The sequence below is a fragment of the Caretta caretta genome, chromosome 19, assembly GCF_965140235.1.
Source record: "Caretta caretta isolate rCarCar2 chromosome 19, rCarCar1.hap1, whole genome shotgun sequence".
In the NCBI taxonomy this organism is placed as follows: Eukaryota; Metazoa; Chordata; order Testudines; family Cheloniidae; genus Caretta; species Caretta caretta.
This window is the reverse complement of record NC_134224.1, coordinates 10,894,450-10,964,893: the sequence shown is the minus strand read 5'-3', so window position 1 is coordinate 10,964,893 and position 70,444 is coordinate 10,894,450. Positions and strand designations below refer to the sequence as shown.

General features: G+C 47.9%; 2 protein-coding genes across 4 annotated transcripts in view; both read left to right on the top strand.

The window, feature by feature from the left end:
* LOC125624844 (putative methyltransferase-like protein 24) overlaps positions 1–11,850 on the top strand; it is a 16,583-nt gene extending 4,733 nt beyond the window's left edge. The window contains exons 2-5 of the mRNA XM_048826118.2: positions 4,775–4,873; positions 5,659–5,801; positions 7,737–7,968; positions 9,054–11,850. Coding sequence (XP_048682075.2) covers positions 4,775–4,873; positions 5,659–5,801; positions 7,737–7,968; positions 9,054–9,371 — 792 coding nt within the window. The 3' untranslated portion in view covers positions 9,372–11,850. The remainder of the gene's footprint in view (positions 1–4,774; positions 4,874–5,658; positions 5,802–7,736; positions 7,969–9,053) is intronic.
* Positions 11,851–21,657: 9,807 nt separating this feature from the next.
* Positions 21,658–62,196, top strand: WASF2 (WASP family member 2). Of its 3 annotated transcripts, XM_048825676.2 has the most exons (10): positions 21,658–21,773; positions 22,370–22,416; positions 42,772–42,925; positions 46,956–47,090; positions 47,641–47,794; positions 49,837–49,954; positions 51,612–51,742; positions 53,806–53,961; positions 56,401–56,915; positions 57,463–62,196. In XM_048825676.2, the coding sequence occupies exons 3-10, from the start codon at positions 42,796–42,798 to the stop codon at positions 57,615–57,617; spliced, it is 1,494 nt and encodes a 497-aa protein (XP_048681633.1). In that variant the 5' UTR covers positions 21,658–21,773; positions 22,370–22,416; positions 42,772–42,795; the 3' UTR covers positions 57,618–62,196. The 3 variants fall into 3 exon arrangements, with proteins under 3 accessions (XP_048681633.1, XP_048681632.1, XP_074977467.1); XM_048825675.2 differs by lacking the exon at positions 22,370–22,416; XM_075121366.1 differs by lacking the exons at positions 21,658–21,773; positions 22,370–22,416; positions 42,772–42,925 and adding an exon at positions 42,317–42,722.
* Positions 62,197–70,444: the final 8,248 nt, after the last annotated feature.

The window sequence follows — 70,444 nt, the reverse complement described above, 5'->3', positions numbered from 1 at the left end:
CTGGGCATCTGGTTTGCAAGAGCAAGTGAGCGTGTGCGCTAAGGTGGTGGTGGAGGGAAGGGCGGGTTGTCTTTGGCACACTACTCATCCTTTGTGTGGGGCTTCAGAAACGTGGCCCTCGCTGTCGTGTTTTGAGCCTGCGGGGGAGGGAAACCAAAAGCCGACACAGCTGGGGGCAGCTTTCAAAGGTCTCCACTCTCCAGTAATTTTGAAAGCTGTTTTGGAGGCCGGAGGAGCTGAGATCAGCAAAGCACGGGGAAAGGAGAGCTAGAGAATAAAAGCGAAGGTTGATTTATGTAGGGGGTAGGGGTGGTATTTACTTGCTGTGTGTGTGCTCATGTATGTACGTACACAACAACTGTCTAAAACAAAATCCAGGCACCAGAACGGATAAGGAGGGAGGGATGGAAGAAGTCAGGACACCTGGGTTCTATTCCTGGCTTTAGGCGGGAGTGTGATTTAGAGATTCAAGTAGGGGGACTGGTGGGAGTCAGGGTTCCTGAGCTTTGGTCCTGGCTCTGGGAGGGAGTATGATCGAGTGAGGAAAGCAGGGACTGGGTATCCGGTTCTTCTTGGTTCTGGGGTGGACGGGACCCAAAGGGGGCTTTGAATCAGGGCTTGTGGCTTCTTTTCCCAGCTCGGCAGCTGGTTGTGTGTAGTAGGGGGGCCTTGGCCACTGCAGTGGAGGTTCTGCTTGTGTTGCTGAGAGGTGGCTGCCGCCCTGCCAGGCTCTCGGCTGTCACTCCCGCTGAACGCTTTGCTGCCCGAATGCCACGCAGCCTGCCTCGCTGGCAGAAGCCGGTGACATCTGGGAGCGGGTAGGCGAAAGAGACATGTCAATGGGCAGTCAGGGCCCAGTCCCAGAGCTGGTAAATATCACCCCCGGCTCTGATTCCAGGCAGCCTGGGCAGGGCCTAGCCCGAGGTAGAAGGGGGCCCCGAACAACCGGAAGAATGCGGGGGTGACGGAGGGGCTGCGGGGTGAGTGGGGAGAGGTTGGCCGCGGTGAATCCTCCGAGAGGGGAGGGCAAAGCTCTTCAGCTGGGGGGCACAATGTAACCCAAGGCATTCGTTCATTTTCCAGGGGCCCGGATTGTCTGAGTTATCAGAGGTGGGAGAAGCTCTGCTCTTCCTGCCTCTGTGCGGAATGCAGGCTCCGAGGGGAAGGGATTAAGGGGATTATATTATTATTTGTTATCGCGGAGGGGGGAGAAAAAAGAAGAAACCTCCATCACTGGGAATTCAGCCGAATCAGCGTGGAGATTAGCCTCGCGCCCCTCCTGCCCCCCCCCAGTTCATTTGGCAGCCTGGGCCGGCTCCAGCAGGCAGCGGGGGCTGTCCAGCCTCCAGCGCCCTCCTTCTGGCTGGGAGGGAGAGGTTCCAGCGGCGTGCTGGGTCCCCACTCGCCCTCGCATCTCCTGCTCTTCCATCCCCCACGCGGCTGATCTTGGCTGGGCCCAGCCCCTTTGTGTCTAGGATAATTAAGAGGAGATATTAGCACCCACGGCCCCCTCCCCTGTCCCATCCTGCCCCTCATGCCTGCGAACCGCATGGGACGCAGGGAGCTCGCCCACTTCAGCTGAGTCCTGAAGGAGCTGCAGTTCCAGGCCAGATCGCTGCTGCTGCTCCCCCCCACATCAGCCCCCAGCAGTGTCCCCCCCACCTCTCCTTGCTCCCCCCCATCAGCCCCCAGCAGTGCCCCCACCCCCCACCTCTCCTCTGCTCCCCCCCATCAGCCCCCAGCAGTGCCCCCACCCCCCACCTCTCCTCTGCTCCTGCCCCGATCAGCCCCCAGCAGTGTCCCCACCCCCCACCTCTCCTCTGCTCCCCCCCATCAGCCCCCAGCAGTGCCCCCACCCCCCACCTCTCCTCTGCTCCCCCCCTTCAACCCCCAGCAGTGCCCCCACCTCTCCTCTGCTCCTGCCCCGATCAGCCCCCAGCAGTGCCCCCACCCCCCACCTCTCCTCTGCTCCCCCCCATCAGCCCCCAGCAATGCCCCCACCCCGCACCTCTTCTCTGCTCCCCCCCATCAGCCCCCAGCAGTGCCCCCACCCCCCACCTCTCCTCTGCTCCTGCCCCTGATCAGCCCCCAGCAGTGCCCCCACCCCACCTCCGCTACCTCCCCCATCAGCCCCACCAGTGCCCCTCACCTCTCCACTCTCTTACCCCTGAGCATTCCACCTCTCCTCCACCACCCCCACCAATACCCACGTCTCTCTTCCAGCCCCTTCCCACCAGTACCCCACCCGCTGCCCCCCACACCTTGCCACTCCCACCTCACACCTCCTTACCATCACCAGCCCCTCACCACCACTCCCCCATGCCTCTCCATTCATTCCACACCTCCCCAGTTCCCACCTCCCTCGCCATGCCCCCAAGACGGATGCGGGTAGGGTCTGCAGATTGGTACCACCCCTGAACATTGGGGAACATGTGGGTGATGAAGCCAAGAACTTGGCAGCTCCGGGAGGGAGGACCATGGGCTAGGCTGGGGGAAAGGTTTAGCTAGGACACATATGTGCTGGTCCAGTGTCCCCTGTGCCTCATGACAGTGGGCCGCAGTGCAGGAGGGGTTTGGCTCGCCCTGGATTTCAAGGTACCTGTTCAAGCCCTGGGAGGCCTGGCTGTCCAGCTCTGGTGTTGTGTAGCTGCATAGGGAGCAGGCAATGAAAACCCAGCGGTGGGCTCTGAGTGTGGGGAGGACGCCGGCCCCCGTGGGAGGCGGGACAGGGAGGCGGTTGGCATGAAGACCAGCTTTTCGTTTTATAAAGCCCTGACCTGCCGAGGTTCCGCCACTTCCCCCCTCCCCCCCATCCCGTGCTCTGATCCTGCTGCCGGAACGGGGGCCGGCAGGGAGCTGGCTCTGCTGACCCTACCTGTGCAGAGGGAGGCTGAGCCAACCTGTGAGCTGGATGGAGCTTGCCTGGGATGTGGGGCCCCAGGTGGTCATTAGTTTGCTTATGCTTCAGGCTGGCTCTGGCCATAATTAACGACCTGCCAGTCCAGGAGCAGCAGCAGGAGGCTCTGGGCTGTTTGCAGGCCTATTGCTGATCTCACTGATAAGGCAGAGCAGATACAGAGCCCTTCTCCTGCAGTAGCTGACTTTCCCTTTGTACTCAAAGCCTCCTGCCTGTGCAAAGGGGCCTTTGTCTCCCACGTTGCCCCTTCTCCACCCATGCTGGAAGGGAGAGAGCTTCTGTTTCCTTCTCCTGGAGCACAGTACTGGGAACTGTCCGTGGAGTGTCTCGTGCAGGAGACAGCATTCCCTAGGAGTCAGAACACAGGGTTATGAGCTGGGACTACTGGGGTCTATGCTGGGATCTGCCACCGACTTGCAACATAGCCTTGGGCAAGTTACTCACCCTCTCTGTGCCTCAGTTTCTCCACTTGGAAAATGGGGGTAATGCTGCTGGGGTGGGGGTGGGGGCGGGGGCGTGATGGGGGAGCGGGTTGTGAGACATGGTTAAGCAGTATTTGTAAAAAACGTGGCACCCCTCAGGTGAGAGGCACTAGAAATGCAAAGTCTCCTGCGTTAGCTGGTCAGCCCTACAGCCCCATCATTTTGCCACAGCAGCTCTGGGGAGGCAAATCCGACAGGAGCTCACCCACACAGTGGGGGACCCTGGTCAGCTGCAGCAATGCTTCATGACACTCCTCTTCTCTAGTGTGGGTCGGCTAGTGATGGTGGTGGTGTGTGTGTTAACCCCACAGCTGAAACTGCAGGGAGAATTGTAGGCAGGCAGAGCACAATTACCTGAGTTGGAATATGGCCAGGACACTGGGCTTAGCGCCCCTGCTTTGTGAAATGTGTCGGAAGAGCTTATAGTGGCTATGAACGATCGATCAGGGCCTCAGCTTCACACCTCAGTCAAAAGAAATTTCCATTCCAGCAGCACAGCGCTGGGCCATTGGGTTCAGGCCTGACTCAGAGGAGAGAGCGCCCCCTAATGGCTTACCTACCCATTGCTCCCTGCCCCCTAGCACTGCGCTGGGTCACTGGAGCCAGTCTGACTCAAAGGGGAGAGCGCCCCCTAATGGCTTACCTACCCATTGTTCCCTGCCCCTTAGCATTGTGCTGGGCCACTGGGGCCAGTCTGACGCAAAGGGGAGAGCGCCCCCTAATGGCTTACCTTCCCATTGCTCCCTGCAGCACGGCGCCCCCTAGCATTGTGCTGGGCCACTGGGGCCAGTCTGACGCAAAGGGGAGAGCGCCCCCTAATGGCTTACCTACCCATTGCTCCCTGCAGCACGGCGCCCCCTAGCATTGTGCTGGGCCACTGGGGCCAGTCTGACGCAAAGGGGAGAGCGCCCCCTAATGGCTTACCTACCCATTGCTCCCTGCAGCACGGCGCCCCCTAGCATTGTGCTGGGCCACTGGGGCCAGTCTGACGCAAAGGGGAGAGCGCCCCCTAATGGCTTTACCTACCCATTGCTCCCTGCCCCTTAGGACTGCGCTGCGCAGTGGGGTCAGCAGAGACTCAGAGGAGAGGAGCACTGCGTCACTTACAAGTCTCCCTGCAGCACCCTGGCTGTCCTTAGAAGTTTCCCATCCAAATGCTGCCCAGCCCCGCGTAGCCGATAAAAGCCCAGTCCCCTGGGGTGCTGCCGTGCGGAGCCAGCGTTTCTGGGTTATTAAACCCTTCAGTGCCTTGGCCGGTTCCTCCGCCAGGTCAGAATCCTTTTAGACACTCAGGAGCCGAGGCTGGTTCGTTTCCCAGCATGCCCCAGCGCTCCCAGCCCTTGACTCACTGTGCGTTTTATTTCCGTGACCTTAGAAAACCCATCAGGAGGTGGCCCTGCAGCCCTGGGCTGGGAGTAGCCAGTCCCTCCGAAGCGAAGCCGAGCGGTTCCTTACGTACATCAGCACCCCCCAGGTAGGTCACTCACCACGCCAGCCCCTGGTTACACAACATGGCCCAGAGGCGGGAATAAAAGCTCCGGCAGGCACTCCACCTGGGAAAGAGCCTGGATTCCAGCTGGATAAGACTCTAGCCTGGAGAAGCAGTGACCTGCATTTGGGGTTCTGCCTCTCCCCCGATTACTCCCCCTCCCCCCCACCCTCCGGTGACTGCTCCGCTCTCTCCTCTTCTGCCCTCATTTCTGGCACCCGCCTCTCACATATCAGAGAGGAGTGGCCCGGTGGCTTGCAGACGGGCAGCATCTGTGGGGTGGGGGAGATAAAATCCCAATCCCCGACCAGTGCTGTAGAAAGCTCCCTGGGGCCTATGGGGGAGACGAGGCAGCCCTGCAGAGTCCCATCCCTTGAGGGCCATGATGGCATGGGGAGGTCTCTAGATAGTACAGAGGTAGGCTAGGAAGGAGGCCCAGGGCAGGGGGAAAGGGGTCATTCCTATGGGGCCATTAGGGTTCGGGGCATTGGTGCACCTGGGCTGGAGGATCCTGAGCTGAAGTGAGCTCTCCTGGAGAGGGATGGTGCTGGCTTGTTGGCATAGACACGAAGAGCAGGTATGGTGGGGGAGGAGAACTGCCTCTGTGTACGGCTGATGAGAACTGGCCGCCACTGGGCTCAGGCAGGGGATGGCTGCTGAAGCGTGATGAAAACAGAGCTTCCAAGGGCCAAGCACCTCGCAAGCCCCTGGTTATGAACCCAATCCACAGCCCAGCTAAAGGGCCGGTTTTGTTCTCCCTTCTCCTTCAGCTGCCCTGCTCCCGAGCTCTGAGCCAGGCTGGTCTCCAGGCTTTCACAGCCAGCACTGCCGGGGCGTGGCGAGTGTGCCTAGATCACATGCCCACTGGGTCGCTGAAGCTGCAGCAGGAGAGGTGCCTGGTTTATACCTTCAGGTGAGCACGGGGCTCCCGTGGGCGGGCACCCCAACTGCGGAGGGACCGAGGCAGGGAGGGCGGCTGAGGAAGGATGGATTTGGGTGGTCGGGACAGATACTTACTTGACAGGAGGGCTGGTCACTGTTTTTTGGATTTTGACTTTTTCAGTAACATTTTTCGTGGAAAATTCAAATTGCATCCAAACAAAACTCTCCGGTTTTTCCAACCGACACTTTTCAGTGTTTGAAAAATCTCATCCAAGTTCTGAAAAAAACAGTAAGAAATGTTCAGAATGGGGGTTCTCGGGTTTTGGGGGCTCCTTTTTCCAACCAGTTCTGCTCTGTGACCCCATGGCCTTCCATCAGGTATAAATCCTGGGCCCCTCGGGACAGAGGCCTCCTGAGCAAACCGTCCGTCTTCGGGTCTATTTTCTAGACTGAAGTGCTGGTTAAAAGCAATAGTTTTATGAGCCCCTGCCAGCACAGGTCCCTGGCGTCACAGAACAGGGGCAGCAGAGCTGGCAGCTGGGCCAGCTCCCGCTCTACATGCTACCCACCAATGTGTGCACCCCAGCTCTGGATGGACTCTTCTCTAGGGGTGGGAGAGTCATTTGGTCTCATTGGCCGGCTCAGCCCCAGCCTGGTTCAGACAGCCAACAGAAGGGCTGATCGTGGTGGGGATTTTCTGTGTGCTGGAAATTTGCCCATTAGAATTTGCCAGGCCAGATCAGACCGATGGTCACCTAATCCAGCCTCCCATCTCCAGTAGTGGCCAGAACCAGAGACATCAGAGGAATGTGCAACTCCCACAATACACACCAAGAAGGATCAGCATCCCATTTCACACAGGCCATCACCCGGCCTGCAGACAGTGACTTTTCAGTTGCTAGTGACATGAGACTGGCCACCAAGAGGTTAATATCACCACGTTCCCTCACCAGTCCTGGGAGCCGTCTACTTCCCTGTCTGCGAGTCTGTTACACGCCCATGAGTCAGCTGCTGTGGTGAACACCATCCCCTCTTGGGTACATTCTGGCTGCCTGAGTCATGACTAGCCACAGTGACTGAAGCCAACACCGAGCCCCGAAGGCCTGTGTGAAACTCCTGGCCTCTAACAAGGCTTCATTCTTGTGCTTGTTCAGCTTGGACTGGTTGCAGGTGCAGATGGGGAAGAAGCTGCTCTTGATCCATGTGCACCCGGGCAGCTCTGACCAGTGACTGCTGCTGGCTCGGAGATTCCAGGCCTGCTGGGATCCCTTTTGAGCAGGTCGCTGAGCCTGCGGGCTCTAGAGCAGAGGTTCGGCACCAGCAGCACCCAGAACAGTGCCAGGGTGCCCACCTGTCATGAGAGTCGGTGCTCTGGGCTGCCCTTCCCTCCCTTAACTGGGCCCAGGTGCTCTGATATAACCTTCTTTTTCCTTTCTCTTGCTCTCCAGTCTGCCCCAATGCTTGGGGCTCAGAGCAGCCAAAACTCCAAGGCAGGTTAAAGGTGCAACACTGGACAGAGGCCGGGGGGTGGTATGTGCAGTGGGCACTGACTGGTGCAGCTAAGAACTTAAGTTTGCTAAACTGGTACTGTTGCTGGGAACCGGTTCTGGAAAAGGGTTCACACCGATACGTGCAGACCAGGGCTGAAGCTGCAGAATGTCCATAAGATCTGATGTCTCCAGCGAATCCCTTTGCTTCTTCAGCTATGTCCCCCTTGCAGTCCCTTTAGCTGCCCTATTGGCAGTGGTGGGGGCAGTGACAGGTTGCATCTGAAAAGCAATACGAAGGGTAAAGAAAACATGCCTGCTTTGAACCTCAGCTGAAGGCTGAACCAAGTCAGCCAGGGTGCCTTTGCCTCAGTTTGCATAACATTACCCATCCTGCTTTGCCTTGCACCTGCATATTCTGCAGGTCAGCCTAACTTTGCAGAGCCTGAAAGTGCCTCTCTCCCTTTCTTCGTTTGTAGCATGGTCAAAAGGGGCTTTGAGTTCAGCCAGCGAATGAGTGAAATGCAGTGCCAGGTGCACAGTTTTGGCCTGACCCCCTACAAGCAGACCGACCTCTGGCAGAAAGGACAGGTGCAGCACCATGCACTGTGGCTGGACTGGCACGAGCGACGCCCAGTCACCTCCTCACAGAGACGGAGGAGCCGTGCCAAGAGGCTAAATCAGATCATGGAGGACTTCGGCCACAAGAAGGTAATGGCATTTGATAGCATCATCCCCCACATCACCATCCATCCGTTAGATATCAAAGACAGAGAAGCCTTATTGGATTGTCTAATCCAGTGAGTCTCAAAGAGTGCTCCATGGCTAAAATCCAGTTCCCTCTTTGCATCTCAGGCCGCTAGTTCACGTCTTCCTTGGTGTAAATTCAACCTCAAACCAAGCTGAGGAAGACACCAAAACTGGAAGGGCAGTGAATATGCGAGAGTACAGAACTGATGTGCAAGGTGACCTGAAGAAGTTAGAGCTAGAATTTTCAAAGGTGCCTAAGAATCAGGCGCCCAACTCCCACTGGATTTTAATGGGGTTTGGGAACCCAGCTCCTTTGAAAATTCCATCCTAGAGCAATAGGGCTGCTTCTGTGGATTTCAGTGGAAGTTAGGAGCCTAAATATCTTTGTGGATCTGGGCCTTTGTTCCCAATAAATGCCCCAGCCTGATCCCAGAGAGCAGAAATCCACAGCATAGAGATGAAATAGGGGGATGTAACCAAAAAGCCCACCCCTGCCACATTTAGCTGATTTTACTTCCATCTCATCCTCTTGCTACCCCTGGGCGTTCCTGGGCTTTCTGGCTGCCATCGGGAAAGCGAAGGGTCCAGTTGGGAGGCTGTGATGGGAGGTGCCCACGAGTAGAACTTGCTTTTAAGGGCCATGTAAAGCAGGCTGAGTCCCTCTGGTGTAATCCATCCCTCGGCCAGTCCCCAGCTGGAGGGCATCTCCGCTCTTGCTAACAGAATAACTGCACACTGGCGCTGACCAAAGCTTTTCCATTGACTTCAATAGACTTTGGATCAGGCTGCAAACGTCAATGGACACCTCCCTTTTTTCGGGCCTGCTGACTCCTCGGCTCTCAGAAACAGCCTTAAACAAGGATGTTGGCAGGGCTTGGCTCAGAGCAGTAGGGCTTATTTCTTCACCACTTCCAGGCGTGTCCAGATGTCTCATTTTCAGACGTCTCTTGGCCAGCCCCGGCCTAGTCCCCTCCCGTGACGGCACCGGTCCCTGGGCAGTGCTGACTAGAGGAGCTGAGTTTGCCTGTTCTTTCTCTCCGGGGTAGATCGACGTGTTGGAGGCAGACTTGGCCAGTGCCGAGTGGAAGATTTTGGAGAGTATCCTCGTGGATGGCACCGTGGCCGTAGTGCACCAGCTGATCCTCACCATCCACCTCCATTGGCCCGGCTTTGAGGTCAGTGGGAGCGAGGCAGCCGTGGTGCGATACTGGTACAGCCTGCTGAAGGCGCTAGAGGCCAGAGGCTTTCGGCTCTTCCATAGCTTCAAGGACCTGCAGAAGCCGCAGCTCTTCCTGCACAAAGAACTCTTCAATGCCAGCAGCTCCTACACCCTGAGCTGGGTCAACACGTCCTGGATGTACTGAAAGGGGGCACAACAGTTTGTGAGGATGGGGCTGGGTATTTTCAAACCTGGCTCCTGGCCGAGCTCGGAATGGGTGTGCTTGTTAGGTCCCAGCTGGCCACAACACACCCCGGGTGGAATCTGTATTTCTGCTGCATCCCAGGGATGGATGATGCAGCCAAAGGGGTTCTGAAGATGAACCCAGGATGCGCTAACTGAGGTCCAAGGCCTGTGACTCTGGCGGCAAAGGCTACTCAGATGGATGCTTCAACGGGGCCTAAAAACCAGTTTGAGACTCAAAGGTGCCGAGCTTCCAAATACCTTGTCCCACAAGACCATCTAACCACTGCTCTGGCCTTGAGCACACGCAAGAGCCTGAGTGTCCAGCTCTCGTCCTTCCTGATGAAGCAAGGAGCGTGCCGGGCACCCAGACCTGGCAGTGCAGGCAATAAGAAGCTGAGCTGATGCCTCATGGGAGAAGGTACAGCAGTGCTTCTGGCTGCTGTTTGTGTTGACCCCCCGCTTCCAAAAGCCACTGAAATGGCCACAGCAGACCTGGGAAGGAAGGGAGATGAATTGCCAGTGCTCTGTTATTGGGGGAGCCATTCTAGCCTGGATGCATCAACAAGTGCGTTTGCCAAATGGAAGCGAGAGGCACGGAATCTGCAACTGTTGCAGGGACCGGCAACCTCTCGGCCTGGTGCTGTTAAGATCATCTGGGATTTTCAGAGTAAAGGAGGTCGGTGCCCAGTTCACACTCGGATTCAGTTAGACCTGGGCACCTAACTCCTGTTGGCGCCTTTCAGACTTCCAGCCAACATCTATATTTAATGATGCAGAAACGTTCCACAAAGACTCATCTGGCCCTGTGAGCACTGCTGCACCCACATGCCGTCTACAAAGTGGGCTGGAGATCCCATGAGAGCTGGCTCTCTCTTGAGACAGCAACTCCTACAACTTGGGTTAGGCTGTCCTGACGACATGCCCGTCTCATTTTATTTCAGTTCATCTGTTTCTGTCCAGAACCAGGGAGTGCAAATTTGTAAATGATTTTTAAAAACAAGGGGGGTGGGGGAGGAAGGCTATTCACATTTTTGGAATTGCCAAAGTAAAGTTCAGCTTCGAATTTTGGGCGAAGGTTTGGGTCTGTTTGCATCCAGTTATTTTGCTTCATCCCTCCCAAGGCTCTGACCGCTAGCACCGAATGGTGCTATAAAATGTCATTAGAGCTGGTTCTGCTCGCATTCTTTCGTGGTGGACAACACTATTTTCTTTAGTCTTTTATTTACACTTTATTGCTCTTGGTTTTTTTGTAACTGCAAATTCTGCTGGAGTGCGCAAAACCATTTAGATCTCGGCTGGCTGCAGAGATACGCCTAATCATAGTCATTATCTGGTAGCAGGTAATGGGCATCTTTCCCATGTTAATTGCAGAACAGAATAGATGAGAGCAGGGCACTTCTGGGAAGGGAGCATGCTCCTGGCCCCCCTTGCGGTTGGAACTCACTGCATTTGTCCCAGGAAGTTGTGTACAGCAGAGTTCCTGCTTTGTGCTCTGACTTTCCTGCTGCCGTAGCAGGCCCCCCAGGTCACTCAGTCATGTCGGTATTAAATACATGAGGATTTTTTTTGGTATGTGTGACTATAACTTCAGGAAACCGAGGCATCTGGGTCACCCTAACCTCTCGGGATGCTTGGCTGATTTCATTGGCACCGACCCCGAAATCTGCTGTTAAATAATCAAGCCCGGGTGACCCTCGGGGCTGGATGATTGCGTGTGTCAGCTGCAGAAAGGAGGAGGGAAGGACATCCACCACAGAGCCATGAACTGCACAAATTTTGCCCTGCCTAGCAATGTAGAACCCTGCCAAGGACACCATTGTACTCTATGGACAGAGAGCCTTATCACTACTGCAATACAAAAAAAGCCTTGAATATGTTTTCTTGGCAGGTCTGTGGAGAATAAGATGATCTCTCCATCTATTAAACTATTGTGAGGCTCCACCATAACTAGCACTAGTCCCCCGCCCCCTCTTCCCCCCAATCACACACGCAGGGCCGTGTTCTGCTTGCTTCTCTATTAGCAATGCAAACAGGGCATCTTCCTCCCCAGTCTCAGAAGCAAATTGTCCTGCAGGAAAGAGACAGGTTTTCCTGCAGTGGGCAAGTTCCCATTTCCTCCGGGTGTGCGGGAGAGGGTGTTGGGAGGAAGGGTGGTGTCTGTTCCCAGATACCATTAACTAGTGAGCAAAGGTTGCTGTGTCTCCATGGAGACAAGACAGCAAGCGAGACTGTGTGTGTGTGGATCTAAGGTTAGAGCTGATTAGTAAATGTCACCGTGTTCCTGTAACTGCCCTCCACCAGCACTGGCTCGGGTCCCTGTTGGGAGAAAAACCACAGCCAGCTATGGGGGGGGAGAAAGAGAAGAAAGGGCTGCTCCTGCACCTCCATTCCAAAGCTAAGCGCTTAAGAATTAAAGAGAAAACTTGCTGACACCTTAACTGTGAGGTTGTTATTGCTCCTCCGTACTCTTAGGTGTTAAGACCAGGTCAGGTCTTAAGACCCAGGGGTCTTTGTGGATTTCATCTGAACCTCGGGGCTCTTTTGATTCAATGGAAGCACCAGCTGGTTCGCACTCATACCCTTACAGGAATGGGGTGGAATGACTTGTTGACATTCAGAGGGCCTGCTCCTTTGCTTTGGGCACTGGGATGTTGCCAGAACCTCCCTCCCTTCCTGCTCATTCTATAACGTAATAACAACACTCTACCCTTCTAAGATATTTAGGCTCTTAACTTCCATTCAGTGGAAGTCAGGAGCCTAAATACCTGTGAGGATGTGAGACTCAGTGCTGTAATAAACTCCAGGTCCTCTTGGTTGCCAGGCCCAAGACTTAATCATGAGCCGATCCTTCCTCCTGACAAGTATCACTGAGTATCCTGCAAGAATGAGCCCCTGGGCTTAGCCCATTTTAAAGACTGAACAATGTTAATTGTCTGAGAGGGCTCCCAGTGACACTAGCAAGCTCCTTATAAACATGCCCTGCAACTTAGAACAAGAAACAGAAGCAGAATCCTCCCAGACACACTGCACAGGTGAACCCCCCAAATCCAAGCACTCTAAGCCTTGTTCTTTGTAGTGTTTCCTATCCACCCCAAACCCACAGAGTGCCAAACCACTGCTCTTTCTTCACGGACAAGGTCAACCTACTCGTTGCCTGGGGTTACTTGACACTGTCGCCATATCCCTTCAGTTTTGTTCCAGGTTAGCACTGTGACTTGGAACTTTTTCTCCTGCCCTCTACGCTTTGCCAGGAGCATTACTAAATTCACTGATGCAAGCATCAGTCAGCATGTAAGAGAGGCGTGAACCCATGAGATCATTATTTGCAGAACCAAACCACAGTTGCAAGGTATCTTGGCTCTGAGCTCAGCAGTGTGGGTTCACGCCTTGTGTCGGGTTCCTTTCACAGTGTGGGGCAGAGACCGTGTCTTACTCTGTTCTGTACAGTTCAATCATGTAGTCAGTGCTTCACAAAGGGCAGTTTGATGGTACAGTGAGTTAATGCACTAGCATTCTCTTTCCAAGACCTGAGTTAGGTCACAAGGGATGATGTGTCCTGGTTTCATCCAAGCTCCGTTAGTCCAAGGATCTCAATGGACAGAAGACACCATTTGGACAAGCGTCTCCTAGTCCCCTTCAATGGTTCACAATGACATTAGCAGACACAACACACTGGTTTAATGTTGCATGATAGCCTGTGCTCAGGAAGGGTCAAGGCGTGGGATAAAAAGGGCCCTACGAGTCAGTCTGAGGCTCATCCATAGGACAGTATGTTGTGGAAAAGCCTGTAATACACCTTCCCAGGGCATTGACTGGCGTTCTCCGCCTCTTATAGGAGCATTAGATTCTCCCATTGTAAAAAAAGACGGCACAAGCAAAATAGCTGAAAAGATGCCTAGCCACAGCTACGGCCGGCGTAGGACTGTTCTTCTGGTCACTTTGGCCGTCTGTATGGCAGTAGAGCTGGAGAATCATTTACATTCAGAAAATACAGGAAGGCAATTGGCAGGCGACCACATCTCTTACAGAGAAACAGGTGTCAGGGGGTATCAATCACTTTTGTTTTGGATATTGCAGTTCAGCAGATATTATTCAGGGGTTATAAACAGAGAGTCTCTCACACAGCCGAGCAATAAAGGTTGCAGGGCAGATACTGATCACAGGGTTCCCTTGGGACTGTGACAGCTATCAATGGAGGCAAATCCTCTTCAAGGGAACGGCTGACTGGCCACATAGAAAACCTGGAGGTGATAACCCTCCAAAGCCTTCCTATAGGAGATGTGGCCCACGTCCATGCCTTAGAGCTGTGCAAGCTTGTTACCACAGGAGAGAGGTGGAGGGGTGTTGGCAAGGGGTGGAGCGTGCCTACTGATTTCAAGGGTGGTTTCTCCAGGAGAAGAGTGTAGCTGTTTGAACAGGTCAAAGAGGGAAGACGGGGCGGAGCCAGGTTGCCAGGGTTGAATATTTAAAGGCATAGGGAAGTGGGATACGTGCGGGCCCAGGCGTGCTAGCGAGGGGTGTCAGGCCACACTGGTGCAGCGTTCTGTAGCAGGTGCTGATGGCGACAGGTGAGATCTTGAGTGATGAGAACGCTTGCCCGGATTGCTGCAGCATTCAGCCACTGTTGGCCTTTGCTGCTGATGGCTTGTCTTTCCGAGGTGCTGCGCACTAGGAGGGGAAGAATTGACAGGAGCGGCGAGAAATGCATAGAAATATTAATGTATCTGTAGGGGGGTGGCTACCCCGCTCCTAAAATAGAAGGGGTTAAAAGCAGCTCTGGAGAGGGCTGGGGTTGGGGCTGGCTGATTGGGGAAGCAGCCGCAGCTGGGCCATGCCCCAATCAGGCCCCCAGCTGGCCTGTATAAAAAGGCTGTGAGCCAGGGGCCCCAGGAGTCTCTCTCCAGGCTGGGTGAGAGCAGGGCCTGGCTGACAGGGTACTGAGGGTGGTGCAGTGCTGGGGAAGGAGCAGGCTGAGTGGGGTGCTCCAGGCTGGCAACTCCCCAGGCTGTAGGGCCTGGTCCAAGGCCCACAGAGGTACTGGGAGGCAGAGGAAGGCAACAGGTCTGAACCCCCTTGCCTATGATGAGTGGCCTTTACACTGCAGTCTGCCCCAGAGAGCGGGGGCTTGGTGATGACTGGCAGTAGCCCAGACTGAGGCAAGGTGAGGATAGGGGGCTGGGGGTCCCCCAGGAAGGGGAGACCCAGAGGCAGAGTGTGGGGGTGCTGCCAGGGGGCAGAACCCAGAGAAAGGGGCACTGGGGTCTGTGAGGGACAGGGGGGCCAGAGCTGTGCGGATCACCGGCTTGCAGAGGGTGCTCTGTGCTGGAAAGAGCTAATTCCCCAATGACCAGCAGGAGGTGCTGGAGGGGTGAGTCTGCTCCTTTACAGTATCATACATGTCCTATGTGCCATGGGTCCATATAGAGATGCTGGGGGGGAACAACAGGGCACATTCTCTCTCCTGCTACATACGCTTTGTACTGCTCATACAGTGCAAAGGGACTGAAGACTGGCTGCATCCCCCTTGCTTGGTATGCGGGAGTCCCAAGTGACTGCAGAGCCAGCACAGTCAGCTCCTGTGCTATCCTCCCTGCAGGGGCAAGGAAGAGCATGTAGGAACAGGGAGGGAGGAGTGGCTGGACCATGATGCACTCCCGCTATTCTGAACTAGTGGATGGTTTCTTGCCAAGCTAGCTCTAGTTACAGCACTCCCCAGGTTGCTCTACCCTGCACCAGGGTCAACAGAGAATCAGGAAATGCACCCAGTTTGCAAAGCATCATCCCTGTGAACCAGAAAATCTGGCCCAAGGATGGCGCTTGTGCTCCGGAAGGACTGTATTGATGTCAGCATGTTGTACTATCAACAACATTTTGCAACTGATACAAATCAGCACCAAAGCAACACAACTGAAAAAACACTCAGGAAGCTAGAGGATAGCACTTAGTGATTTGTTAACTGTAGTTTATTTTAACATCTGATTACTTTATTAACTTTGAATGGCTGGACATGCGTGTCTTATTCAGTATTAATTGGGTGCATCTGTCCGTTACTTTTTCCAGCTAGCTGTGTATTTTAGGTGTGAACCTTGAGTCTATAAGGAGTCAGTGAAGAAAACAAAATTGTATGCCAGGAAAAAAATTGTAATAAGTGAATGGGTAGAAGAGTTAAGTACCATACTATGGTGCATCTATTGTGTATATTTTAAATTCTGATTCAACTGTCCACACCTGCAGTTTGTGATGTGGATGGAAGCTGTTGGTTCCTGTTTCTTCTCTTTCCTTTGAGAATACCATTTCTGGACAGAGAAGGGGATATCCATGTTTCAAGTAGCAGTGCACATCTTCACGCACTGTTACTGCCTCCTTCATATACTGCGTCATCACTAAAGCCCAAAGTGCTTTGCCAATGCCATCAGTATCATTGTACCCATTTTACAGGTGGGGGGCCGGAGGCACAGGGAGAAGCAGTGACGTGCTCAAGGCCTCCCAGCAGGCCAGTGGCAGCATGGCAATAGAATCTCAGGCCTCCTGCGTCTCAGTCCAGTCGTTCCTCCACTCAGACCTCGATTCTTCAATGACTTATGCCCGTTGGCTCTACTGGGACTGCTCACGTGTGAAAAGATGACCATGCATAAGTCTTTGCAGGGTTGGGGCCCGTGAACACATCTGCTTCTGTAAGGCTTACAGCTTGCTTATGTTGTCTATTTCCTTTCAATTCTTATATTGGTAACACCATCCTGGCCACTAACAAGAAGGGTTTCTTCAGGTATGTTGGCAACAAGAAGAAAGCCAAGGAAAGTGTGGGCCCCTTACTGAATGAGGGAGGCAACCTAGTGACAGAGGATATGGGAAAAAGCTAATGTACTCAATGTTTTTTTTGCCTCTGTCTTCACGAACAAGGTCAGCTCCTAGACTGCTGCGCTGGGCATCACAGCATGGGGAGTAGGTGGCCAGCCCTCTGTGGAGAAAGAGGCGGTTAGGGACTATTTAGAAAAGCTGGACGTGCACAAGTCCATGGGGCCGGACACGTTGCATCCGAGACTGCTAAAGGAATTGGCGGCTGTGATTGCAGAGCCATTGGCCATTATCTTTGAAAACTCGTGGCGAACGGGGGAAGTCCCGGATGACTGGAAAAAAGCTAATGTAGTGCCAGTCTTTAAAAAAGGGAAGAAGGAGGATCCTGGGAACTACAGGCCAGTCAGCCTCACCTCAGTCCCCAGAAAAATCATGGAGCAGGTCCTCAAGGAATCAATCCTGAAACACTTACACGAGAGAAAAGTGATCAGGAACAGTCAGCATGGATTCACCAAGGGAAGGTCATGCCTGACTAATCTAATCGCCTTCTATGATGAGATTACTGGTTCTGGGAAAGCAGTGGATGTATTGTTTCTTGACTTTAGCAAAGCTTTTTGCACGGTCTCCCACAGTATTCTTGTCAGCAAGTTAAAGAAGTATGGGCTGGATGAATGCACTATAAGGTGGGTAGAAAGTTGGCTAGATTGTCGGGCTCAACGGGTAGTGATCAATGGCTCCATGTCCAGTTGGCAGCCGGTATCAAGTGGAGTGCCCCAAGGGTCGGTCCTGGGGCCGGTTTTGTTCAATATCTTCATAAATGATCTGGAGGATGGTGTGGATTGCACCCTCAGCAAATTTGCGGATGATACTAAACTAGGAGGAGTGGTAGATACGCTGGAGGGCAGGGATAGGATACAGAGGGACCTAGACAAATTGGAGGATTGGGCCAAAAGAAATCTGATGAGGTTCAACAAGGATAAGTGCAGGGTCCTGCACTTAGGACGGAAAAACCCAATGCACCGCTACAGTCTAGGGACCGAATGGCTAGGCAGCAGTTCTGCGGAAAAGGACCTAGGGGTGACAGTGGACGAGAAGCTGGATATGAGTCAACAGTGTGCTCTTGTTGCCAAGAAGGCCAATGGCATTTTGGGACGTATAAGTAGGGGCATAGCCAGCAGATCGAGGGACGTGATCTTTCCCCTCTATTCGACATTGGTGAGGCCTCACCGGGAGTACTGTGTCCAGTTTTGGGCCCCACACTACAAGGATGTGGATAAATTGGAGAGAGTCCAGCGAGGGGCAACAAAAATGATTAGGGGTCTGGAACACATGACTTATGAGGAGAGGCTGAGGGAACTGGGATGGTTTAGTCTGCAGAAGAGAAGAATGAGGGGGGATTTGATAGCTGCTTTCAACTACCTGAGAGGTGGTTCCAAAGAGGATGGTTCTAGACTATTCTCAGTGGTGGAAGAGGACAGGACAAGGAGTAATGGTCTCAAGTTGTAGTGAGGGAGGTTTAGGTTGGCTATTAGGAAAAACTTTTTTACTAGGAGGGTGGTGAAACACTGGAATGCGTTACCTAGGGAGGTGGTAGAATCTCCTTCCTTAGAAGTTTTTAAGGTCAGGATTGACAAAGCCTTGGCTGGGATGATTTAATTGGGGATTGGTCCTGCTTTGAGCAGGGGGTTGGACTAGATGACCTCCTGAGGTCCCTTCCAACCCTGATATTCTATGATTCAGTATGGATGTAGAAGCCCTTTACACCAACATTCCACACAAAGATGGACTACAAGCCGTCAAGAACACTAGCCCCGATGTCACAGCTAACCTGGTGGCTGAACTTTGTGACTTTGTCCTTACCCATAACTGTTTTACATTTGGGGACAATGTATACCTTCAAATCAGCGGCACTGCTATGGGTACCCGCATGGCCCCACAGTATGCCAACATTTTATGGCGGACTTTGAACAACGCTTCCTCAGCTCTTGTCCCCTAATGCCCCTACTCTACTTGCGCTATATTGATGACATCTTCATCATCTGGACCCATGGAAAAGAAGCCCTTGAGGAATTCCACCATGATTTCAACAATTTCCATCCCACCATCAACCTCAGCCTGGTCCAGTACGCACAAGATCCATTTCTTGGACACTACAGTGCTAACAAACGATGGTCACATAAACACCACCCTATACCGGAAACCTACTGACTGCTATTCCTACCTACATGCCTCCAGCTTTCACCCTGACCACGCCACACGATCCATTGTCTACAGCCAAGCTCTGCGATACAATCGCATTTGCTCCAACCCCTCAGACCGAGACAAACACCTGCAAGATCTCTATCAAGCATTCTTACAACTACAATACCCACCTGCGTAAGGGAAGAAACAGATTGATAGAGCCAGAAGAGTTCCCAGAAGTCACTTACTACAGGACAGGCCTAACAAAGAAAATAACAGAACGCCACTAGCCGTCACCTTCAGCCCCCAACTAAAACCCCTCCAATGCATTATTAAGGATCTACAACCTATTCTGAAGGATGACCCAACACTCTCACAAATCTTGGGAGACAGGCCAGTCCTTCCCTACAGACAGCTCCCCCAACCTGAAGCAAATACTCACCAGCAACCACATACCACACAACAGAACCACTAACCCAGGAACCTATCCTTGCAACAAAGCCCGTTGCCAACTGTGCCCACATCTATTCAGGGGACACCATCACAGGGCCTAATCACATCAGCCACACTATCAGAGGCTCGTTCACCTGCACATCCACCAATGTGATATATGCCATCATGTGCCAGCAATGCCCCTCTGCCATGTACATTGGTCAAACTGGACAGTCTCTACGTAAAAGAATAAATGGACACAAATCAGACGTCAAGAATTATAACATTCATAAACCAGTCGGAGAACACTTCAATCTCTCTGGTCACGCAATTACAGACATGAAAGTTCCGATATTACAACCAAAAAACTTCAAATCCAGACTCCAGGGAGAGACTGTTGAATTGGAATTCATTTGCAAATTGGATACAATTAACTTAGGCTTGAATAGAGACTGGGAGTGGCTAAGTCATTATGCAAGGTAACCTATTTCCCCTTGTTTTTTCCTACCCCCCCCCCCGATGTTCTTGTTAAACCCTGGATTTGTGCTAGAAATGGCCCACCTTGATTATCATACACATTGTAAGGAGAGTGGTCACTTTAGATAAGCTATTACCAGCAGGAGAGTGGGGTGGGGGGAGGTATTTTTTCATGCTTTGTGTGTATAAAAAGATCTTCTACACTTTCCACAGTATGCATCCGATGAAGTGAGCTGTAGCTCACGAAAGCTTATGCTCAAATAAATTGGTTAGTCTCTAAGGTGCCCCAAGTACTCCTTTTCTTTTTGCGAAGACAGACTAACACGGCTGTTACTCTGGAACCTGTCATTTTACTGTATAAATTGTCTTTTCCCAACTCACATATTATAATGAGGTGATTCATTTAGTTCTTTCCAGGGGATGCCAAACTGGACTATGCTGTCTCTGCTACTAGTGGAATATTACAAATGAATTCCTGGGCCTTACTGGGGAGAGAAAATCTCCCGACACCAATGAAACAGAAACTGCTAGAAGCCGAGACTAAGCCCCCAATCCTGCTATCAGATGCACACAGACAGACCTCTGTGCCTGCAAGCAAATTGGCTTGAAGTCAAAGTGGCTTCATCCACATGGATCAGCCTGCAGGACCAGGGCCAAAAGCTGGACTAGATCAAATATATCTAGTTTCTTTGCACAGTCCAAATATCACAGGATTTGGGTCTGTCGAGCTAGGGTCTCCAAAAGGGTTTAACAAAAAGTCTTGCCTTGCACCCCAAAAAGAAATGCCACTAATGAAGCATTGAGACAGCTCCCCAAACACCTGGTTGCTGTGGATGCAACATGCCACCTGGATACAAGATGTCATTTAAAAAAGGGCTTCCTTCCCTCTACAAAATATTTCTACTTCCTGACATTTTTTCTGTTTAGTAGCAACACAACCTAAATTCTCTAACAACATATCCCTGCTCCTCCACAGCACAGTTGGAACAAGCTCCCTGGGGGTGTGGGGTGGAGGGGAAGGGCAATGGAGGAGGCAGATGGCCACCAAACTAAAGCTGTCACCTCCTTCCCAGCCTTCCCCATGACTACAAAATCCTGCGGGCTCCTCTCTGTTTCCCATGGCCTGTCCCATCTTCACCAGGCCTCCTTCTTTATGGCATTCCCTGCATTCCCCCTTCCACCAGGGTCCCCTCTAATTCTTGCAACTCCTTCCCTGCTTCCCCCACACTCCTTGGAGGGCCATCTCCATTTGTGCCAGAGGCGAGCTCCTTTCCCTCTCTTGTATGGCCACCCCTATTACCACCACGTCTGTCTTCTCCTAAAAACCCTCTTTAGCTCCCACAGGTCCTCCTCCATTCTTTGGTGGGCCTGCCCCCCCACCCCTTCAACGCTTCCTGCTTCCTCACCATCTATTGTAGGGCCACCTCCTGATCCATCATCTCTGCCAGCCCCTTCCCCATTGCTACTTCTGCCCAGGATCTCCAGATTGCGACAGTTTCCCTTGCCCTCCCCATCTCCAACTGGGCCCTATCTCAGCCCAGGCCCTCGCTTTCTCCAGCTGCAGGGCCCGCACCAGGCTGTGGGCAAAAGGGAGGCTCCCCCGCAGGACCGCAGCTATTCCCAGCCTTTGCTATCCTCTGTCTGTCCCTGTCCCACCCCTCCAGCGGTGGTGTAGTGTGAAAAAATGAAGTGGGTAAACTAACCGAACCTAAGCTCCCTATTCCCCCAGTGAGACGTGGCCTCAGTTTACCCACTGCTACCCTACTGCCCACCCTTGCCACCCCCCCTCCTCTGCCCTCTCCCACCCCTCTGCAAGTTCCTGCCCCCTACTGGAATCTCCTCCTTCCCTCCCCCCTTTTCTGTTCCTCAAATGGGCCAGTCATGCTGATGTGTGCACACACACCCCCGCTTCCACAGGTGGAACCTTCCTCGGAGGGCCTCACACCATAGAGAAGAAGGGCAAAGACCAAGTGCAGTCATAGGAGGAGGAGTCCAGGAAGGGGCGGGCCAAGCGTTTCGGAAAATAATCAGGAAGCACAATCTTTTCCGACTGCTCTTAATCACCGTGAAATATCTTTAAAGTATCGTATTAATTCAAAAGATTTGATTGACCTCCAGGAAATCTTGTTCAGTTTAATCCAATGGTGTGTGTCGCCCCCCCCCCAGCGCTCATATGGCACGTTCCACCTTGTTGACTCTCTTTGTGGGGCTTGCTTGGGTGGGGTCCTCGTGCTGCGCTGGGAGCGTACGCAAGTTGCGTAGCAAGTTTGACGGGCGCGGCCGGGAAGCCAATCAGCTGCCGAAGGGCCGAGGTGGGGAGCCAATTGGGCCGCGGACCGGCGGCCGGGGAGGCGGGGCGAGGTTCAGTCCGGGCAGGGAGGGGGAGTTGTGGAATGGCGGACGGGCGGTAGGGGCTGCCCGCCCCGGCGGTGGTGAGTGGAGGGAGCCGGCGGAGAAAGCGAGGCCGCCTAGCGGGGTGAGTGAGCGGGCGCGTCGGCAGCGGCGACCATCTCCCGCGCTGGCCCTTTTGCTCGAGGGCAGCAGCCAGGCCCCTGCCAGATACGGAGCCGCGCGGGTGGGGCGGGTCCTGCTTCCTGCCACATAGTGAGCCCCGGGTGCCGCTGCCGCGCCGGAGCCTCCCCAGGGCCTTTCCCCCGGCCTGGCCTGGGGTGCGGGGGAGCCTGGCTGCCTCCCCCCCACCCCGCCTTGGGGTGACACTTCCACACAGTCTCCCCAACAGCGGCTGCCAAATTCATGGGCACCTGCCCTGGCCCTGTGGGGGGCGCCCCTGTGCTGGGGGGGGGCGGGGTGTGTACGGGAGGGTGCCCAGCTACCAAGCTTTTAAGGGGCTTTGCTGTCTTCCCCTCTAACCGGAGGCGGGCAGAGAGCGGAAGACCCCCTGAAGCCCCTTAAGGTCCCTGCTGTGTAGATCTGACTTGCATGGGACGTGCTTAGATAATGGGGTGCTGGGTTTTATAGGGCACCTTAAAGTAGATAGAAGGCCTGGGAGCGGATTTGGGGTTTTGTTTTTATGGCTTGGGTGGAAGATTATTATTATTTTTTTCTTTGCAGGCTTGTGCTATGCTTGGCTGCTGGGTTTTCAAAGAGCCCCCTTAAAGGTGCGCGCAAAACCCGTGAATGTGCCCGCTTGCTTGTGTGAAAACTTTGCCTGTTTGTGCAGCTGGCTGTTTTTGTTGGGGCAAGTTTTTTGTGAGTGGAATTGTGGAGCATTGGTATGAAACGGTTATCTGCCTGACTGCTGCCTTCGCACCCCGGAGGTGGCTGCATTTTGGTGGTGGAAGAATTGATTCTTCTCCCCTCTTTCCCTATCTCACATATATGTGTGGGTGTGTGAATGTGTACAAATATACTCCCAGTTAGTGGTGTACTGTGTGATATACATGTACTGCTTGAAACAGATTGGGGTGTGACCCTGGGTTTGCTGCAATGCATGGTGGAAAATATCTTCTTCAATTCTGATTCCTCAGGGCCTCTACAAGAGGAGACTTAGGAGGAGGATGCTGAATATGGTGGGGTAGTTGGATCAACTGACCTAGCTGTAACATCCACACAGTTTAGTTCCTGGGGATATTCTTCAGGTTGTTCTGAATTAGTACATAGTTCTGCACTAAAGCTGCTGCTTCAGGATATGAACAGTCATTTACCTTTTGGAGCGCGTCAGTTACAACAATTCCTCATACTAGTCACAGTTTGGCCTAAAGGCCCTGTCTACAATAGGGAAATTTTTCTAAAAGTTTTCATGGGTGCCAACACTGATTCAATTCCCCTCTGTGTTAGCAACACTGGAAGTCCTAGCGCAGATGGGGCAATTGGCATTCTTAACATCATGTTGTATAACTCTTAAGAGCAGGGCTGATCAATGTGGTGTTAAAAATGTTGGCAGCCTGTTTTCTTTAGGGCATCCAACACTGCAAACATGAGTGGAGCAGAACTGGTACTGTCAATGATGGGAAGCTCTTAAAAACATTCCTGGTGTAGATGGGGCTATAGTTTTTAAAGCCCCTGGTGATCCTTTCATTTGTAAAGCACCCAGAAGATGGGCAGTCCTGTGAGAAGGAAAAGTTGAAAGTGGAGAAAAATATGGGAGACCAGCAGAAAATGAGGGTGGCCCATTGCAGTAGAACTGAGACAAGCTGTGTTACTTTATGGGGAACAGAGTGCACCCCTACGCAAACTGGTTGTCAAATGAGGAAGGAAAATAGCCATGACTTTCTTGCACCAGTTCTACATGGCTGCAGAGCTGGTTGCTATTAGAAGCCACTGGAATGAAAATGTCCATTGTTGTGACTTACTGTTCAGTAGAATTTCTGTATCCATTTCTTTTATTTTGACTCTTGTGTGGGTTTTTGTCTTATATTTTGGTTAAACTTTATATCAGGCCTCTTGTAAAAATGTATTGCTAAAATCTTTTACAGACTTACATAATATTTACAAATTTTAAAAATAGACAATAATAGCATGACTTTGAAAATCCATTCACTGACTCATGAGTAAGTTCAAAGCTGTATCTGGCTGGTGAAGGTAGGCCAGACACAGCTGCAGAATTGATGTTTTTATATTTTTAACTTAAGAAAACCCTGGTTTGGGGAAGCTCCTCCCAAGCTTCACAAGAAGTCCACCCCATTCAAATCCTCCATGCAAATCATCACTTGTAATGCCGCTCCCCTAGGTGGGTTGTCAGCAGCAGTGATTGACCTCTGGATCTTAAAACATGAGCCCCTACTACTTGGGCTAAAAGACCGTCTAAGCCAAAGCTGTAGCAGGATCATCAGCCTCAGTATGTAGCCCAGCCAACGCTCTATGGGGACAGAGTGACACACTGAATGGATGAGAGTTCCAAGAAGATGACATTCAGTTCATCCTTGGAAGGTTAACATTTTTATTGTCCACTTCCTGAGTTTGCAAACAGATGGTTCTAGTACTTCTGCTGCTAGCCAGACTCTTTCCAAGCAGTTGCAGAGTAAAATTAACAAGACCGTGGTTGGTTTCACTATTTTTCTTTAGAACCCTGTGAGTAGCAGTGAAACCGACAACTCAGCTGCTGTTTGGGAAAGCTGTGTTGTCCATTTACCAGTAGATTTCATTCTGGTTTTGCCTAGTAGATTTCTGGTGAACTTTTCAAGCCCTGATTTACAGAAGTGTGTACAGTACAACCCATAATAATGGAAAGAGATGAGAGAATAAAAATTGAAGACAGTTGGAGTAAGGCAGGCTATAGGCCAGAGGTGGGCAAACTTTTTGGCCCGAGGGCCACATCTTGGTTTGGAAATTGTATAGAGGGCCATGAATGCTCACAAAATTGGGGGTTGGAGGGTGGGAGGGGGTTGAGGGCTCCAGCTGACGGTGCAGGCACTGGGGTGGGGCCAGAAATAAAGAGTTCAGAGCTGCGGGAGGGGGCTTTGGGCTGGGGCATGGGTGGGAGTATGGGGTGCAGGCTTCGGATGGCACTTACCTCAAGCAGCTCTCAGAAGCAGCAGCATGTCCCATTCCCTCCCCCCCCCCCCCCCCGCTCCTATGTGGGGGCACGGCCAGGCAGCTCTGCACACTGCCCTGTCCGCAGGCGCCGCCCTTGCATCTCCCATTGGCCGCGGTTCCTGGCCAATGGGAGCTGCGGCGCTTGGGGCAGGGGCAGCATGTGGAGCCCCCTGGCTGCCCTTACATGTAGGAGCCGGAGGGGGGACATCCGCTGCTTCCGGGAGCTGTGCAGAGTCACAGCATGCACTGAGTGGGGCAAGCTCTGAACCCTGCCGGGAGCTCAAGGGCCAGATTAAAATGTCTGAAGGGTCAGATGTGGCCCCTGGGCCGTAGTTTTCCCACCTCTGCTATAGGCAGTAGAACTGATACAAAATGCGCTACTTTATCTGGAATGCTACATTTAAAAATAAAACAAGCTAGTGACTGGTGAGTTGTATTATGGGATAGCTACCCACAGTGCACTTCTGTCTACATTGATGCAAGCTCTGCTAGTGAGGACGCACTCCACCATCACAAGGAGTGTGGTGTGGAGGTGCGCAACCAACTTAATTACTACGGAGGCTGTGTGTTGGCTTTACACTACAAACTTAAGTCAATTTAAGTTTGTACTGTAGACATGCCCTTAGTAAGGAAAGAGACATGGAACTGTTGAGAAATACAGAGCTGTCACTATTGGAGATTGTAGGAATGATTAACTAATAACATTCTGTTAAGCAGAATTTTACACCAACTTTACTAGGAATTATATTGCATACCAAATAGATGAACAAAAATAGATGAATTTTTAAGCTTACAGTTCAGAACACTTCTTGTGATCACTGATTCATTTGTTGACAAGTATTTTAAAAAACCTTATGTATAAATACCAAACCATGTTTCTGGCATATTTTAAATGTGACTGATTCTTCAGGGCTTGGTTTAGATGGAATTCATTCATTCATTCATTCAAAGCTTAGGTAAATGTGTGGTGTGGTGTGGGTGAGTAGGTTAAGTCTTCTGAAGTTTGCACTGTTTAAATCCAGTTGTGTTGGTTAGTCCAGCTCTGCTGACCCCTCACCCAAATCCCAGGGAGAAAAACAGGGGAAATCGATTGGGGTTAGTCCTGCTACAAAATTTAGGTAAGGTTTTGATTGACAGCCTCTTGTACAGTAGGCAGATTTACAACATAAAAGGCTTGACTTTAATCATTCTAGTACCCTTTTCAGATAGGCCTTTTGGACTCAAAATAGTATCTTATTCTTTCAAACTAAGGTTTCCGTTGTGTTTTTAATTAGACGTAACACCGATACTGAGGACTGGGCAAAATACAGTGGAACACTCAGTAAGGAACAGTCCTGCACAGATCAGAAAGTGAATGGACTAGAAAGATCTTAGACGTGTTTTCCTGTCTCTTGTTTGCATGGTTCAGGTTAAAGTTTTTACACTTTCTGGTGTCTCTGTATGTAAGAGATATTAGACTTCTGCAAAGTCTATTTTGCTAAAAGTGAAGGTTTTTTCTTGAGGGCTAACACTGGCCAAAGATATGCTTTGGCCAAAGACTCAGCATTTATTTTTTGTCTTGTGTAGTGCCTGTAAGAATGCTCTAGGTGTGCAAAACACACAGTAGAAAAACTAGAAGTAAAATCTGTAGCTTGTCCCGCAAGTAGCAAGTCTGACTTGGGGGGGGCAATGGAGGCGGGAGAATAGCATGACACACCAAAGGCCTGATATTGTTGTCCTTTGCACATAACATCTATAAGTCTTTGGCCCCTTCATTGCCTTAAATCTTTAGTTATATGGACAAAATGCAACTGTTCTCCAGTGTAGTAGGTGCTTAGGGCATCGTGCTTACTACTGTACTTTGAGCAATAGCCTTGTTTTTAAGAGTGCTTGGTACTGTGAGCAATACCATGCCTAATAATAAATATTTGCAGGATCAGTGCCTTAGACACCACACATGCACATTATAAGTGCCTAGATAGGTGAAAACTGAATAGTAAAAGTTCTGTGTAGGAACTGTTGATGGTTCATAATCAAATGAGTGCTCAGAACAGAACTACCCTGGTGAAGTTCACTTCCTCTCACTGCAACTCTGCGTGATAAAGAAAAGAAATTGCATACTGTATTTTATCTTTTTTTTGGGAGTGGCTATATCGAGTCTCCTACGTATCATAGCATATAGGGGAGGCTCATAAGGGCTTTGTCTAGATGTTTACAGGTTGGTGGCCTCACCCAGACTTAGATAAGATTTTTATTTCTTTGGGAGCTTTCTAGTTTTTTCACTGCCGGGGGTGGGGGTGGAAGAAGAGGAGTGGAGAGTGAAAGAGCACACTCTTCCCTTTTTCCTCCTCCCAGAAAAGCTGAAATATGAGCTTGGGTTGTGTTTTGTTCAGGCGCACAGTCCATAGGCTGCACATAGTATTTATCACACGCAAATGCAAAACTCACATTTGTAGTAATAAAGCTAAAAAACAGTCCCAAGGTCCCCCCTCTAATTCTTGAAATTGTAGTGAAGCTTTCTGGTATAATAGTACCATTGGTTGAGGCATGGGAGAACAGACTTTCCCCGTGCATGTCCTAACTGAGGAATTTGCTGGGGGCAGGGTGGGGGGGTTCTAAAAGAGACTCTGGAGTTGCTAATTTTAGGGCAGGTAGCAGAAACTGGTGTTTGCAGATATGCAAGATGAACCTAATAACAACACCTAGGTCTTTGTATATAGTGCTTCTCATCAAAGTGCTTTACAAAGGAGATCATTATCATCATTGTCTTTTTTACAAATGGAGAAACTGAGGCACGGGGCCGTGGAGTGACTTTCCCAGGTTCACCCAGCATGTCAGTGCAAAATCCAGGAATAGACTTCAGGTCTCCTGAGCCCAGTCCAGTATTCTCTGCACTAGGCCACACTTCCCGCACATAGACTCCCCCTAGTCTGGAAGGTACTTCTAACTTGGCTTTGACATCTCCAGGTGACCTGGACCTTCCCTTCCTGATCGATAGCATCTCACCCATTTTCAGAGGAGGCCTGCTGCATGCCCATACAGGAAGAGGATGCTTTAGGGTTGGATGCAGTGAGTCCTGGAGGACAGAGAGAGCAGACAACAGACATGGACTCTCAGAATTTTTTGCTCTTCTTGACAATTTTTCTTGTGCTAGTTGGTCTGTTATCCCTGCTTTCTGATTGGCTGTGCCTGAGCATCTTCAATGGCATCACAGATCCAAGTGATTAGTTAATTCTCGACTCGGGTGGCCTGGGTGGTTCTGTGCTACACCCTCCATCTCCGCCTGTATTGCTGCTTCTGCAAATAAAGTGGGGTGTCACCGATGCCATTCCTCTCCGGAATTCTGTGCAGTCCTTCCTGCTGTTCTGTGCAGTCTTATTTTTAACCCAAAATCCTTGAACCTGTGTTCAGGATTAGTAGTGACTTACATAGCATTGTAAAGCTCTTGGAGATAAACAGATATAAGGTGCTTATAAATGATTGTTTCATTATTGAAGGCCTCCATTGTTCTGCCCCTTCTGTGTGTGAGATCTGCCCTGAGGCCACCTACAAGACTGTTGTTCTGAGATCATGTGTGACCTGTTATTTTGAAGGTTATCCACCATTGCTCTTTGAGATAGCACACAATAGAGAATGGGATGGAACATGTATAAGGTGTTCCTTGCTAAAATGAATCCGTTCTTAAAGTTGCTGTAAGAATATAAATGAGCTCTAGTTTATCTGTTTTACATTGGAAAACATTTACCTATAGTTGCTCTTTTCCTTGTATTTTGTGCTGTTTGATAGGTACTTTTCTTAAAAAGGGCTGATTTAGTGTGGGAAAACCTGTTATTTCCCTGCTGGATTGCAGTGTATCTGTTTGAACAATTTCTTCATGAAATGAAGACCTTAATTTGTACAGGAGAAAAGGGGCTTGTGGTGGAAATGTCCTTATTTCAGGACAGATGGTTAGGGCATAGGCCTGGAACAACATTCTGTGTGCAGCTCAGCCACTAACATTCCATATGATTTAGACAAGTCACTTAACTGTTCTGTGCCCCAGTTTCCCCTTCTATAGAGCTGGATTATTGGTTCTTACCTTCCTTTTGTAAAGAAAGATGAGAGAGATTGTTATGGGAACGATGAGCTGTGCCTTTTTGTGATGGCTAGAAAAGGCTTCATTGGTGAGGGTGACTTAGGTGAGCATGCTCTGACAGAAGTTAGACAGAAGACATGTGCTGGAGGGAGAACAGTATGCCCTACCCCCTTCCTATCCTACTAAGATACTGTGTAGTGGAAAAATACAATAGTATTCTGGTCATGGCTCCTCCATGACTGGTCTGTTTAGAATTTCTAATAGGGATAATGGTTTGGTTTGTGACAGCCAGTGAGTTGATGTCACTTTTTTTCACAGCAGGTTTGCATTAATTGTTCATATGCTGTGTAGCTTTGCTAAGCATTTGTTGGCCTATTATATTACCAGAACAGGACAGAGTATGTTTCATTTCTCATGTTTCCTCTTTCAGTGCCTTCCTTTTTTCTTCTTTTTTAGAGTCTTGCTTCAAGTCTCTGTGTAGCTAAGTTCTTTTCTTTTGCTTGGAGGAATGAGTGATGCTTTGCTTTCAACCAGCTCTTCGTTGGGAGGCTTTAAGTGGCATTCAGAGGAGGCCATCAGACACAAATGTCTGATGGAATGGTATAGCTGCAGTTCATGCATGGAGTGCAAAAAATAGGACTTAATTGGTAGGGAGGGGAAATGGCAACCCAGGTTGAATGAATGGGTGAAAGTTTTATGACTGCCCCAAGACTAGCAAATAGTGTTGTGAGTTGCTGGCACTGCCAGAGCAGAAGTGAGAGTCCCTTTTGCATACACCCTGCTTTTGTGCACAGTAAGTGAAAATCCACATTCTTATGCCTTTGGTCTTACAGCTGCAAATAGAAGAGAGAAATACACCCCCACCTCCCAAATCCTGTCCTTTCAATACCAGCAGCGTCTGGTCTGAGCCTCTGCTGGAGGAAGACACTGTAACTATAAATACAGCTTTATCTTCTGTCTTGGACATCATAAAATAACTGACCACTTCCCCTTTAGAGGCTAAATTATAAAACACATAATCAACCAATTTGTACAAAGTTGTATTTTGGTCTCTATTGAGAATTCAGACTTGTGTCAAGGATGTCGCTTCTAGGATCTGGCTTTACACGAGAGGTTTTCATAAAGCAGCAGTGTCTGAATTGACAGTTTCAGCACATGCAAAAATTAAATTACAGTTAAAATAAAACAAAAAAATTGCCCCATTGCCTGCAGATGATTCCACAGTCATCTGCCACTGAATCCTAATCAACACTTGCCTATCTTCCCAAACCAAGAAAGCCTGGTTAAAACAATTGGGGTCTTGCTAGCATGCTCTAAAGTCCATTAAATCTGCTCTCTGGAAGACCAAGGGAGACAGTGAATTTCAGAATCAAGGTCTCCATTGAGAATACCCTGTGAGCAGTTTAACCAAGGGACTGCTCTCTCTCCTACCTCTTGCCTTCACTACAGAAAAAGGTCTGCTCTTAACTCAAGGGAAGCCAAGGCAGTTTGTAGTTGGTGAGGTTGAGTTAGACACTACTCAACCGGACTTGCAAGATCATGTGAAAACTACAAACTGCTTTGTCTTGGATTTTGACTTGAGTGAACTTTTTTATGTAGGCCTCAGTCTGTCTGCTGCTGAATCATACAAGATCTGAAGGCACTGTTGTCCGGTGGAGAAGGGGTTAAATCCTGGTTCCTTCTAGCATTCTCTTCTGGCTGCTAAAGAGATTAGGCTCTTTACAAAAAGAGTAAAGGAACCTTTACCCTGGTATCCTGCCTAGCATCCCATCACTGCTTTTCACAAAAAACAGTTCTGATGTCCAGGCTTGAGAGTGAGATTACGGAGCACATAATGGTTGCTGCACTGTCACTAGGCTTGGGAAGATCAGATTTTTACTGGTGAATGTCAGTAAATATCAGTTTCACCATATACCACACGCAAACCCATGAAGAAATGTTTCCATGGATGATCATTAAAATTTATAGATAGGCAAAGTAAGAAAAATGCTGCTTGTCAACTTGTTAGAGGCTGATTTAAGGATATTTACTTGACATGTGATGTAAACAATTTGTTACAGTTGTAAAACTTTTAAATTCCAGTGTCCACTGTCCTTAAATAACTCTGACCCCCAGTTTCCTGCAACTGTAAAAATGTTTTTGTTCAATATCTTCATAAATGATCTGGAGGATGGTGTGGATTGCACTCTCAGCAAATTTGTGGATGATACTAAACTGGGAGGAGTGGTAGATACGCTGGAGGGGAGGGATAGGATACAGAAGGACCTAGACAAATTGGAGGATTGGGCCAAAAGAAATCTGATGAGGTTCAATAAGGATAAGTGCAGGGTCCTGCACTTAGGACGGAAGAACCCAATGCACAGCTACAGACTAGGGACCGAATGGCTAGGCAGCAGTTCTGCGGAAAAGGACCTAGGGGTGACAGTGGACGAGAAGCTGGATATGAGTCAGCAGTGTGCCCTTGTTGCCAAGAAGGCCAATGGCATTTTGGGATGTATAAGTAGGGGCATAGCGAGCAGATCGAGGGACGTGATCGTTCCCCTCTATTCGACATTGGTGAGGCCTCATCTGGAGTACTGTGTCCAGTTTTGGGCCCCACACTTCAAGAAGGATGTGGATAAATTGGAGAGAGTCCAGCGAAGGGCAACAAAAATGATTAGGGGTCTGGAACACATGAGTTATGAGAAGAGGCTGAGGGAGCTGGGATTGTTTAGCCTGCAGAAGAGAAGAATGAGGGGGGATTTGATAGCTGCTTTCAACTACCTGAAAGGGGGTTCCAAAGAGGATGGCTCTAGACTGTTCTCAATGGTAGCAGATGACAGAACGAGGAGTAATGGTCTCAAGTTGCAGTGGGGGAGGTTTAGATTGGATATTAGGAAAAACTTTTTCACTAGGAGGGTGGTGAAACACTGGAATGCGTTACCTAGGGAGGTGGTAGAATCTCCTTCCTTAGAGGTTTTTAAGGTCAGGCTTGACAAAGCCCTGGCTGGGATGATTTAACTGGGAATTGGTCCTGCTTCGAGCAGGGGGTTGGACTAGTTGACCTTCTGGGGTCCCTTCCAACCCTTATATTCTATGATTCTATGTAAATGGATACATTTAAAAATGCTTAAAAATAAACATAGGTATTTGTCAAAATTACAAAAAAAATAAAAATTGAATTCTGCCAAACGTATTACTAATTTATTGCTTTCTAAATCTCTTTGGGTTTCTGAATAGAAAAGTCTCCTTATAGTTGTGATCTAACCTAAATGTGCCCAGTGTATTTGAGAGGCAAGGTGGGGGAGGTAATATCTTTTATTGGACCAACTTCCGTTGGTGAGAGAGACAAGCTTTTGATCTTAAGGAGCTCTTGTACAGTGCATTTCATTATTTTAAACTAGCTGTCACGGTGGGGTGAGTATGGGGTGACTAACTCCACTTCTCCCTCATTCTGAAGATACTGTTCTAATATCAGTGAGGTTGATAACTACTTAGCCCTCCTGTAGATGAAGAAAGAACAAAACAAAGCTTGACCAGGTATTAAGGATTGAGCATCCGAAAAGTGTGAACACCAAGGTTGGGGAAGAATGGCCTGGCATGGTGCAATGGGTAGGAGTAGGAACGAGAATAAACAAAGGACAGAGTGGGCTGGGTGCTGGTACAAAACCTAAGCTAGAACTCCCTTCTAGGGGGAGATTTTCACTTGGAGAATAGTCTCCCAAGGGAGGTGATGGAACCCCTCATAGAATATCAGGGTTGGAAGGGACCTCAGGAGGTCATCTAGTCCAACCCCCTGCTCAAAGCAGGACCGATCCCCGACTAAATCATCCCAGCCAGGGCTTTGTCAAGCCTGACCTTAAAAATATCCCTGTTATTTACTGGCCTGGTTCAAGTTGTAAACTCACCCAGTTGGAGTCCCCTACCCTGTGTGTACTGTTAGCCTGGAGAAAGATTCAGTGGGACGACTTGCAGTAGTAAACATAAGCACGTGCATGTTTGCAGGATCAGGGCCCTACTGCAGAGTAGCAAAATGCTGGGTTTTTGAATGGCCCCCTTTACAGTTCTTTTCCATCTCTGACTTTTGACTTCTCTGAGGCAGTAAAACATGTTTTATTGCCTCAAACGCCATATCCTGTTACTTTTGTAATTGCAAGGGATCTACATCTTATTTTGACTCTATGTAGAAATCATTATCTCTTTCCTCTAAAATTGCTTATGACTGAAATCCCCACAGATATTCATAAAATAACATTTAAGACATCAACTCCCTCAAATTATCTGATGTCAAAGGTTAACTTAAAATAATAATGCTGGAAAGATTAAAATATTAAATCATTTCAGGCAAGAATACCCGTACATATTGTAATTACTTTCTTTTCTTACAATTAAAGTAATTGGATTATATTTAATGAGCTATTTACATTTAATAATTAAGAAAAGACTTATCTTTCTAGTATTCCCCAAGTGTGGCGGAAGGGTGGAGGCACTCTGCTGTGATATAGTTATCTAGGCATGAGTTGAAACTGAAAGAGCAGCTGAGCTGTTCAGAAAAGAGTTAGAGCTGCTTCTTTGTTTCACTAATAAAATATAGTTTAGGAACTCTGCTAGAAAGAGTAATGTATGTTTAAGGACGGGTGGGAAGGTTTATTGGGCTCAGTTGCAAATGAGGTGTAACAGTTTGCAGAAAAAGAGGCTCAAAACGTGCTTCGACTTCAGTCATTTCAAAAACTGCTTACACCAGTTACAATGTTCTGCTGTGTGATGAAAATATACCAATGTGAGATTTGAGGCTTCGTAAGGGCCCAGTGAACGTTTTATTATGGTAACAAACACACGCCCCCTCTGGTGGCTAGCGGAGGGTAGCATGCAGGAGTGGAAGAAAACCTGCTATTCCTATTAGCACTGACTCAATTTTGGAATGAGGTAGTGAGTGGTGCCTGCCTCAGCAGACGCGCACCATTTGCAGAAATTGGCTTGTCGCTTTGCGGAGGCATTCGTGTAGCAATGCTGTGAGACTTGGATGCATTTTTTGGTGATATATGACACAGCTAGGAATGCAGCAGTTATTCAGAAAGCCAGTTGAAAATGTGTTGACTGGAAAACATGTATTTTAGGTCAATTTAGTGATGTTAGAAAGTGTTAGATTAAGAGCCCCGGAGACATCTTACATTTTATCCGTAACTCTGGTTCTTCATGGAAAATGACAGAGCAAGCTTCCTCCACGCTGCCCTCATGCCCAAGTAATGCATCTCACTCCCGATCTGGAGAGACCTGCTCTTGGGCTCAAAGAGTAATTGTCTCCCTGGCCCAGACCAGTCATTGGTCTGTCTCCTGAGATTGCCAAGGATGCTGAATGAAGTGGTGATTGTGCTGTGGACTCTCATCTACTGGGAAAGGGTTGAGACATACTCATTTAATAGCTTTCAGATGCTAATGATATAAGATCCAGATCTGGGCCAAATGGGAATCAAAGACCTAAAGACGGAAGATTGTATCTTGTTACCAGTCCCCTGATCCATCCTTTTCCCATGTGTAATTGTAATATCTGAGAATCCAAGATGATACTTCTGGATTATCTGAATAATCTAAACTTTACCTGCATATTTGAAGCTAGCAGCTCTATGCAGCAGAGTCACTAGTAACCGTGGGTCCTTGCCAAAATTAGTCAACCTTTTTAAAAAAAAGTCGAGCTCAAATGAATGTTTCACTACTTCTAATCCACCTATTTCCCCTGCAACAGCAAAGAGCTTCCAGTACTTAAGTAGCTGATCTCTTTTTTTGGTGTACCCCTACATGCCAAGAGCTGAAACTTTCTGCTGTTGAGCTTTATTTTCTGCAGATAATTGGTGTCAGTAGTTCTGAATTCTGAGACTTAAACATTTGTGACAATTGTTTTGATTGTTTTATATTGACTTTCTTTTGTCACTACTATTCTAAAATTTTATTTAAATGTCTGAGTTCTGTGTGTATGCTTAGTCAAGGACCAATAAAGTCTCATACAGATGACCATTTTTGTTTAAAACTTGTTTTTCAGTTAAATGAATGAAAGCAGAGTTCTTCTCTAAAAAGTGGCTGTGTAGAAAGGCCAGCTTTTTATTCAACAGATTTTCCTGTTTGTATTGGGTCATATCGGCTTGCTTTAGTGACGCACAGTTCAATTCCTATTAACCATGTAGTGCCAACCCAGCTATGGGAGAGTGAGCTGGATTCTTTTCTGGCTTGCTCATCGTCATCAGAACTGATAACTAAGTCCCAAATGAAGACCCAAATTCTGACTTACACCTGTGCAATCCCCTTGAAAGCAATGAGTGGTGGTGTGGTGATGCATGCCAGAAAAAAGAACAGCTTGGCTTTCAGATTCCATGGTGGGTTTGCAGGGCTGGCAGCTCCTTCAGCTCTGCCTCTCTTTTATAGTGCCACAGGATCCCTCTTATCAACATCTGGATTTGGTGATTTGAGGTGGGCCCCCTGTGTTTACTGATGGTAAACTACAGGGTAGTTACCTGATTGGGCAAACCTTCAAATGAGTGTGGATCTAGCTTCAGGGAAGTTTTTTATGTGATGGCAGGCAAAGGGTTGGACTGGACTGACCTTTCAGGACCTAATGAGCTGTAAGAGATGTTGGAGAATATTTTCTCCTATGCATGTGGGTTTTACCCTCACAAATCCTCTGACTTGTGGGGAGAATAGACCCCTGTGAAAGAGAGCAGTCCGGAGCTGCCTTCCACTGCTGATTCTTGTTCAGCTGCTGGCAGGCTTGGAAGCTAATGACAGATGAGCATCTGACATGTTTTTGGGACTGAATACTTGTTACAGCTGGCGGAGTGGAATAGTCTGTGGCATCACATGGCAGTTTGCTCTATAATTTCACTCCCCATTGCTCAGAAGCAGTACTGATTGCTAGGTAGGTCTCCTCTCTTAGGGTAGCGTGTAACAGCAGCATCTCTGATTATTGCATCCCGTTTCTCTGTGGCCACATTGTGCACTTGGATATTGCCGTGAGTTCTCAGCAGAACCTTCTGTTGACCTTTTTCTGTTTTTTCCCGTTCTCCCTGTGTGTCTGGCTGCTTTGTCCTCTTCCCCTGCCCCCCTGCCCTTTTGAGATTATGCAAAAGCCAGTCTCTCTGGCCATTACAGCTTGATGGGGGAGCAGTTACTGCTGAGAGAAGCTTGAAATTTAAAGTAGAGTTGTCATAGACGCTAGAGTAAATGGTCAGTCTGCATTGGCAGGCCACTAAGTCCCATTTCATACTGATGGGAATTTCATATCTGATTATCTCTTTCCCCTCTCATTCGCAAACCTGCTGGTGTGTCTAATACTCCCAAAGGTTGCTCTCTGAGGAGCTTAGCTGGAGGCCAGTTCCTCTTTGCTATGCTCTTTGTGTTTGGGAGGATTATTTGTAGCAATCAATGCTGCAGAAACTTTAATTTGATTGCTGGGGAAGGGTTATCAGTGACCTGAACACACTTGAAAATGCGCTGTGTCCACCTCAGGTGCTGTGTGGCACCAGACATTGTGGCAGATATTGCTTCTGGTGCTAAAATTTTCTCTCAGATTGTTTCTAATACAAGAAGTCCCTTCTTGCACTAATGGTGGGGAATTATATTGGCAACTCCCTTTAATGCAATGCTAGTCATTCAAATATCAGTGAGAAAATAGCTCCCAAATCTTGTAAGCAAAGTTTGTGAAGTATGTGACCTTTGTTTTTAGACTCTCTTCTTTCTCCTCACCATCATGATGACCATGGTATCTGAGCCCTTTACAAGAAAAGAAAACAAATAATTGGTTGTCAGCTGTGGTGGTGGTCTTCCCCACCCCAAGTCCACAGTAGAGAAGCTTTTGGTCTTGATTTCAGTGATTTCTTCTCACTGACAGAATTCATATAGGAAAGCAGATGGTTAATCCTGGGATGTCACTGTGTTGCTTTTTAATACTTGATGAAAACTATCTCCCTAATTATTCATGGCAATTGTTCTGTCTCATGGGGTTTGCTGTTCCAGCCATGTTTTTCAGAATGGTGAATATGGGTGCAGCTCTGTCCAAAGGGCTTGTAGACTGGCAAGAACTGTTTCAAATAAACCAATTCTACTTGAATTCAGTCCAGAACTCTGTGATTCCTGTAGGATCCACTGTGGCAGAGCCCAGTTTGCAGGATTTGAGTACCCGTAGTCAACTAATCCAATATACCTGTAATATCCAGCTGACCAGAAGCCTTAGTAGCAGTTCACTGTAAGTTAAGCTTTCTGTTTCTTGTGGTAGATAAGCAGATACCAGCATTAGGAGTTGCATTTCTCCATTTACAGTCTTCTGTCCTATTAATTAGTTAATTTACCTTATCTTTTTGTAGTATCCTCGATGCAAGTTTTGGGTTGAATAATTTTGTGCTAAAGAGAGAAACAGATTCAAGAAGAAGTCCTGGTTGCTTACGGTTTAAAGTTCTAGATAGGCTGGTCTCCATGAGCAGCAGGGAGGCACCTCTCCAGCTGTGGAGAAACAGGAGGCAGTTAAGACCAGAGGGTGTGGAGTACGAAAGCAGGGGGAGGTAGCATGAGAGATAGTATGGAGCAAGTGCGTAGTGAGTTTTGAAATTGGGAGGGTGCTGCTGGGTGGAAGACTGCTAGGAATCTAGGAGTGGTGGTATGAGCTTCCTGGAAGGAGAGAGTCTGCTGCAGCATTCAGCAGATTTTTGTAGGAAGAACTTGGGGTGATGGAATTGTAGAAGAAGAGATGAGCACTCAGAAAAGCATAAATAGAGATGTCAACAAGGAGTGAGAAAATGACAAATCCTGGCAATGTTTGGTTGGAAGTGATAGAACTTGCAGCTATGGGAGAGGCAGGAGGGGAGATGGCTGGCCATTGGGCAGTTCAGCCTGTAGTCTCCTCAGATTTTGGGATGAGGAGGAGAGACTTCTATTGTTAATTCTGAAATCGTGTTTCCAAGTTATCCCAGGGCTCTTCCAGGGCTTGAAAAAAAATACAGTTGTCAAGTGGGAAGTTCTCATGCAAGTGAAAGGGACTAAGTCATCAATTTCTAAAGAATCTCAGTTTTCATTTGAAAAAGTTGTTAATTATGGTTGTGAGGATAACTTTAAACTGATAGTGTTGTCTGCAGAGAAATAGCTTCCGTGCGTCTGCTTACAGCTTTCCCAACCAAGCAGCGGTGTGAAACTGCCAGGTCATGCTGTTGCTTGGGTCAGCAATGAGTAGCAGCTGGGGCACTGACCTGTTGTTCCTTGACCTGCGTGGTGCTGTCCTTCTGTGTGGTTGTCTTTCCTTATCCAGTATTCTGTATCAATCTCTGACTTGAAAATGTTTCCTCTCTATGGAAATGACAGGCCACCCTTAGCCACACCCCATGTCACAACAGGAAGTGTGTGGGTGCTTTAGATCCATAAAGTATTCTTGTAGTTTTGTACAATACTGTATATACTGAAAACTGCAGCATTTAAACATAGCCCAGTCTAAACTTTCAATAACCAATCCATATGACTGCTCTCCAAGGATTCTATCCCATCTCCACTTCACAACTGATTTCATTTGATTTGAGAGGAAATATCTAAATCCATATATCACACAAAGCTTGAAACGTTTACCTGACACCTACTATCCTGATGACTAGTGGTACTGGCCAGAATGGAAACCAGTTGTTCTGTCATGTTCCTACAACTTAAAAGAATAAAGTAGTTGTGTACTGTCCTTTGTGTTCTGTATTTATTTGTAGCATGTTGTGGATCAGCTCTCCTTAATGAATTTTTAAGAATGAACCTTACTAGCAGGCTCCTATTTTTACTAGACCTTTTTCTTCTTGGCTTCACTGACTGTTTCTTTTTTCTCCTAGATCATGGTGCATTTATCCTTGTGTTGTCTATGTATGGCTGCACTGCTCTGCACTTTGAACTACGGGGGCACGAATAGCAGTGTGCACCACAGTGCTGTGCTGTAGCTCTCCTATGTGGAGCTGTGGGGAGTTAGAGGATTATGTTAACGCAAACCAGGAACCTTTTAGTTTGCTCCCACGGTGTCCACATGGGGATGTTACAGAGCATCGCTTCGGTGCGCGCTGCTATTCACAATTGCGTTGTCTGAACTGCTGTAATGTCTAGTTTCCTTTCTTCCTTTCTCAGCATTGTTTTCTGTCTCCTTCCCCTCCTCATTTCTCTCTCTGCTTATACGTCCCCCAGAATCTCTCTCTCAAATACACTGTTCTTTGTGTCTAATCAGTTGCATGATTTTCCTCTTCCCATCCACTTATACGTAGGGCTTGGAAATTTTACAAGATATATAATAAGTGGAGGGATAAACCTCCTAACCAGAGACTAATATTACAAGATGAGAGGGGCCTCGATGTCCAAATGCAGTGTCGTGTGGAGAAGCTACCCCACCCCAACAGCTGTTGGGAAAAGGGAGAGGGCTCAGCCATTACTAAAGGCTTCTGTCACTGGGCCCTGCTCAGAGGCCCCAGGTATCATGTCTGCCTTGTCTCCAGCTTAGTAATTGTCTGATAAAGCTGAAGCCCTGAATCCTCTGTCCCTGCTGAAAGGGAAAAGGATAATTCTTCTTTAACTGCCCCCCTCCCAAGAACCTTCTAGCTACTGCAAAGGCAGTTGGGTGGCTCTCTGCAACATCTCCTGTGCCATGACACCCGGAGCCTCTGAGCAGGGTCCAGTGACAGAAGCCTTGTAGTAATGCTGCATCCTCTCCCTTTTCCCAGCCCCCCAGCATAGATAGACTGCACCAGTGTAAACAGTGACTTTTGCCAGACTTTTGCTGTTTGCCTTAGTTTCAAACAAAGCAGTGTATACATCACAGTCTAGACAAGTCCTTATTTCCTGGGGGGCGTAGCCAACATAGTTTTAAGCTAGTGGCTCCTAAGAGGAGTGTGCCCTTCTCCCCCTCCTCCTCTCCCACACATTAGATTGGCAGTAGAGTGGTCCCCATGTCCCTCCTGTGTCATAACTAGGGTCCTACCAAATTCACAGTCCATTTTGGTCAATTTCACAGTCATAGGATTTTTAAAATAATAACTTCCATGGTTTCGGCTATTTAAATCTGAAATTTCATGGTGTTGTAATTGTTGGGGTCCTGACCCAAAAAAGAAGTTGTGTGGGGGTTGCAAGGCTATTGAAGGGAGGGTTGCGGTACTGTGCAGAGCTGGGCCCTCAGTCAGCAGCTGCCGCTCTCCGGCCGCCCAGCTCTGAAGGCAGCAGCGCAGAAGTAAGGGTGGCCTGGGATGGTATTGCCACCCTTACCTCTGCCCGGCTGCTGGATGGGTGCATCCTTGAGAGCCGGGCGCCTGGCCAACAGATGCTGATCACCAGCTGCTCAGCTCTGAAGGCAGTGTAGAAGTAAGGGTGGCAATAACGCGACTCACCTAAAATAACCTTACATCTCCCCTGCAATCCCCTTGTGGGTCAGGACCCCCGATTTGAGAAACACTGGTCTCCCGCATGAAATCTGTATAGCATAGGGTAAAAGCACACACAAGACCAGATTTCACGGTCCGTGATGCATTTAATGGCCAAGAATTTGGTAGGGCCCTAGTCATAACTTTATCACAGTTGCCGCAATATCTTGGGGGGGGAGGGTTCTTTTTTTTTTTTTCTCCTGTGCTCTTTGGTCTCTTTCTCAGTATCTTTCCTGTGGTTTTAATTTTTTCTTGCTCTCTGTCCTCCGATGGCTTCCCCTCTCCCCAGAAGGTTACTCCCTGCTCTAGGTCAGTGGGATGCCCACAGATAGCTCTGTGGAGCCAAGCTACATGTGCTCGTATGAGTCAGTGCTCGAGAAAGAGAAACAGGAGAAGCCTGAGCAAGATAGGTACTACCTAAGCTTACAGCCCCATATATATGTGAGCTGCGGGTGTGGCTGTTGTTATGGGGTGCTGCCAGGGGAAGCACGGAAACGCTGGCTTAGCTAAAGCACAAAAACCTAACGTGACAGAAGAATTTAGAAGGGTCTGGCTTTAATCCACAAAATGCAGGGAATTTAGAGTTAATGGTGGAAGTCCTTCCTTAGCTCACTCTGTACTTAACTATCTGATGGCTTTTACACTACCCAGGCACAGGGAGGTCTAAGAGGGAGGGATTTCAGCCCTGTTAATTTTCCTGCTTTTCTTGGTTTTTAGGTTTGGCTCATCAACATCGCTTTCATTAGGTTTTTTGGTCTTTTGAAACCTGAAATGGCCCAACTTGATTATCATACACATTGTAAGGAGAGTGATCACTTTAGATAAGCTATTACCAGCAGGAGAGTGAGGTGGGGGGAGGTATTTTTTCATGCTTTGTGTGTATAAAAAGATCTTCTACACTTTCCACAGTATGCATCTGATGAAGTGAGCTGTAGCTCACTAAAGCTTGTGCTCAAATAAATTGGTTAGTCTCTAAAGTGCCACAAGTACTCCTTTTCTTTCTGTTTCACAGTGACAAGTGAACTAAATGACTGGTTTATAATGGAGTTTGGTGGTACTGTAACAAAGCATCCTTATACCTGGCATACCCTGCAGTGCTCCAGACCTTGAACTCCTCTGCATTAACGGGTCAAATTTGGAAATTCAAAATCTGGTTTGTGAGGTAATTGGTGAGATAATACCCACTCCTTCTTCTTAACGTCCTAGTAGAAAAGCATCCAGGAAGGACTCCTGGACCTCAAAGATAAGCTGCCAGCTGCCACAGACTATCAAAGGGTGGCTCAAAGTCAAGAGCAAACAGCTGATTTTAAATTATTTTGGTTCTTGGTTTGTTGCTGTTGGTGACAGGAAGCCACGTTCCCCAGGCTGTTAGCTTCCTGTTTTATTTTTACACCCATCCTGAGCAGATCAGCATGTCCATCACAAGGGGAGGCGTCTGTTTCTATAGCATTGTTTCTCATCTGACCTACAAGAGAGACTGTTTTCCTTCCTAAATTAATCAAGAAGTTGGGATATATTTGTTTTCGTGTTAGAGATTTTGGAGGTGTATCTAACTGCTTGTGCTGTGCTCCATTATTCAGGAGCTGAAGTTCCATTTTCTTTTTGTGGGCAAGAGGTATAAGAGAATTCATCTATTGCTTTAACAGTTAGGCATGTTAGCAGTGGAGATTTTGCTGTTACAAAGTACTGGGCAGGCAACAGACACACACGCAACCATTTTCTGAAGGATAACTTTCAGAAGCTTTTGTGTTCCATAAATTTTAGAAGAATTGGAAGTTGGGGTTGGAAGTTTCATCTCGCTGTGTGTAGTGATCAATGTTGATGTCTTTCAGCACTGGGCTCTACCCCCTTCCTCCCACATATCCTTATAAAGCTACCAATGTGATAAACCACTAACTCTAAAACAATGGATCTGTAGAAACTAGGTCACATGGGAATTTCCTACAAGGGAGGGGCACAGCCTGAAGGATAAGAAACAGTCACCAGAATGTTTCCTGGTCAGCTGCAAGCACTTCCTGTTATCTCATGTGAGCCCTCTCTGTCTGTTCTGTTGGTGAGGAGGGAGGGAATGTACATGTCAGTGTGTCTGGCGTAACAGAAGTGCTCACTTCTGTTAACATTCTTGGTTCGAAAATGGACGTATTAAAATGTTCCTATGGAAAGGTTCACAGTAGCTGTCGTTAGATGTTCTGCAATATTTGGAGAAGGAGTGTGACTGTTCAGTGCAGATGCATCAGTGGGAAGGGTGGTGCGGCAGCAGTAATGTAAACAGTCCCTTGCTCAGCTAAGATGGGCAGTTTTCCTTTGCTGCCTGTACCCTTGAGCCAACAGGTCTCTGCTTCTCCACTGCAAGCTGTAGAACAGCAGGATCTTTATTTTCAAAGAACCAGTTTCATAAGGGTGGGGAGGGAAGAAGATGCCTGATACACAGAGCTGTTTCAGAGCAGGAAAATGAACATCGTGGCTCTGGTGTGCCTGGAATGTGTGGGTGAGTAATCCTTTCCTGTTTCTTTTTTGGGTTGTTTTTCATCTTTTAGAACACTGCCTGAAGCGGGTCCACCATGCCGTTAGTAACGAGGAACATTGAGCCAAGGCACCTGTGCCGTCAGACGTTGCCTAGCGTTAGAAGTGAGCTGGAATGCATGACCAACATCACCCTGGCAAATGTCATTCGACAGCTGGGCAGCCTGAGTGAGTACCACTGCGAGCCCGCATGCTGCCCTCAGGAGTCATTAGCTCCCTTTCTGTTCTTGTATTCCTATTTCTCCCCCATCTGCCTTCCCTGGGTAATGCTAACATATTTTCCCAAAGACATCTCTGATGCTAATTTCCTGTCCTTCTCCCACCTCCTCCTCAACAAAAAGAAAACTGGAGAGGAGGGGAGTGGAAGAGCTGCAGCAAAATTGTAGATGGAAGGATGGAGCATAATTGAGGGCTGTAAAATGGGAGGCTCTCGGAGTGGCCAGTGCCTTGTCGGAGAAAGCGCCTGTAATTGCATGCGCTATTAATTGTAGCTCAACTGTGTTTAATCTACAATTGATCATTTTTAATGAAAGGTAATCAAAACGCACACACAGATTCTGGCCTGTTTGCCCGTGCTACGTTTATGGTGTTGCAAGCCTGAAAGTCCCCAATTCAGACTAAGAACTGCCTCTGGGATATTGGAGTTTGCGGGCCGCATGTTGGTACAGTGGCACAAATGGTTACCAGTGAGGTGGTGGCAGCCTTATGAGGGGCAAAGTGAAAACATAGGCCCAAGCTTTATAACAAAAATAAATGGTAAGAATCACTGTGCCTGTACTCAACTTCTTTTTTCTCCATTAAAATGTTCTGGATTCAGATTAGCCCCCCTTTGCTCAATATTTGTTTCATTGGCCTTGAAATGAGACCTGCAAATGCTTTGATAAACAGATTTGTACATTGTTTAAATTCACTCTAGGACCTATAAGTATCTCTGTTTCCTTCACAAGATAGACCTTTTCTCTCATGCAATGTGAACATGGGTGAGAGGATTCCAGGCAAAAATTTTCCTGTTTCTCCAGTAGTGAAAGCACATTGCTATCACTAAAACCCCTGTGCTGCCTCCAGGTTCTCATCTGATACCAACAGGCCTTGCATTAAGTCTGTTGCTAAAAATATCAATGTGCAGTAATGGATAAGACCAGTCTACCCATCCATTGTCAATTGCCCCTCACGGTTCCACAGTTAGATGTGATTCCTGAGATGGTCACGGAGCATTAGGGTTCTCTTAAAATCCATCCTGTGCGCATGAAATGAGAAGGGGGAGGACGGTAAAGCTCTTTAAATCCCAGATAGAGAGAGTAAGCTGATCCAGATCCAAAAGGCATGCTGTGGGTTCGTGAGACAGAGCACCAGCGATATCCCTCAGGCTTAGACCTTGTTTGTGCATTTCACAATATTCAAAGCACCTCTGCTTATCCCTCAGAACAGAGAGTGAAGTGCTGGAAGCCAGATCACAGCCTGGTTCCTTTATCAGGAGGGTACCAAGGGAGCCTCGCTCTGGGGTGTGGGGAGGACCAATCACAGACACAACCAGGAGTGCTGTTGGGGAAGCTCCTGTGAGACAGGCTGTTCGTATTGACACTCATGCGCATCACTGTGCATTTGAGGGTAATGCGGAGGGAGGGAAATAAAATTGAGCATCTTCTCCTGTTATGCATCCCCAGGGTTGAAGACAGAATTGTAAGTGCTCTGGTCTTTGGGCTAATTACTGCAGAATGTTGAGACCCAAATGACCAAGCTCCTCTCCCAGTTGTCTGTACATTATTTTGAAAATGGGAATATTTCTTCATGTGCTGAATACTGTAGTAATTTGAAGAGAGTTCAGTAAGTGACGGCAGACCTGTCAAGTGAATAAGCAGCCATGCCGAGTACACCACAACCTCTTTACAAAGACACAAACATAAAACTTGTGCCGCATTCGTATTCCAGTGAGTTTGCCCTTTGTTACTATGACAGCCAGTAGCACTTTGGAGAGGCAGTCTGTGCATTTCTGTTAATTCTGTGGAATCATAGAAGCTAGAAATGGGAAAGACCTATTAAATCATTCAGTCTGTCTTCCTGCAAGTGCATGATAAAGATAATTTTGATTTTAATTTTTTCTCTTGAAGTAAAATCAATCAAGCAGCTAAATCCCTGAAAACTAATCTCTGCCCCCATCCAAAAAATGTGCATGAAATACAAAAGCATATACTGGATCCTATACAGTAACCATGTGCTGACACAGTTATGCCATTAGAGGAATAAATATACACCCAAGCACATACACCAGTGTGCATAACCATGTTTGTATCTCATCTTTGTATATTTAAAGTGTACTGCTCAGCACTGTAAAACAACTGTTCAGGTTTTCCCAACATCTGTAGTCTTTTCCTTGTGAAATTCAGAATTGGGTTCCAGATCTCATTAAAATGGAAACACGTAACAACTTTGTTGTATGAGGTTATTGCTGTGAGGTCTGTCAAGTTTCATTATAGATGAACCTTCCCTCTCCTTTCATTGTAGCATCCTTTGTAAAATGTGTGAGTTGCTCTTATGGTGAGGTAGAACAGAGAGGATGCTTCATGAAAGCTTGTTACAATGAGATCTGTCTGACTCCTGTGTCTGAGGGAATGAATATCTTCTTATGAGTTAACACAGGGAAGCGGACAAGGGGGGTCAGCAGGGCAAAAGTAGGGTCCCTGAATTCAAACCCCATATTACCAAGGGAGGCAGGGGGGGAGAATCACACTGTGCACAACCTGCATAGAAAACAGAGTCACGGGGCTAGGTTCTAGGACTCAGAGACACAGCACCCTTGTATAAAATGACTGCAGGGATAGGGGCTTGAGTTTGGTATTGCTTCAAAGTGCAGACTCTTTACTCATGTTCGTAGATGTCATGGAGACAGCTGCCCTTGAATGATAGCCTAACTTAGATGTTTTTTCCCCTCCTTCCCTCTGGAATCAGCTGTTGGAAATGCAATTTCCATTTTACCCATATGACTTGTGCTAAAAGCCAAGATTTCCCAAAAAAAGGACTCTAAGGTTACATTTTTATTTAGGCTCCTGACTGCCTGACAGGATTTTTCAAAAGTGCCCAGCACTTGACAGCCCCCACTGACTTCAAGGGGGGCTATTGGCTTATTAGAAGCTTAACTTCAGGTTTGTGTTTTTGACAGGCTTGGCCATAAATGTTTAGATAGGCAGGATTCTGCCCAAGACTGGGTAAGGGCAGGTTCTGGTGGAGGAATAGAGGCGACTGGTATGGTGAGACTGCTGCCTCTTATGGCCAATATTGTCTCATTGTTTCCTTGCTCTCCCCACCTGTCTGAATCCACTTAGCTTGCAAGTTCTTCGGGGCAGGACTATCATTTTTTGTTTGTACAATGCCCGGCACAATGATCCATGAGTGGAGGCTCATAGGTGCTACCGCAGTGCAAAGAATGAATAGTAACAACATTTGTCTTGGCTGTTCACTGAGCAGTCTGAGGTTTTACAGAGGGTTCATCACATTTAAGAAACTCTAGTGAAAGTAGTAGTGAAATACTCCAGCATTTATTTATATTTAGATAATCTTGAAAGCATCAGTCTTTCAGGTGTTGCTCTATCTGAAGGAATGCATGGGTCAGTATCCTTGTCTGTGAATGTGGCTATGGCTTTAGGGTCAAGACCTGAATATACCATATAGTTCTAGAATACAATTAACTCTAAAATAGGTACCAGTTACCCTCGAAGAGGCCTTACTGCAAGGCAGTGATTTATAATTTGGGAGCCTTTTGAAGTGCCATAGAGCTATGTCTGGTTGTTAATAAACAACATCATGTAACCCTAAAGAGACTGCAAGCCAATCAGATGCAGACTAATACAGCACGCTGTCAACTTGGCTGGTGTCCACCCATGTTTATTACTTTATTCAAGACTTAAGTAGTATACTTCAATTGTATTTCATTGTTTAAAGATCCTTTAGAAAGGTGTCATTTAGCTGGAACGGTGCATCAGCTCGCCCTCTGTGCTAATATCTTGGGTGGTATCAACACAGCCAAACTTGAAAATAACAAATCTCACTCTTGTAAAGGCTAGTAAATAGCTTGCTGATGCTAATGTGGAAGAAGCAGCAGGTTGGTTTGGGGCGGGGGGATCAGGAGAACTCAAGTATTAAGGGCTGGGGGTGGAAAGTATAATACAGCTCAAAGAGTAATACAGCCCTTTGAATATTCCAGGTAAATTTGCAGAGGACATTTTTGGAGAGCTGTTTACTCAGGCCAACACCTTTGCCTTTCGGGTGAGCGCTCTAGTCGAGAGGGTCGACCGCTTACAAGTCAAAGTCACTCAGCTGGATCCCAAAGAGGAAGAAGGTAATGGAGCGGAGCACAGCACTTTCAGACCAAGCGTGCTAAAGAGCCCCATCAAACCAGCAGAGCTCATGGCCTTGAAATGAGTTTGAAGCTGTGTGTGCTAGAGGCTCATACGTTTTCCTTTCCACTAACAGGAACTCTTTCCCTTACTGTCTTGAAAAATACTTTGCTAGTGACATGTGGAGTGGTTCCAAACAATTCTGTTTCTGCTGGAGGTGGTCACTAGCAAGTCTCCATGTCCATTGGCTGGCTATTCAGTAAATAGTGTGGCAGCATGATTTTCAGGCTGTGTTTACACTGAAATTTGAAACCACCTTAGCACCTTTCTTGAGAGCCATATTGAAACAGTTTCAGATCTCAGTGTAGACAGGGTTGGAGTTTCTTTACTCTTCTCAAGAGTATTGTGGGGAAAAAGGAACCCAACCATAGAAAGTGCTGAGCATGCTGAGAACTGTAACTGAAATCAGATGTGGCTACTTGGCCTTCTGTATCAATCACCTGGGTCGAACTGTCCTTCACTTTCTCTTTCCATTGCTTCCCTCCTTCCTAGTGTCCCTACAAGGCATTAATACAAGGAAGGCCTTCAAAAGCTCCACCACTCAGGACCAGAAGCTCTTTGACAGAGATTCTCTCCCGGTGCCCGTCCTTGAAACATATGGCATCTGCAATACTCCTCCACCTCTCAACATTCTCTCCACTTACAGGTAATGCTGCAGCATCTCTGTAGCTCCTTTTTTCCCTTGTAGGGAACATCTCCTCCACAGTTAGCTGAGAAAGGTGCTCACCCAAAGGCCAGGGCCACAAGCCACTTACTCAAGAAACACTAGTCCCTAAGGGAAATGGAGTAACCTAACTAGAGTGCCTCGGGCCTTTGCTGTTCTTTAGCTGGATTATTTGTAGGTTTGCTTCTGGGGTTGCACAAATAAAGGTAGCTGAAAAATTACATAGTTACGTTGTTGCTTTTGTGATGGTGCCTTAAGGAGACAAGTCTTGAATGGCACTGAGTAACATTGCTAGGTGTTTTGGATACGATGTATTTTCTCATACTTCTCTGTGTGATCTCGTGGTCACTTTCCAAGAGCCTTCTTGGAAACTACAGGACATAAATTTGCTTGTGGCATTGACCCAAATGGGTACAGCAGACTCCTTTAGATTTTGAGCATTATTTGGTCTATTCCTGGTGTCAGGTGACTGACTCAGCTTAGACCCTGGCTGTATAACCTGCATAAAGCCCTTCTCCTTAACGGTCTAGCCATGTTAGGTCATCCTGTAGATCAGTGATATTCAAACTGAGGCTCGGGAGCTGCAATTGGCACTTCAGTTCGTTTCCTATGACTTTTTCCAGCATGTGATCTTGAAACACTGTGAGATTTAAATATTAACCAATCAGGAGGCTTTTACTATGTTAACCAACTGTAGTTGATAAAATAATAATACTTGGTCAGTCCTTTTGCTGTGAGAATATTATGTATAAAAACAGTTAAATATTTCCTCCTCCTGTTGTTTAAATGTGAATATATAGCACTATAGTAAGTGAAACTATGAATTCACACAACTCTGGCTCTTTTGGGTAGCTGCTGAACCACTGAGGTCTGAGTGTCTGTAGATAGTCGTAGAGCAGGGGTTTTGGAGTATGAATATTTCTTTAGCCCACATCCGTATATGTCTTTTGAACAGGTGAAAAGTAATTACAGATAGCTGGAGGCAGCTGTCTTCTGTGAGATGCTACTGTACTGCAAAGTAGGAGGGTGGGCATGTGCATGCACACTCCTGACTTTCAAGGATGCTGCTGGTCCGATTTGGAGTTCCTGAACTGGAGATTTTTCTGAAAAGACGGGTGGGTGGGTGGGGAGGGAACTTGCCGAAAAGTCCCAGCACATAATTGTGTAATATGTCTTGGAGGAAATAGCAGGAGCCCCAGTCTGGTGGGTGGGGGTGGGAAGGATGGAGATTGTCGCTGAAAAGAACTCTGTTCAGCATTTGGAGGTGCATGCGCCCAAGCCTGTATCCATTGGCGTTATTGTGGAGCAGGCTATCTGGAAGAGACAGATGGGGAGAGGAAGGATGGGAAGGGGCATGTGTGGAGAGAGAGAGGCGGGGGGGTTGTTTGACAAGGGGGGGGTGGGGACAGACATCTGCTGCTGCCTCTGTAATCATTGGAGTAGCTGCTCAGTGGAGTTCTTGCACCTTACTTAAGGTACAGAAATCAAAACTATGTATTCCCAAACCAGAGGAGAATCATAGTGCAAAGCCTTGCAGGGAGATTGGTCAGAGTTCCCCCGAGCCACGGCTCATCCGGCTGATGCGGTTAGGGCACATCAGTGTCATAGCCAGTGGCACACAAGGGAGTGATTTGGCCAGCATCATGTCTGACTGCCCTGACCCAATGCATCAGGTACCCATTTTGCAGCTGGGTGAACTGGAGGTGGCCTTTGAGCGTGAGATCAAGTGAGACTCAAACCTGCAACCTTCAGGATTGTAGTCAAGCGCTTTTAACTATTCAGCCACGGCTGAGAAGCGGTGGTGGCTTCAAATTAGGTGAGGTGTGGTGGTGGTTTTAAATTAGCCGGTGGAGTGGGTGGCTCCTCAAAGGTAGAGAGACACCTATTTGAAGGGGACGGAGAAAGAGTACAAAATGTTTGGCTTCTTGTTTCAGATTGATAGAAATTGACACCTGGTGGGTGTCTGAAATCTTTGGGCATCAGACAAGCACCTGACTGGCTCCTTGTGTGTGTTTCTATTCCAGGGATGATGGCAAAGAGGCACTCAAGTTCTACACAGACCCTTCATACTTCTTTGATCTTTGGAAAGAGAAAATGCTACAGGACACCAAGGATATCATGAAAGAAAAGCGGAAGCACAGGGTGAGGGGATGGGGCATCGTTGCTGAATGCTAGCAAAGAAATAGTAGATAAGACAAGGCAGGAGGAAAAGCCAGAGACTCCTAGGAGACAGTTTCTCTTCAAAATCCAAGTTTTCACTTTCACTTGGGCTCTTTAGAGGGTATACGGTCAAGTTTAAAATTATACTTTTAAAAAAAAATATTCCTTGTTGCCTGTTACTATTATCCTTGCTTATTAAAGTGGAGAGATTTAAAAAATCTGTTCTTCTGAATTTCACACAGTTTGGATGGTGATGCTCGTTCATTTCGTAGCTTTGTACCATCTGTTTCCTGGCGTTCGATGCGTTAGCACAGTAAATGCTGTCTTTTGGGTGGCAAGGACAAACGTAGAACCTCTTCAGTACTCTTGCAGTATCTTGCAGGCATCTCTGCTCAGTATTAAAGCACCCTATTATTACCTTTGGTATGCTTTGATGTAACCGGAATATCATCACCAGTACCTTTGAAGGAAACGGGTGTGCCTGTTCTGGCAGCAGTGAAGAGATTAAGTTTAAAAATCCAGTTACACTTTAACATATGGAAGTGTTTAAGCCATGTAAAACTACAAAAAAACCCACCACCACACTGGCCCATTGCTGCACTTGAGTGTCCTTTTGACATTAGTGAATTACAAGGTAAATTGCATTATAAAAGGATTCATTTACTATACCTCCAAGGCTTAGTTTGGGGAAATCTGACTTACAATGTAAGTGATTGGAACATCAAATCTCAAAGTAGTTCATGACCTTGCAGTCAGAGTATAAGCGAGAGTTTCGGCATAGTGGAATCCTTGGAATGGGGTTGGTTTTAGCCCAGTTCGTTGTGGGCAGGTGTCCGCCTAACAAAAACCCTACTTCCAAGTTGCTATTAACTGGCTTCCTTTTGGAAGCCTCAACGCAAAGACCAAAGAGGCACTAGAGGCTTGTCCACATTGTAAGACGCTGTGCAGCAAGCCAGGGTGAGACTCTTGCTGTGCAGTAACATCCCGTGTTGATATTGTGGCACTCTGGGACTTTCATTGTGCTGTAGCCGTTTCCACATGGGGCATTACTACATGGCAAGCAGGTGCGTTATAGATGCACACCTTGGCTTGGTGCCCAGTAACTTGCCGTTTAGGCAAGCCCTAGGTTCGGGAAACTGATCTGCCCTTTCACTCCAGAAACCATCTTTCCTGGCCAGAATTGAGGCACACTGGTTGGAGCACAGGGGGGAAGTTCATGCTTATGTTGCCACCTGTGCAGTAGCTGTTCTGTAGGTAGAGGCCTTTCGTATCTCAGTCTGAGGGCTTGTCTAGATGAACAGTTAGTGCGCAACAAGATAGGGTGTAAATCTACCTCACTAACCTGCCGTGCACTAATCGTTCACGTGGGCATATAGAGCCCAGCTGGCTAGTTCAAGGTAGATTGACCTCCCCATCTTGCCACAAATTAACTGTTCATGTAGGCAAATCTTGATCCTTCCACCAGTACTAAATTCACTCTACCGCAGTCTCAAAGAATCCCAAGATTTTTGTAATCTCTTAAAATGTTAGTTGGCTCTATCTCTCCTCCTCCCCTCCCAGTGAGATGGAATAAGGACAGACTAAATCCAAACACGTTTTCAGTTTTAATGGGTCTTTTTCTTTACTTTTCTTTCTTTAGAAAGAGAAGAAGGATAATCCCAACCGAGGGAATGTGAATCCGCGGAAAATCAAAACCCGAAAAGAGGAGTGGGAGAAATTGAAAATGGGACAGGAGTTTGTTGAGTCAAAAGACAGACAAGGACCTGCTGGGTAAGTGAATCTGGCTATTTATGCAGCCCTCTGTGAAGGGGAAGCTGTCTGGCATTGTTGATGGTAATGCAATTCACCCTGCTCTGCAGTTTCTCCAGATCTGCTGTACTGTGTGGATCGATATCCCTGCTAATCAGATTCTCTAAAGGAAATCTGTCTGTTGGTTTAAAACTTGTGAAATAAATCAAGAAGCTAAACAGTTTAAACAAGGTGGCGTGAGTGGTCTTCAGAAGCAAATCTACTTCTGCTCTCGGCTCCCCTATCCCACAGATGCAGAAATGTCATGGACTTAGTCCCTTTAGCCCATCATCACTCATCCCTTTATAGCTGGGTCACCAGTTTTGTCTGGCCCAGAACAGAATTAGCAAGGGCCAGAAGCCATGCATTGGAGCGTGGGGATATCGTATGGAAGGAGGAGTGCAGACTCTGTGGCATACTTCCAAACCTACAGAAGCTCTTCTGAGAGTGCTTCATAGGCATCAGGCTTTTCTGGGGTTCATGGAGGGTTGGCTGCTATCTGCAGAGAGAGGTGTTCCCCACCATGAGAAATCAGCAGGAAAGGTGGTGCTGACCCTTCTCTCCCAAGTTCTCACAGCAGCACTCAAGGCATTAAAGTGACATAATTTTAGTAGCCTTTGTCTCCTTGTAGTTATGGGCTGAATTAATATAGGAGCCTCTTGTGGTGAGGAAAGCCAGTGAGTAGGGCAGGCAGACGTTCCCAAAACTGCTTTATGTGTCTCTTTCTTTTCACTCTTAACCTTTGGTGGTGGGGCACCGTTTCTTTTACTGCTTTTTCATAAGCCCCGCTTCCTGTTTCAAAATTTAGGACTTTTCTCCTCCCATCCAAGTTTTTTCAGCTACAGATCTCTCTTCAGTGCCTCCTATTCAGGATTTAATTTAACTTCTGACACCAGTCTGGCGGGAAGCAAACTGAATTCCCAAAATGCACTTCCCAGTATGCTCTTTTCTTGCCATTTGTGGCTCTTTTCACTTAAGAAAATCTTATTTTTAATCACACATTTTATATTTAAAAATAAAACCTGCTTTTCTTTTAATAGCCGAGTCAGTTGACTTGAGACTGACTTTTCCTTGCTTTCACTATTTCCCACTACAAATTCTCCTATGCATTTTAGTTCGCTGTAGGTTCTGATATGAGGCTTGAAGAGTGTTTGTTTTTGTTTGTGATCTTACTCTACTGTCAAACTTGGGGGTGGCCCAAACAAAACACTGTATGTTTCAGCTTTGGATACTTTGAAATTTACTTATGACTGCATCCACAATGTGCTAAGTGCTTTCCCAACCTGCAGGAGGTGATAGCCTTTGCCCTAATGAGCACATGGTTACATTAGGACTTTTATGCTGCCATGGAGAGTGTGCGATGTAAATGAGACCTGACAAGTCCGGTTTTTGCCCATAATCCAGATTTAAGAGCAAGCTTTTACCAACCCTAAAACTAATAGAAATATTTGTTTTGTTTTAAAATAACACAAATATTCTCTTTCAGTGTTGGCAATCCACACACTGAATTACTGTGCTGATGCATAAAAACCTGAAAATAAACTTGTCTGGATACTAACAATAAACAAAAGTGAGAATAACTAGTCGACTTCCATTGTCCAGACTGAGACACACGGAGAATAAACAGCCATAATGAGTGAAAGTGAATTTTAAATGTCTAAAAATCTGAACAATTTCCAGTGATCTAAAATGCTTCAGGAAACTTAGATCAGGAAATGACTTATGTACAAATACATGATTTGGAGCCACATGGTGTCCCTTTTGAATAAATTATTTGTATTACAGTAGCATAGAGAGGTGCAGATTGTGACTCGGGGTCCGTTGTGGCTGGGCTTTTAACAGAGCTTGAGACATTCCTGATAGAAGAGCTTCCAGTCTGAAGTTTGGAGTGAGGCACTTGAGCATGGCTCCAATAACTAGGCTACTTGTGGTGGAGCAGCCTGCATTCCTGGTTTTGTTTCCCTGATGCACCGTCCTGGAAGTACTCCTTTTGGCGGCGAGGAGGAAATTGGGTATCACTGTTCCATTGCTATCTTTAATTTTAGATATCCCCCTAATGTGGTGTATCAGAATGGCAGCATTGGCTCAGATGAGAGCATGGAAATGAGCTACTATCCACCACCACCGCAGTCTGATTCTGTCTCACCACCATCTCCATCCTACCCAGAGGACAGCCTGCCTCCACCACCCTTGGATTTTAGGTAAACCTCCGAGACCTGTTCGGCCACAGAGAAATAGTAGGTGGGGCAAAGTGATATGTTAGTGGGTTTCACTAGCTAACTAAGTACTGTATTGAGACCCGAGTGAACCTGCCTGTCAGTAAAGTGTACAAAGAGTATGACAACCCCTCCTTAATGTTTAGTTTCGGTTAACATAAGTAAGAGTCCTAGTGAGAGAACACCCGTCAGTATAGAGTCATAGAGTTTAAAGCTGGAAGGGACCACCAGATCATCTAGTCTTACCTTGTGTAAAACACAGGCCACCAACTCCCTCCAGCACCCCCACACTAAACCCAATAACCAAAATTAAATCCAAGTATTACAGCCCACAGGAGATTACACTCCTATGTGCCACAGGCAGAAATAGGAAGGACCAAGATACATCAGTGCCCAAGGACTCTCCCAACAGCAGGGAATTGATTAAGTGACATATACCCAATGATCCTGGCAGCATGTGTATATGTGTGGGGGTCGCTGCAGAGGAAGGCAAAAACCCCCATGGTCACTGCCAGTCTGACCTGAGGAAAAATTCCTCCCCAATCTGACATATGGTGATCAGTTAGACCCTGAGCATGTGAGTAAGAACCAGCCAGCCAAGCACCTTAGAGCGAGAATGCTCACTGCCACCTCAGAACCCTGGCCCTTCCTGTCCAACGTCCCATCTCTAGCCATGGCTGTACCTGATGCTTCAGAGGAAGGAGATTAAAAAACACCCCAGAACATGTTTTGAAAGGGGAGGGGAATCCGTTCCTGACCACTGCAGGTGTCTGGCTGAAACCCGAACTATGAGCTTTTAGGAACATAAGACATAAACTAGAAGCGAGCTCCAGGGCTATTGAACCCTGTCTCCTACGATCACAAGCAACCCCATCATACAATCACATTCTTAAATTTGTCAAGCTCTCTCTTCAAATTAATTAAATTAAAGCCCCAAACTCCCCATAATACCCTAACAGGAGAGCATTAGCCCACATTTCTTACTCTGTGAATTCTCCATATGTATGAAGCACCCATCCTCATAGAATCTGGGTTCCATTAGACAATCTCGGCCCAGTTTTGGGTGCCCAGTTGATCTGTCTCCCTCTTCAAATACAAATGCTTGAGAGCATGTGGTCCTGCATCCCGCAACAGCACTCTGCACAGAAACAGTCCCTGTTACTGGGTTCCTACACTGTCACCACTTTCCCCTCTGATCTTTGCAAGTGCAGGGTGTAGGTGCTCTGAGACCTCATAGTTCGAGTTCTTGGGGCCCTAGTGTCTCCTACAAGGTCTAGAGCATCCTCATTGCCCCGAGACATCAATGTTCTCCAGGATCAGGTCCATTGCACACCAATTCCAGAATGGCCTGATATTGGCTCAGTTATAGAGGTCAAAACTAGAGTATCTTTTAACTCGTAGGAACCAGAAAAGTGTGGCAAGAGTAAATACATAGAGGGACTAGGTGACTGACTAAAGCGTATCAAAAGGCAACATAGCTTGTGAGCTTGAGCTGCAAATACAATCTGTCACAGCCTGAGACAGGCACTCCGTCCTGCGGCAGCTCTCTAGGTGAGAGTGGAGATGGGTGCTTCCGATAAAACTTGTCCTGGTTAAAGCCATGGCTGTCCCCTGAATCTCTTATGTGAGAAAAAGGGTGGAGGTAAATCGACCCCTTCATTATAAAACGACCAATAGTCTCCATGGCGTATCAGAGGAGCACCATAGGCTGTGTGTTAATTTGCCAGGTTTTGAGGCAAAAGCATTCTGTTTGCTAGCATTCAATGTAAGCTTCCTTTTACCAATATGTAAGCTGGTAACATAGCACTTTCTGGGCACTAATGTTTCCTGCGAATGGAAAGTTGTATTCAGTCATTTATGAATCCATATTTCCCTTCAGTGTGTATTGGATCCCATTACCGTTTTTTCCTTAGACCTTTGACAAGAGGTGACAAATCATCACCAGTGCTCCAGTAAAGAATCAGTGAATGTGTTAATAGCATATGAACTTGCATAGCATAGAAAACAAGAACTAAAGGTTACCTCGATAGACATCCCTGCTTAGCGGCTGAATGGATACAGAATGACTGGCATTTCTCTAGAAGATTCTGAGCTGAGAGGGCAGTCTGGCCTCTGGCAGAGAGAGATTTGGTGTTTGGCTCGTACAGTATACTGTTACTGTGCGGGCTGATGGGACATCCGATAGTGTTTCTCTCAGCCGCAGTGTCAGCTGTCAGTTCTGTTCTCCTAGCCAAGAGTAATGCAGCAGGATAGTCAGCACCAGGGCCCTGGAGAACTTCAGTAAAAGCTGGGAGTTGGAGGTGAAAGCTGGACAAAATCCTCTCTGACTACATAAACTCAATCTAATCTGAGCTCAAAGCTAATGGTACTCTCTCTCTCTTTCTCTGTCCCCACCCCCAATATTACTCTTTCCTCCTGCAACAGCTACCCAGTAGACAACCAAAGAGGTTCTGGTTCTGGAGGACAAAAAAGATCCAGCCTGGTCAGTCCAAGCCATCCTCCACCAGCTCCTCCAATTGGATCCCCACCTGGTGCCAGGCCAGGCTTCGCTCCACCTCCTGCTCCTCCCCCACCACCACCAATGTCGGGAGTTTCCCCACCACCTCCTCCTGTAGGATTTCCAAATTCAGGGATGCCGTCACCACCATCTCCATCCTCCTTCCCTCCTCATCCCGATTTTTCTGCCCCTCCTCCTCCACCACCACCTCCAGCAGCAGAATACTTTGCTGTACCTCCACCACCATCACCTCAGCCAGCAGATGGTGCTCCTCCCCCTCCTCCCCCTCCTCCCCCTCCTGGTCCCCCACCTCTGTCTTCCAGTGGCATGGATGGTGCACCAGCTCCACTTCTGTCTCCAGACTCCTCGGCCTCCAAGCCAAAATCTTCCTTGCCGCCTGTGACTGATGCCAGAAGTGACTTGCTTTCAGCGATCCGTCAAGGTAAGCCCTGGCTGTGATTTTTACATATCCTCTTTCCCATAAGCCTAGCTATTCTCTCTTCTGAAGGAGATTCCAGGGCACGGAAGCACGGGAGCCATCCCATGGGCAGCACTGCTGCTGGCTTGCTCCTTGTGACACATACCTCCTGTAGATGACCTAACCCAAAGAGAACCTCAACTCCCCTTTTCACCTTGATGAGAGTGCCCTCTAGTTTTAAACCTTTGCAGATTGCCCCGTAAGAATCAATGCAGCTCCCAAGTTGAAATCAAACTGCCTTTAGAGAAGCAACACATAGCGCTTGCGAGGAGTATGGGAAGCCAGCTCCTCTGGCTTCCTCCAGTCGCCCTTGCTCCAAACCTATCCAGGCTGGTCAGTGGTTTGACCTGTGTGCCCCCTTCTGTGCCAGACTGGCCCAGCGCACTCCAGGCATTGATCAGGCCCTGCCCAGGGCTATTCAGAGCACAGCATTGGAGCAACAGTTCTCTGTAGACCCCATGAAATATCCCACCGTTGAGTGACCGCCTCTCTGCCTTCTTCCCCTTGCCAGGCTTCCAGCTCCGCAAAGTGGAGGAACAGCGGGAACAGGAGAAGCGGGACGTTGGGGGCAATGACGTGGCAACGATCCTCTCTCGCCGCATCGCTGTGGAATACAGCGACTCCGAGGATGATTCTTCGGAGTTTGGTGACGAGTGGTCTGATTAACCATGGTCCTGTTCCCCACGCTCCTCCTCGCTGGCCTGACCCCTTTCTTAAAGAGCCAAGTACTTCGTAGGTTGCCAAAGCCTTTTAGCTTTTCCTGTCTCCTCCAGTAACCGAAGATGTACTAAGGGGTTTCAACAAATTCCCTTTGGCATGACTTGCACTCACCTTTCCAAAAGGTCCCCCGCAAGATGCTGTGGGTTGCAGTGTTGTTTTCCAGCAGGAGGAGGAGTGGTGCTTGCTCATTAAAGGAAACATAGACTACCAGATTTGCAATGCCACAGAACAAAACACGGTTAAAGAGCCTTTGGGATGGTTTGGTTTTTTTTAAAAATAAAGATCCGTGACCCTATTGCAGCCAAAGGGCTCTTCAGGAGGGCATTTTCAGCCAGTTTTCTCATTGCAGCAGCATCTAGGATATAGTGGACCTAACTCTGTCATCCTCTCAGGTTAATATTGGGAGTAGTGCTAGAAAATGAGCTTAAAATGTCTCCTCTTCCAGGCTGCACCCCATTATTAAATAATCCTTGGAACAATCCTTTTTTTTTTTTTTTTTTTTTGGTGATGGAAGCATCATTTTTCTAGCATTTCAAAACGAACCTGCCTAAAAAGCTCTCGCAAGCTGTGGGGTTGCAGGGTGCACTACATGGAAACCTGGGGGTTAGGTTTTCTTTAAAAGCTGCCTCTACCCCCTCCAATAGCCTGGTTTGAGCCTCCACAGCTGCTGAAGGAGGCTGAACTAAGAGACGCAGCCTTAGGAAAACGCTAACCTGGCTGCCCACTCTGGGTGTGCAGGGGCATTACCAAGTCAGAAAGTTTCCCTGCTGCCTCTGGTGTGCTGTGGAAACTAAGCAGTGACAGCTAGGGCTTGCTAGGTTCTGCTGTGCTGGGAAGGTTTTCATCTGTTACCTAGTGAGCTCTGCAGTGTGTCTAGAGCAGGAGATGTAACCAGTGGTATTGGGTGGGGAGAAAGGGAGCTCTGAGCACCAAATAGGCTTCAGGCTCATTTGGTGTTCAGTGTGTCTACAATTAACTTACCAGCCAGGGCAAGGAGGCGACGCATCAGTGTTTCATTTGGCCTATTCAGGGCAGCACTTTGGTCAGTTTGAGTACAGGTGCTTTTCATTGAGGCCGATGGCGTACTTTATGCGAGGAATTGAGCAGCAGAAAATGCCAGTATTTAGCCTATGCTGCTGTCTCCTACCCTGGTGGGGAGGGTTACATGTGGCGGGGTGTCTCTGTGGACTGAGTCAGCCATCAGTAACATTATATCTAGCCCATCTTTCCACTACTTCGCATCCATAGTCCAGTAGTTAATGCAACCTTTTCTGAGAATTATCTCCTTTACCAGATAAACTTACAAATTCCTGATCTGCTCCCAGGAGTTGCATTACAGGTAGGGGTGGAAATGAGGATTTTAGATTAGCTGACTTAGGTTTTATTGTTTTTATTACATTTTTAAGTTGAGTGCAAGCACCTCCAACAGGATAGATACAAAAACCTCTGTGTAGCAGGTGCTTGTTTAATATCTTATCTGGGCTTGACTGTCCAAGTCTCGGTCAGTGTGACATAAAAGAGCAGTTCCTAAGTTTTTCACAGAGATCCCAGCCCATGTGGTTCATGGATCCAGCTATGGGGAGAGAGACCATGCAGATGGCCAACTCTCCATTCTCTGCTCTGCCTTTACTTTTTTGAAGTATTTTGCCAACATGTGCCTCTCCTTCCCTTCCCTCTATGACTTGCCTTATTACTGCTTTTGTATATCAAAACAAAGATGTCACTAATACATGGGACACAAGATACAGCCAGAGGTTGCCGTATTGCCAGGAAAAAAAAACCCTCTTGGGTTTTTGTTTTTAGTGTTTTAAATTCTCGCTTTTCTGGATTGTTGCTATTTTCTTCAATACCTTTCCCTTTTTTAATGTTTGAAAGAGAGAATAAATGAAGTGGCCTAGATCTTAGGTTTCTCTGGAGGCTAGGGGACCACGTTTTTCGGTGCAGGTGTTGTCAAGTTCCAGTTTGACTGGAAAGCACCAGTGAGGTTAATTTATTAAATCTCTGCACTGCTATATTTTGGCAGCAAGCCAAGTGGGTAAGGTAGAATCCTGAGAGCATAGGGCTGGTCTTCATTGTGGGGAGATTGATGCTGCTGCAATCGATGCAGCAGGGCTTGATTTAGCGGGTCTAGTGAAGACCATAAAGATGCTAAATAGACGACACAGCACTCTTCATTTGACCCTAGTATTCCAGGTCTCCGAGAAGGGTAAGGGAAGTTGGCGGGAGAGCATCTCCTGTCGCCGCAGCATAGTGAAGACACCAGGGTAAATTGACCTCTAAGTTACGTCGACCTAAGCTTCGTTATTCACATAGCTGGATTAGCGTAATTTAGTTTGATTTACCCCCATAGTGAAGACGAGCTCATAGGCAGTGAAACTTACACTACTTTCTGATGGGACAAGAATATGAGAGCAATGTTAGTTCCAATCCTCCAGCGCCAATAAGCCATAATGCACTCCAGGGCACTGGAAATTAGGAACACAAAAATTCCATACTTGGGTTCTTTTAAAATTGCTTTGGCTCCACCTGGCCCCATTTCATGAAGGGGAAGCTAATATTCCTTTCATTTGAAGCTTTGAAAGGTGTGATATCCCGTGTGACCTTAAATGGACAATCCATCTGTGTGCAAGCCACCAGTTGGATTGTGGAGAAAGAGGGGTGGTGCCAGATGGTTCTGGACCATTCTCCTGGCTCTGTCCAGTGTTGTTCTAAACATCTATGCAGTAAAGTCTACCCCTTTGTGCTGGGTGGCCATAAAGAAGCAATGCCCACTTATGCTGATCAGAGATCCCATCAATAGAAGGAACAATGTTTTCTTTATTCAAGTCTAGTTTAAAAACAATTGTGCTTTTAAAGTCATTGGGGTCCTTAGGAGTGGATCTGAAACATGGGTCCTCAACCTGGGGGGAATAGTGGGAGGGGAAGAAAATAGGTGCCAAGAACAACCTCTCTGCAAGATGGTTGTACCCAAATGGCTCTAACTGTAGGGCTGCTGACCTATTCATGCAAGGGGCATGTGCTTGGCTAAACAGCCTCCTGGTCACTTTGTTGGTTTCGCGTGTTCTTAACTTATTTCATATGACCATAGAGATAGGTACATTCCAAACAGCACAGTGGAGGGAGCTGCCAGTGTTTCACAAATCTGGGGATAAGAATTTTAATAGGTGTCCAGGCACGCCTTTGTATTTCTGTCCAGTCTAACCCAGGTTGCAGGTCATGCAAATCCAGTGCAGCCTTTAGCCAGTGCTTGTATTGGGAGTCATTTGCCACTGGATCTGCTGACATGCGTTGTCACTTCACAGAGCATGTTTGGACAGGGCGGGTTTTCTTTCCTTTCTGATCCTGGTTAAGTGTTCTCTCTCTCTTCTCAGCTGTAGTGCCTGGCAGCTTCTCTCAGCCTTCTCCCCTCTCCCCCCACACACTTGGACATAGGGTATGCCTACTACAGGTTTCCAGGGCTCAGCCTGGAGGCTCATCTGCAGTCAGTGACCTTCATTGGTTCTCCTCTCCTTATCAGTCACAGTGCACCAGACCAGAGCCAGGGAAGGGGCTCTTGGAAGTCCCAAATGGCCAAGAAACTGTGTGAAGTATAACTTCATGAGAGAGAATTGCAGTCCATGGACTTCTTAAATATGCCTGCTTTAAAAGTACCTGTCCTGGATGGGCCAAGCCTGTCTCATAGCTGCCCTGGGTCAGGTTTTCTGTCTCTCTTGTTGTTTTACAAAGCCTTGAAGTGGGATGTGGATCAGATTTTATTACTGTATTAACGTTATTCCTTTTGATTCATTTTAGAAACTAACCCATTTTTTTTCTTGTTTAGAATGATGTAGAACTAGAAGAGCCATGATGCTTCTGAAGTGCCTTATTTCCTATATGATATAAATATATTTATAAGAGTAATTATTCCATTTGTAACCTGGGGGTCTACTCTGTGCAAAAGTTGTGTTGGTGGGGAAGAGATGCACCATGTCTTATAAGGAGCCAAATGAGTCTTACGGTGTCAAAGGAAAAGGGGTGTGGGAAAGGATTCTCTGGGTTGTGAGCAATGGGGTTTACTCCCTTTCAGACCAAAGGAACGCAGAGAAGTATCAAAAACTAAACCCTGTTAAAGTCTCTCCAGCAGAACACTGTACGTCTTTGGCATCGAGGTTAACAACTTGTTTTACCCCACAGAGTGAACATTGACAGCCGGATTTTGGTTTGTTATGCCAGTGTAAATCAGGATTAACACCACTGGCTTCAGTGCAGTAGTTCTGCCTTTCCATTTATGTATCTGAATTCAGAATCTGGCCTTCTCTGTTTTTCCTAGTAGTGCCTGTTTTCTATTTTCCTCTGTCAGGTGCTGTTTAGCCAAGTTTTCATACTGCTTTTTTATAGTCTGCTTGGTCTCTTCCCCTCCTCCCCCCCCCCCCACCCCCGATGAAGATCCTATTTGCAATTTTTGTAATGTACATGTAAAAATCTTCGTTTTTTAAAAATGTAAACTTTAAAAAAAAATCTTGATAAAACCTTTCTATCCAATCAACACCTGTGTTCATGTCAGTTTGGAGTCCGGGGCTAACAGGTTGGGAATGATGCCTGTGGGTGATAGAGGGCAAAGATCCGACCCTTCCATTATGGCCTTGAGGATGGCGGTCCCATGAGAGATTGGGTTTTGAGAATCTCTTATTATGACTGTTTGAGAGGACTTGAGTTACCAACAGACAGGCAAAACCAAACTGAGACTACAATTGCCACCCATACCCAGCTGCCGAGACTTCTTTATCTTTACCTAGAAGTTCCCCAGCCTAGGAGTAGAGCAGGAGTATCAGAACAGGATTATGGGTGATGCCATGTTAACGCCTCGTGTCTGTGTAGCCAAAGTGTCCTGCGATGTATCCCTTTAAGGCCATTGTGATGCAGGAGCCCAGCAGTGCTGGAGCTCTGAGTCTGGAGCCAACTGTGAGAGCTGTGTTAATAAGAGCATTAAATCTGTCTCTGGGTTTACCATCCCAAGAGTCTACAGATTCCAGAGCCCTTTGCAAACATTATATGTGCAAAAATCTCTTCTTCCACCACTGAAATGCAGCTGCTTCTGGGGTGGAAAAGTGCCATCTCTGCAGCCAACTAGTGCTTGCCATGCTGCATAAGTGTTAGGAAGGGAAATGGCATCTAGGGAGTGAGGCAAACCTCTGCACAGACAGAGAAGAATCTGTGGCATTTCTCCCAAGAGCAGAGTTACACAGGGTTTGCTTTATTTTAAAAGCTGCTGAACAGGCCCACTTACAATAAACGGCGTAATGCACAAATCAACTAGCATGGGTGGAGGACTTGCAGCCTAGCCCCATTGTGCTTGTGATGCTCTCTCATGGACTGTCTTGCAAACGACTTGCTAAGTAAACCTATTGCGCGAATATGTTTATTTCAGATTGCGTGGGAGCAATGAAAGCCTTTGTCTCAAACTCTGTCCCACTTCTACCACAAACTTCAGGCCTGAATTGCTAGTATGTAGATTTCCTATCGACTTCTGTGTTCACAAGCACATGTTGCAGCATTGTGCCTTTTCACGCTTTGCGGCTGATACAGTCCCCGCTGCAAACCCTTGTTAGACTAATTTGTGGGTTATTCCTGCCAGCTCCAGAATGAGCTTCCAGCACAGCTACTGCAGAGCTGGTTGGGAGAAAGAAGGAAGGGTTGTTTACGATTGCCCCCTACATCCCAAGCCTGCTAGGCACCTTAGAAATTCACTGGCTATCAGAAAAGCCCATCTTGGACATAAAAGGTGCAGTCTTAGCTATGCCAGCTTGTCCTAGAACTGGAATCTCAGTGTGCCTCTGGTTTGTCATTAGCAGCCAAGGCCAGAGTAATGTGGTGCTCCTGTTTTCAAGGGGAGAACCAGATATACGAAAATTTCATGTTCTTGCAGTTACTAATCCCTTCCGAGTTAGCTTTTCATTTTTTAAAGGCTGCTGACCTGCAAACTCTCTGATAGCAGCAGTCTCCCCAGTCAGTCCCCAAAAATGTGCACAACGCTGATCAGTGGAAAGCTCTTAATACCAGATTCTCCTCCCTATGGATCCCATCATCTACTGTCCTTGTAGTTGCTGTACACGTTACCTGGAAGGCTGTGTCGTCCTGAACTGGGACAGCCTGGCTGCAAGGATAGGAGTCTTGCAAGCTGGATTAGACCTTGTGTATGTGAGAGGAGACGGGATGATTTGCCGTGTGTGGAGTGGGCAGTTCTGGGCAGCTGGCTCATCAGTCTAGGGCTAGTCCTGGTTGCATCATGCAATGCTACAGCAGAGCCCACACAGACGTGATTGAAATCAGAAGGAAGTACACCTGCCTTCCAGGAAAACTGCCACAATTTCTTGTATTTTTGCCAAGCAGTGCAATCAAAATGATCTCTCATCAGTTATGCACCCCCCCTCCCCTCCCCAATGTTGCGGGTTCAGTTCAGCCTCCCTGCAACCAGTACCCAAGCAGTAAAGGACATAGCGACAAGGTTAATTGTGCACTGGTGCTTTGCATTTCAAAGTTCTCCTTTTCATTAGCCGTGACTTCCTGAGCAAGAACTGCTCGCTGAGGCAGTTGTGAGGGTCTCTTGGGTCTGCCTGTGCCTTGCAACTCTGGCCCTGTCCAAAGCATTTGATGTGTGTACGTCTCTCTTTCCATGGAGTTCAGTGCTAAAGCGCAGCTGGCTGGGATGCTGCTTCACAGGAACCCAGGTCTCCAAAGACCCATTTAATTTTCTCCTTCAAGGTGGTGTTAGCAGCACCAAGAAGATGCTGCCGGCTGCCTTGGACAAGTGGGATGTCGGTCCCTTCCACTGCTGACGTCATGTTCTTTCCCTTAATTCCCCCTCTGGGACCAAGGCGAGAGCAGGCCCTGCCAGCTTCGATCAGTGTTAACAGCCTGCTCTCCCCATGTGTGGCAGAGCAGAATGCTGCCAATGTCACCCCCTTTCCAAGGCCAGATTCATTATTTAAGCATCCAAGGGCGGTGGGAGAGAAGTGGAGGGAAGGATTATCTTCTTCTGCATGTGTAGTCCCTCCAAAGCACCCATTTCCTTCTCCCTGCGATCTGGGTGTGCCAGGAATGCGGGATCAGCCCTTAGCAATGGCTGGCTTCTTTTTGCTGTTGCCTATGCAGGCGGGTGGGGAAAGGAAATAAGCTCCTGAGCCGTGTATGGCTTTATCTGTAACTCTTCCATCTGCTCGCAGCGGTGCACAAAGAACTACAGGGTGCCTGAGGAATTAGGTATTTGGAGCTAGCGCTTCTGCAGTCTGGCAGCACAGCAGCTCAGATGCTTTAACAAAGGCCAACTCCTGCATGGGGCGGGCTTAAGGCAGCAGTTGTCAAGCTCGTTTTGTGGCGAGGGCCAAGTCACACTTTTAATTGCAGACTGTGCTGAATTTGCATGGCCCTGGCCCAAATGCACAGCCCTATAACCACAGCAGAACTCCCCCTGCAACCGAGAGGAGGTTGGTATTGAGCTGGAGTGTAGAACGTGACCCACGATTGGTACTAGAGAGCTGTTCTTTCAGCAGTGCTGATGTTGGCTTCAATGGGGAGCTGTGGGTTCTCTGCACCTCTGAAGCTGGGCCCCAGACTTGTAGTTAGCATCTCATTCAGCATCACCACGCCAAAAAAAAAAAAAAGGGAATCTCTGTTAAAGGACCACACCGCTGTCTCTGCCCTTTGTTTGTCTAGCTGTGTGGGTGCAATCACCTGAGCTGTGGGCACAATTGTGGTAAGTGTTCAAGTGGAGTGCATAATTGTAACCTATGTTTGAAAATCCGGTGTGCTTAAAGCACTATCATTAGGCTTGAGAGTCAACATCCCATTGAGATGAATAGAAGTATTTCACATTTCTGAGCTACCGGTTCTGGCTGAAGGCTCCTAACGATGAGTGCGAACTTGCTTTGTGTCAGTTTAAGCTTTGTTTGCATGTGGAAGGCTTTCTTCACAACACTTATAACCTGCAGCAACAGTGTCACTCAAACCATCCTGCTGATCCCACTCCCTTCAGGTGTCGGTAATATGCTGGCAGCTGGGGGACTCCTTTTGATCGTCTCCTGCACACCCAGCTTTGCCTTCTTAGGAAGCAAGGCTCAGCAGATCATGCCTAGTCTTTCAGCTCTAGGTTGCTTATTCAGATCTAACTCAGACTAGTAATGAAAGCTCTTCAAGTGTCCTATGTGAAATGAGCTTCTACTGGCTCAGTTTGTCTCAAACAAGCAGTGCCATCAGCAGCCGTGGAAGAGCCAAGGATTGAATGGGGACATGGAGAATGCCCATTGCTCTTGGCCACAAAAGCTGCCCCTCCAGGAGAGGGTAGAGGTACACTGATTTGGCCGGCCAGTATGGCTGGCACTCAGGCACCCTTCACCAGAGTTAGGGCACTTGGGGTGGAGGTAATTAAATACAGGGAAGGGGGGAGGGTTTGGGGCATGTGTGGACACACAACTCTCTTCCTCATTGTCCATATTGCACTGTTTGATTGGAGCGCTCCTTCTCCATGCCTGTTCCATGTCAGCAGCAGTTCAGCTCCTGGGCATAGCAAAACCCAGCTTCAGGAGCGTCTGGGCACCGCCTGCTTTGCTGGATGGTTGGGAGCAATGAATGAATCTGCAGCAGACAGGACAGAGAGGTGTAAGCCTGGCTGACAACCTCCTCCATAAAGAAGCAGCATGGAAAACCCTCTGCCCATTTTCCTGCACTCAGCTTTGAGATGGTGAGGTTGCTAGGGGAAGGTTCTCGCTGAGAAAAGAATAGCCATCATTTCTCCATGGTTACTTTCAAATGATGTAATCTGCAGCCCTCTCCCTGGTGTTTGCTCCCTAGAAACACAGTGAGTGGAGAGCAGTAAATTTTAGCCCTGTACCTATGGGTGCGTCTACACTGCAGAGAAAGTAGCTCTGGTTAGCAGTTTGAGTTCAAGCCTATAGGGATGTGTCTACATTGCGGCTGGGAGCAAGTCTCCCAGCCTGGGTAGACAGACTCGCATTAGCAGGGCTTAAGGTAGCATGCCAAAACTAGCAGTGTGAACGTTCTGGCTTGGGTGGGAGCTAGGCCGACCCCTTAGGCTCAAAAGCCCAAGTTCCAGCCCATACCCTAGGGAGAATCTGGGGTTGAAGTCCAGCTGCTAACCCAAGTTAAAAGCCAAGTTGATGTATCTTCACTGATGATTTAACCCGAGTTAGCTAACGTGTGGGTTACCCGCCCATTCAAGGTGTCGTACTGGCCAGAGAATTGGACTGGTGTCGGAACAGGGAATTGGATGGGAATCCGCTTGGGAGCATACTGGAAATCCACGAAGAGAAGGTGAGGGAGAGTGGACAGGGATTCCTGGGGTGCTCAGTCAGAGGTGAACTGATGAAGCAAAGATAATGGCTCATCTGCTAAAAGAATCAGGATAGCCCTCTCCCTCCCGCCCCCCCTCCCCCTTCAGAAATGGCTTTTGCAGAGCCCCTAGGGTCAGGGGAGAGCTGAGAATACATCTTGGAAGTTTCCATCACTTTAGACCCAGTTCTGCCTCCATCCCATATGAAGCTGGTGAAGGAAAAAGCTGCGTACAGCTAACAAAGAAGCAGAGGAAAGACCATGGTCTGCCAGTTCCTGAATTTTCACAAGGGCTCAGCCCACCTGCTCTGAGCAGATAATCCTGCTCCGGAGGAAAGTGAGTGAACCTTGCCAACCTGGCCTCTCCCCTGGGTAACCAGTTCAGAACCCTGCAGCTGCTGTTTTGTTTATACAAAAGCCAGGAACTCTGCAGTGTTTTCTGCTGCCTATGACAATTCTCTGTGGTTTGCCTGAGGTACGTTTGGCTGTGAACCTTGTCCCTGGCAGTGGGGCCTGCAATGCTGGACTAATCTTTTCCATGGCCCTGGGCGGAGACCTAAATATTGTCCTCTGCCTGCTCCACGTAAGGACAGGATATGGAAAACAAGCTGCCTTTATCCCCCCGGGCCTTCGAGGCTGCCTAGGGTATTGGCACTGATTTGGGCAGGCAGACAGAACTCCAAGCCTATGGAAGGGTGCACTGGGCACTGCCCAAGTGATTGGAGAGCAGTCGGGGGGCTGTAGTAAAATGTGTGCCCAAGTCGTTGCAAAATGACTAGGGGATACACACAATGAAACCATCAGATGTGGATCCCTGTTCTTGATTGCTGCTTGTTCCTTCCTGTTTGCCGACCCCAGGGTGCAGCCAGTCTGGCCCACCCGTCCAATCCGCCTTTGAGACCCTTCAAGGGAGCTTCCCCTAAGCAACGTCTAGAAATCATACAAGCCCCAACACTGGTGGTTTAACCCAAAACAGTTGCACTCATGATGTTGTTTACTTAGTGCATTTTTATTTTCTACAGATTCTGATCCCTTTCCCTTGAAAGGGTACAAGCTTGTCTCTGACATGAAGGTGTTTGTCTAATCCAGCCCTGTCCTGCATGCTCTGTGAGCTGAAGGACTGGAACCGTGCCTGGAACTACTGTGGAATTGCTTCTGGTTTGTGTCCTGTGAAAGCAAACATCAAGGCTGTGTGTGGGGTCTGGGTGTCTGCTACTTCCCTGCACCAAGCTTGGCCTGATTTACAGCTTAGGAGGGAAAGGAATGCAGCTATAGGTAAGAATCACCTGACCCTGTAGGTCTCTCAGCTTCCAAGTGGGAGCAGCTGGGAGCTCACTCGTGCAAAACCAGGGTGACTGGTGGTGGTGGGGGGGCATTTCTGACTAGTTTAATGTGACCTAATGGTATGGAGGACACAGATATTTATTACAATAGTACCATTAATGCCCATGGGCCTTTGCCACACAACTAAGATGGCCAAGTGTTGCCTGTTCTGGCCTGGTTTTCACAAGTGCTGAGCACCTGCCATTCCTAACAACTTCAACAAGTAGCGTTCCCGGAACAGAATAGGTTGCTAAGTATTTGGGGGTTTTGCCATGTGATCCGGGTCCTGTATTCTAGCCCCAGTGGAAGTTTGGAGTCTACTTAGCCCACCGTGCTCTCTAAGGCTGAAAAGCTATTGACACTGATGTGAGGCAGCAGCCACCTGCTGTGGGACTGACGGAGCAGGGAATTGGACGGGAATCCGAATCCACAAAGAGGAGGTGAGGGAGAGTGGACAGGGATTCCAGGGGTGCTCAGTCAGAGGTGAAACTGCTAAGCAAGCTGCAGGCAGCAATCCTGTCTTTGCCAGGGGTTAGGTCATAGGCTCGCTTGGGCACCTGATGGTGTGTACACAGAGTTAGGGAGGCTGACTGTCTCCTTTGATCTTGGGAATTTGGGACTGTGTCTGCCCTTCTGGAAAATGGGGAAGATTGGGTATAAAATGGAAGGGAGAGGGGAGAGAAGGAGCAGGAGCTAAACATGGCTCTAGTTTGAGGCTCACAAATGTGGATGCATTGGGTTTGGGACGGGTTTCATTTTCTGGATGTCTGAAAGCAGCAACTTGCCAAACTGATAATGAATGCGTGAGAGCTAGCAGCCCCAGCCGGCTTCCTTTATAGGAGGTCAGGCTGGATGATCACAGTGGTCGCTTCTGGCCTTATCATGGTCATGGAACTCAGGAGAGCCAAGTTCTGTTCCTGGCTCTGCCACTGACCCTGCTGCGTGAGCTTGGGCAAGTCACTTTCCCTATCTGGGGCCCTCTTTCCCCTCCCTCCCTCCCTCCCTCAGTCTGCTTAGGTCTGTTTCGGTTGCCAGCTCTTCAGGGCAAGGACTGTCTCTCCCAGTGTCTCTGCAGCATCCAGCACAATGGGGCCCAGATCTTGCTTGGGACCTCCAGGCATGACTGTAAGACAGAGCACAACATTCTGTTTCTGCAATAACTCTTCGTATTCAGGCTTCGTAGGGCACAGCCCTCTTTGTGGAGGAGGAGGAGATGCTGGAGGAAGGATGGTGTGTGCCCAGTGGAAATGTGTTCAAGAATCTCTCTTTAAATTTCAGTGAAACCTTTATAAAAAAAAAATTAAGCACTTCTCTAGGGTGTTGGAAAGCAAACTCCATAATCTTGCACTATGTCTGAATCTCTGGAGCGTGAAACTGATCCAAACAAAGGGAAACTAACCAGTGTTTCCACACTGAGGGGGAAAGTAGAGGTGCAGGGAGACCTTCTGTTGCATCTTTACTTAATCGGTCTAATGGTTTTTATTTGGGAGGGGCCAAACCTGGAACCCTAGATCAGAACCTCTTTGAATTTCAGGAGCAGGATCCAGATCCACAGCTTCAAGTCTAATTCCTCCCAATGGATTGGGTGCACATTGGATCCGAAACCACACGGGGACAAATGGGTCCCCATTCCAGTTCACGCCAAGCTGGCAGAAATGTCACAAGAACAGCTCCTTTGATGGAGCCTTCAACCATTTAAGGCTGAAATCTCATGAGAACAATCTGTAAGGTTTGTGGGTCATTGAATCCATCCTGATTCACCCTCTAACCCAAATGCCTAAACGGGCTCAAAATCCGAACAGCTGCATGCTAGTTTTTATGAAATGTAACAAATTTGTAGCCATCTAAGAACTTAACACTAGTCACTGTGCTGCACACCATAGCCACAAAGGACACCACAACGCCATTCCTCCCACATACTTAATTTAAAAGAGAATCTCCCTCTGATTTTAGCCGTGTAGGGCCTATGACATGCAGTGTAGCAGTTCTGATTCCGTCCAGAAGAGAATGAGGTTACATGATCTGCACTCCTTCTCAGCTTCCTGAATAGATTCAACAGAGAGATCCGGGACTGCATGGGCTGAGAATAAAAACCTTCTCATTCCCAAAACTGGGCCCTCCTACTA

Excerpts from the sequence above, each read along its gene's own strand:
- WASF2 (XM_048825675.2), top strand. The coding sequence starts at position 42,796 with ATGCCGTTAGTAACGAGGAACATTGAGCCAAGGCACCTGTGCCGTCAG. Across the intron at positions 42,926-46,955 it reads TCGACAGCTGGGCAGCCTGA|GTAAATTTGCAGAGGACATT; the intron begins GTGAGTACCACT and ends TGAATATTCCAG. Across the intron at positions 56,916-57,462 it reads GCTTTCAGCGATCCGTCAAG|GCTTCCAGCTCCGCAAAGTG; the intron begins GTAAGCCCTGGC and ends TCCCCTTGCCAG.